The following is a 69243-nucleotide window of genomic DNA, read 5'->3' on the forward strand; positions in this document are numbered from 1 at the left end:
TGATGAGATCAGCTTTGTGCTGTTCTTTAGGCTTGCTTTCTCTTGGGGCTTCACTTTTCTTAGCAGACTTCCATTTATGTATTCTCTGGAAAACTTTTGTGTTTAAAAATTAACAGCACCTAAGAAAAAGACTTGCTGTGTCTCTGCTGAATCTCTTTTGCACAATTTCTTTATTGAATCTTGTTTGTGTTATCCTCAAGTGATGCTTAAAATGGAATTCTCAACGAGCCTAGTGTCGCTATCCAGACAAATACATGTATTGCTTTGATGTTATGATTTATTCTCCTTTCACGAATGAGCTCTCCATATTCAAGTTTCTAAACATGCAAATAGAACAGCATCTCATGATATGGAAATGTTAATTTACCTGAATATGTGGGTTTTGACTGTACTCCTTCGTGTTCCTGCTGAACGCACAAAAGAAAAACTAGAATGAAACCGAGTACGACTTCGAAGTTATCGTGAATCTCTATATAATGAAGTGAATTACTGAATTTATGTACTAAATGAAGCTTCTCTCTGTTCAGAAATCACGGTCTTGAAATATATAACGAAGTGTTTAGGTCCCAATACCGCTATACAGAACTAGAAAAGAATACATAGAAATTAATTAAGAAGAACCTGTAGGTAAGTTTCTTCTCAGCGTTTCCATTTCCAAAGCTTTCATCTACATGGACGGGACCTCGAGAACTTAGCCAACAAGGTCAGAAAGCTGGACGTGGTGCTTAAAACTGCCTCATCGGAATCCAGTGATGGCACTTCATCGGAGTCTCTTGTGCGAGTGAGGCAGACCAAGAACAGCTTCCGTTGGGGGCCTGCATCGAGCGGATGAACCTGGAGAACGAGGACGTGGTTGCATTCTTCGTGGAGCATTCAACTGGGCGCGCGGTGTTCGGCCACGAGATCGAGTGGCACTGGACGAAGCCGCAGCAGGGCGTGCTCAACTACGCCGACGCTGACGACCTCCTCCGCCTCGCCTTCTGCATGCAGAATGGCATCGAGGTTTGAGGCCGCTGCGTATCTTGTAGGTGGAGAACGCGGTTCAGTTCAGTGCTGGGTGAAGCTAAGTCACTCGGCAAGGACGACCTCAGGGCGGGAGGTCCACAACCGGCTCAACGGCCTCCTCGCCCTGTACAAGGGCCATCTCCGGCACTACAACGTGGACAGTCAGATGCACCATGTTCTACCGGGGCTGGCTGGGGAAGGAGGTCCACGTCCGACCATGTTCAAGACGGCGAACCCGTTGGACATGGCGGCGACTCTGTTCGTGAACGACAAATTATAGCATCTTTTTTATTATTAGCATGACAAATTATAGCATCTTTTTTTATTATTAGCATGACAAATTCTTGTCATGTGTTCAATTATTTGATTAGAAGGCCTGAAATTCCACCATAATTAAAGAATTTTTGACTTTTGCTAATCAAATATGAACCTGAATTAGTGATTTTAAGGTATCACCTATATATGATTTCTCTTCTATAAAAGGTGGAATTCGTCACCCTAGTAGTCTCATATAATCGGCTCCATGATTAGTTGTGGAAGAGATAAATCAAGAAGCTACAATTGACCGCGACAGAGTAGGACATTATCTCAACTTCGTCAAAATTTGAACTCTTACTTACATTCAGCTGTTTCATCATAATCAATTCCATTGTGCTCTAACGGCACTCATGGCTTCTCATACATTAAATCAATAGCTCAATACCACGTGATACTTATAAAGTTTCTGACATGCATGCATATTAATCACGCATCATAATCCAATCGTACTTGTGCATTGGTGAGGAACATTCTTTCTTCTTACAAGACTAATAAATGAATCTATCGTATACAGCTAATTTAGAACAAAATTAGTGTGAAATATACTCTTCGCACAAAATAATTAATGTAAAGGTCGATCTCCTTTACAATCACCAAGTCCAATAAGATTTAAGGGTAATTAATTTAGTCATTTAATAGATGAACTGGAGATCGAGATCAAACATGTATACTTAATTATCATATCACAGATTTATGCATGCATGCGCAATAAATTAATTCTCAGTTAATTAATTTTGTTTCTTTCTTAGAACCAAAGAGAGAGAGTAAGAGAAGGGTACTGGTGCTATAAGCGTGCTGGAGAAGACCCTTAACTGAAAAGTTACTGAATTTGAGGCTTCGCCACCATCACGTGTCCTCCGCCGGCGTTCCGGTCCACCTTCTTGCACGCCTGACACATCGTCGGCGGCTGTTGCATGGATTTGAGCTTCTTCAATTCCTTGTGTAACCTCCGGTTCTCCTCCTCGAGCGCCTGGCACCACTTCCTCAGAAACTCCAGCTCCACCTCCGTCTTCTTCAGCTTCGTCCTTCAATTCATCAATTATCCCACAAACCAAGATTAATTACTTGGTCATCTCAGTTGATCTTAATTATATATATAATTAATTAATTAACTCTGACCTCGCTCGCCTGTTCTGGAACCAAACCTCAACCTGCCGTGGCCGGAGCTTCAATTCCTTAGCCAGAGCCTGCTTTTGCTTCTGTTAAGTAATTATTTTGCATTAATTTACAAAGCACTCGATCAAAATCGTGATTTCTGACGAGAAAATTTATGTATGTCGGATCAGAAAGTATATATATATATTAGACAAATAAATTAATTAATTTACAAACCAGATCGAGAGTGGCATGCTCCTTGAACTTGCCCTCCAAAACTGCAGACTGCTCCTTGGTGAGCCGGAGCTTCTTCCTTGCGCCGGCGGCGAGGGAGGATACCATGCTCTCATGAGGATCGGAAAAAGAAAACGCCACTGCATAACCGGCGTTGTCGGAACAGGGGAGGCCGAGGGTGAGAGAAGGCTCCGCGACCGTCTTCGTTCCCGAAGAATTATCTGACGTCGTTTCAAATTTAAAACTACCGCCGGGGCCGGAGTTTGGTAGAAGAGCCGGTCGTCGAGGAAGGTTAGCGACGGGGAGATGATGGAAGGTAACGAGTTTGAGAGAAAGACGATCTTTGTGGGCTAAACGGTCATCGTCCATGGTGATCGGCAAAGGCACTGGGTGGAAAGGAATTGGGCAGAGGACAGAAGACGAGAAGAAAAGAAGAGTCGCGATGTATTAATTTGAAAGGACGTGGAATATTAATGGGTATTTAAGATTAACTGGACTACTACTGACGGAAAAAAAACAAAATTAGATGAAAAACAAAAGGGGCAAAATAGAAAACATAAAAAATACTTTTATTTGAATATTATTAATTACATCACCTTTGATCATCAAATCCACTATAATATAAAATAATTGTATTCTAATTTTAATATAAAATAATTGTCATTTTAACGTTAGAGGCCCTTTGATATTTGACCAAAAGAACAAATAATTATTAAAACTTCTAAATCACGTACTATAATTAATACGTACGTACTGTGGGTATTTGTAGCTACTTAGCTCTTATAAGCTCTTTCACAATTTAATTTAAAACATGTGCATAGTAAATTTTTATTAGCGTACACGTGCAATTTTTTTATTAATCATGCGTACCGTTAAAAATATTAAATATATGTATCTACCGATATTAGTTCGATGATCATGATCAATCTGTTTAATTGTGGGGGAAAAAGAAGATAGAACATAATAACTTTACAAATAAAAAAAAGGCATATTAATTTTGATTTTTACATTAATAATTATTCACGATCATAATCATGGAATTAAATTATTCGAAAGACAAAGGTGGAAGAAAAATTAATATTCCAACAGCCAACTGTTGAACGTCATTAGTGATGTTCCTAATTAAAGTCAGTCGTCCCTTTCTCAGTTATTTGACATATTATTGTGAACAAAATAATTAATAATTAAAGCATTCCATTTTTTCTTATATTAATTCTTTATAAAATAAGGTTGCGATAACATGTCCAACCTAGCGGCTCCTCATTTGATGAAGGCTACTCTTTTTTTAATTAAAAAATAAAAAATAAAAAATTATTGATAATTGAGAAATATAAAATATTATATATATATAATATATAAATAAAAAAGTGAAATCCATAAAGAAAAATCTCTAGCTATTAAGAACTACTTTAATTCGTATATATAGTATTTGGAATAACTCTGGTTAATCTAACTCATTCAATCTTTCTCAATCATAACTCATTCATTTACAAAACCACTTTACGACTATTTTAATAATCTAACTTATTACTATAACACTTATTCTTCTTGAAGGCGTCTTGATTTTGGTAATCAATCATAATCAACTATAATTTTTCTTTTTTAACTCAGCCTCTCCAATTGAATTGATGTCTAAACTAGACTCATTAGACAAACTTCTAATTAATCTATTATTAGCGTATACATTTTGGTCGACAAATGAGTAAATTTAACCCGTCGTTTTCTTGAAATTTATATTACAACGCAAAGAATTCAATATTCAAATTCAAAAGTATTCTTTTTTATTAATTTATTCTTTTAATTCTTTTTTATCGTGTAGAAGAATAATTTGGTCGTTTTCTAATTTAGCTTTGGACGTTGTCCTCGTACCATTTTCAAAATAAATATACAAGCTAACAAAACTATTTGTAATATAAAAACTCTATTTGTACATATTTATTTATATTCTTTTGCTTTCTACCATTAATTGCTACATGCAAACTAAAGTTAAAGGACAAATATTAAATTATTTAAGAGGAAAGGACAAATGAAAAATTAATGATATTTAGAAAATATTTTGCTTGTTATTATTTTTAAATAAAATTTTCTTTTGTGTACCTTTAAGACTATCGATACTAGTCAAATGTATATATTCGTTGCACAATAATAAATTATTATAACTATCATCTAGAATTATTAATTACGTATACTGTCCACTATCTAAATTCTTATAGATTTATTTGTGAACTTTAACGAAAAGGGTCAATATCTTCCATAGTTTACAATCTTCTTCATGTATTTTTAATATGAAATTTTGATTGTATTATTAATAATAATAATTTTTTATTATTTTATTAATTGTCCCGTATACATATTGTTCAATTTTAAATTTTATAATGAAATTTAACATTTTAAAAATTAAATTAATGAAATATTTATTACCTTTGAACTCTATTATTAGGGGTGAATGATTTTCAAAACTTAATTAATTGAGTTTTAAGTTTTCTTAAAAGAAAAAAAATTCAAAAGGTATTATTTTCCTTGATAAAGAGCCCCTTCTTTATTATTTTCTAAAATAATTTACCCACCTAAATTGAAATCTAAATTTAAAGTATTCTGCCATAAATGGTTTAGACTCATTGAAATTATGTCTGCTTAATTGAAAAAAAAATAGATCTAAAACATGCACCTAAATAAACCCATATAATAGTTTAGTTAATATAGTTATATAAATTTCAGTTTTTGAAATTGTACAATTATATAATTTATTTTAAAAATAGATAGAGAAATTATATGAATTCTTTCATAAATTTTTAAAAGTTGCTTGTTACAAATTTACAAATATTTTTTTAAGAGCAAAAAAGTTTAAACATTATAATTAAAAAAACAATATAAGATTAAAATGATATAAATTATATAATATTACGATAAATTAATTTCTTAAAATAGTAAAGTATAAATGTTTGGGACAAAAGTATAATTTTGAATCTAAATAAATATATTTTTGAATGATAAAAATTATCATATAAATATTTTATCTTTTAATATTTGATTAGTAGAATATATTTATTTATTTAAATTTAAAATTTCATTCTAAATAATATTGTATTAATTTTGGATAAAACTTTTTCATGAACATATACACGACTAAAATTATCTCACAATTTAATATGAGATCAAAATAATTACATAGTTTATTATTTATTTATTTTTTAAATATATATTAAATTTATTGAAATTGTATTATTTTAAAATTTTTGTATTTTATTTTAGAAAAGATATTATTGCATATATGTATTTTTAAAACTCATAACTTGCATAATTATTTTTTGAAGGTTTACAACAAAATCCACATTACTTCATTCTCTATAATTTTTTTAAAATATATAATTTATGATATTAAAAAAATTAATGTAATATTTTTATGTACAAAATTTTATTTTTTTAAATTTTTTTGGAGGGGGTGTACAGAGGCTTAAATGGATTTTGAAAAGATAAATTTGATAAAAGAAAACCAGTAGATTAAAAAGGAGAGCCTTTAATTTATTTAAAAAATAGAAAATTAAATCATAACCATCATAAAGCATAATATTTGTGAAGAGATGTATAGTAAAATTTCCTTAAGTTAAAAAGAAAAGTAGCATAAATAACTTCATGAATTTAATCAGTCAATTTACATATTTATTGATGAAAAAGTAGCATAAAAAGTTTAATTATTCATGAGCATCAAAATCCATTTAATATTTATTTTTCATTAAACTTTTTTATTTAAAGTCTTGTCTTATATTTTTATTTAGATTAAAAAATTAATACTTAAAAATTACATAAATACAAACTTATTATTTCTTTTCCTAACCTTTTAGGTATTCAATGACAATTGGTTGCCATATGAACAAAGCCAACTTAATGGATGGATCAATGGAGAAAAGGAGGATTAATAATTACATAGTCAGTTCTTATTAGTGGAAGTCCATATCGCGAGTATTAACAAATCACGTGCCAATTTTTTTTTTATAGTTGAAAGATTATGACATATATATTTATTTATTTCATTTTTCTTTTAAAGACAAAGTTATTATGAGCTAAATTATTTTAATAAAAATTATAAAGATTTCTTGTAACAGTTTCATGCTATAGAGATATTTGCTAAAAATTCTAATTTATGCAAGTTCCTATGATATTTTGAGGCAACTTATGGAATTCTAATGTATTTGGCATGGTGTTTATTTATTTTTTTAAAAAAAGAGGTTAAAGATGATAGAAATTTATATCAATGTCGTTTGGATAGGTTCCTACGTGGACAATGAATATAAACTCGGGGCAATTTAGTAACGTGGAGAAGTAAAGAGCAAATTAAATAATTATAGTAGGTCGAAGTAATGAAGAGGTAGAAATTTGAGCAATTGCACACAGGATATGCGTGGGGGGTGTGGCTCATGGTATTGCTAAAAGAATTAAAAATCTCTACTTACTCTTTTGATCATGTTATACTTGTTACGGCAATCAAGTCCCTAATCTAAGTTGATGAGATTGATCATGCTCGAGGTGGATTTTGATTTTCATCAATATATATATTAATTGACATAAGATGAAAAATCTAGATGGATCAAAAATCTAATAGGAAGTTAGTAATGTTAGTAGATGGAATCAAAATACCTCTACAATGGTATAATATTGTTCACTTTGGACCTAAGCCCTCATGGTTTTATTTTTGAGTTCAACCCAAAAAGTCTTATACCAATGGAGATATCTTCCATCTTATAAACTCATGATCTTTTCCATTTATTTCTAATATGAGACTTTGATTGTATTCCAACAAGTAAGTGGGAAGTCCAAATGGATCATGGGTGATTAGACACTTAATGGTCGAAAGTCTAATATGGAGTTGACACAAGAAGAAAGTCTAAATAGATCATGATTGACCAGGTATTTGATAGTCGAAAGTCTAACATGGAGTTTACATGAGGCGTTAAATCATAATAGATCACGATTGATCGGATACTAGGCAATGAGAAAGTCCCAACAGATCAACACTACAAAAATAATCACAAATAACGACGGATTTAATGACCGAATTATAATCGATCACTAAATTGAATTACGTCTAATTTTATTGTGATTTTTTTTATCGATCGCTAATCAGTCGCTAATCGAATTTAGCGACTGATTAGCGATCAAAATTTTGATTGCTAATCGCGATTATTGTTGTAGTGCAAGGTTGACCAATTGATGCTAGATAATGAGAAGTCTCGATATGTCAAGATTGATCAGATGTCGAGCAAAATAAGTCATGGTAGGTTGAGATCAATTGAATATGAGAGAATATGCATGAAAATTCAACTTTGGTAAGGCCGAAACAATAATATTAGTCGATTGATAGAGTGTATCGATCAACTAATAAATACAAAATCAAAGAATACAGTTGCTACATTACTGGTATAGTGCTGCTATATTACCGCTACCGTTAGTATACTACAGTAATCATGAATAGTAATTTACTACGATATCAATTGACTAATGTGTTTAATTAGTTGTCGATTGATGACTTTACAAATAGAACAGAAGCTAATCGATTAGCTGTTCAACTCGATTGATGACATCAGTCAACTGATGTCGATTAGAAGTTGAACAAAAACAGATCAATTCGACTATGGAATTCGATTGTTCTTGATCAGTTGACTACAAGAGTTAGTAGTCGACTAATGGTGGTCAAACAGGTTAAGAAAAAGTTATTCTACAGATTTAAATGGTCGGATAAAACAGTACAGTTGACTAATGGATAAAATTAATTGATTGCTAAATGAAAATTAGTTCGAATATCAACCCTATAAAAGAAAGTTTTGAGATATTTTGAAGTAGTCAATTCTTGAGAGGTTAAAGGTGAAGTGCTGCTATATTTCCTACCATCAAGAGGCAATCCAAAGTGACAAACAACGATCCAAAATAAAGTTCACTTGTAAAGTTATAACTTTCATTTATGTTTGCATATTTGTTGTATATTTCATTTTTTATGTTGCTTTGTAATAACAAGTGTTGTAAGAGGTTTCTCTGTCTCAGAAAGATATCCGAAAAGGAGAAGAATAGTAGCAATAGATCGTTAGGACTAGACCTTATAGAGTGGTCTTCTTGAGAGGCGACAAACCAAATAAATTTTGATTTGTTGTGCATGTGTTTACATTGGTTTGTTGTATTTTATTTTCGCTGTGTACTAACGATTTGTAGATGAATACAAGATCGAGACAAAAGTGATTGAAGTTATTTACTCCCCCTAGCTCATACGGATTCTAACAATATTATGTTAATTAATTAGTTAGTAGTCTTGCTCACAGATTAGTTTATCATAATTAAGCTAACATTTAAAAATATGATAAATAAATTAGGAAAAATAAATATTTATTGGGATGCAATCAAAGTTTCACATTGGAAATACATGGAAAAGATCATGAATTTATAAGATGGAAGATATCTCCATTGGTATGAGACTTTTTGGGTTGAGCCTAAAATGCAAAATCATAAGGGCTTAGGTTCAAAGTGGACAATATCATATCATTGTGGAGATATTTTGATTCCATACTAACAATTGGTATCAGAGTCATGATCTATGTAGAATCATATGAGGACCCTCAGATAAAAACGAAGGATGTAGGGAGGCCCAGACCATAAGGATAATGGTAGGGGCCTCCTCAGGGAGTTCAGGTCCGGACCATCAGGATAATAGTAGGGGAGCTCCTGAGGAGTTCGGACATGGACCATGAGGATAATGGTAGGGGACTTTCAGTGGTCCTTTGTTTGAGGGGAGCATAAAGAAAATTGATTTATAAGATGAAAGATATCTACATTAGTGTGAGACCTTTTTGAAATGATTTAGCATTTTAACTTAGAAAATTTTATTTATTTTTCTAATAGAATTACTTTTTATTTTCTTTTTAGTTTATTCTTTTTAGGTGTTTTTTATTTGTTTAGTAGTGGTAAGATTATAATTTACATGTCTATTTTTTAAGTGTATATATATATATATATATATATATATATATATATATATATATATATATATATATATAAAACTGATTTATTATATCCGCTGAAATATATATATATATATATATATATATATATATATATATATATATATATATATATATATATTAAAATCAGTTTTAAATAATCTTAGCTTGATCGAGCATGATCTCATAATTGCGTTGAACTCAATCATGTTGAGCAACATTATCTATGCTAAAACAAAATTAATTAATCTCAATCATGGGATGCATAATTTAAAATGATGTCATGTGTAGACTGACGTTTGGATTAGGACACTCATTGTGTGAAGAGGGATACAAGAAGGTTCAATGGAAATTTACGTAATCAATGACGAGATATGATATGAAAATTCAAGTTATGCTAAAATTATTTATCATCAAGCATTTCAAAAATCCTAAAATATTCAAAACATGTTATGATTTCCTTTTTCTTTTTCAAATTTTTAATTACAATCATAGGACATTTGTAACATTATATTGCTTTCATGACGAGGACATTATCCAACCAAGTTGAGTTACTAAATAGATCTCCTATATGATTAGGTTCCATGTCTTATATTTTTATTTATATTTAAATAAATTTTATTTTATTATTATTAATTAATTTTTTTATCTCTTTTTTAATTGATATATAGTTGTCATAAACTCATACAATTTAATTAATATATTTATTGGTTATCTAAATATATATTTATATTATCTTAAATACATCTCTCGATATTTTCTCTCAATAGATAACAACCTTAATTTTTATTATAATTTTATCATTTTTATCTTATTCATCTTCATATAATCATATACATCCATTTTAGCATGACTCTCATCTGTACTCAATTTATAATCCAACATCCAACTACATATAACATAACAAATTTAATCATAATTTTATAAAATTTTCTTTCGAGATACTAAAGTTCTTGTTATATATACAATTATTTTGTTACGAATACTACTATTATACTTTAATTTCATATATTATGATTTTATTCTATTAAATCTAAAACTTTTTTACTTTTAAGATTTTTTTAATCAAAATTTGAATCTAGCATTTACTCTTACAACAATAACATTGCTTTGGCACGGTGGATATTGCTTTTTCTTTTTCTTTTATTTCAATCCGAATAAATCGATTGTAACATAAATTTAATAATACATTAATTCAGGCCCAATTAATCAAAGCCTGGCCCAATGAAATTTCCAATGGCCTTACATGATGAATTCACCATTTTAGCTAGAACTCTAAATCCTATCTAGATGGGGGTTAATCAATCCAGAATCTAGGCCAGTTTGTTCCGGTCAAATGAACCATTCATTAATTTGGTCAAACTAACTTGATCAGACTGTATTAGCAAATCGGATCAGTCAATTCAACATTACCAATCGAGCTAGACTATTTAGATAGGGTTGAGTCAAGCTTATATAATCTTCGACTCTTTTTTTTTCTAATAACAAAGAATTTTCTAAGAAAATGAAAAGTATTTGTCAAAATTGCAAACAAAGAGAGCCATGCCTAGTCAACCTTTCTTTGCCTTTCAATGTTGAAGTGGATTATGCCTACCTGTGATAATAATATATATCAAAAGGTAACTACTTGCTTCTCTTTTGATGCCTACCTTTGATAATAATATATATCAAAAGGTGGCATTTCTTGCAAGCGTTCTATCACTCAAGATAAATCTAACAAGAAAGACTGAAATTAAATTCAAAGGGACAGCTTCTTCGTATCTAATTTTGAATAGAAAAGAAGCTGAATGTTTGCTGTAGATTGAGAGAATCTAATCTTGAATTGTGGTGGGCCCAGCCGGGACCGGGGCCCACTAGACACATCCTTTGTATTTTATCACGTGCCTGCAGTGGGATGCGCTGCGCCTCGGGCTCGGGTAATTTTGGCTTTTGTCACCGACACGTTCTGATCCATTCCTCTGTCAAAAGCTGGTTGCATCGAAATCCGTGCTACCACGGGAGTTGTCTTTGTTTTTTTTTTTCTCTGTTCAAATTCCTCCTCCTTCCATGTTTTCTCTTTGCACTGCGTTTCAAAATTCAAAGACATGATGGCAGAATAAAGAGACTATTTACGTAAGGAATTCGTTTCGACCTTTGATATCATACGAAGTTAGTTGTATTCTTGAACAGATTAAGTTCAGAATACTTTTGTGGATTAACTCAAAAATTAAAGAAAGAAGACGTTCGAACACCTCGGCGGTGTGACATTACAAGCGCGGATCTCGGAGCAGAAATCGAGCAGTGACGGACGCTGGCGATGGAGTGAAGTCGACAGGCCACGTCCGGCAGGGAACTCAAGAAATTGGAGGTCCGTTCGATGACAGCGCAATAAAGTTGAGGATAGAACTTTTAAAGTGGAGAAAAATCCATGGCAGAGGCAGTGGCGGCATGAACGTATGCCGCCTCCTTCAAAAACTAAAGCCGTGTTAGGAGAAAATCAAAGTAAAAAATTGCAGCTTTCTTTATGATGATAATACGAGAGTAAAAGCAGAGAAGGTTGTGGACCATGATTGCATCAGCATCGCCATCTCCAGCTGTAATCCGTCTTTCACCCATTTTCGTCGGACAAGTTTAACTTTCACCCCAATTCAAGCTGCCAGGGGGTTGGTAAGGTTCATCGTTCAATTCATTCGTTTGCTTCTCTGCCTCTGTTTTCTTTCTTCCTCGGATCAGTGGGAGGTGTGTTGAACTGTTTTTGATTCGCGTCGGTGGAATTTTTTTGGTCGCGTTGGTTGAGACAGAGCGGCGGCAGCTCACGCCAAGCTATAATTTATGGGAGATAAGATAAAGAGAGCACGACATCAGGATTCATCTTTTGGATCATAGAGAAGATGCATTCCGTTGTTAAGCTGCAGATTTGAAGATAGATTTGCGTAGGGAAGAACAAAAAGGAGACGATTTTGCAAGAAAGGTAGGATCTTGGTCGAGTGGAGGAGGAGGAGTAATGTCGCCTTCGTTCGATTGGTGGGGGAAGGACGGCCACCGCAGGACGTCCGTGGTAGTGAAGATGGAGAACCCTAATTGGTCCATCTCGGAGATTTCTTCTCCCACCGACAATGACGAGGACTACAGCGGCGAAGGGGAGTTATTGCGATACGGGACGAGGAAAGGCGGCCGGGGAAAGAACGCCAAGCAGATTACATGGGTGCTCCTCCTCAAGGCCCACCGCGCCGCCGGCTGCTCCAGCCTCGCGTCCGCCACAATCGGCCTCGCATCCGCAGTGCAACGGCGCGTGGCCGCCGGCCGGACTGACTCCGACGCCGCCGCGCTGCCCCCGGACGATAGTCCCGTGGTGCGCACCCGGTTCTACTCCTTCATCAAGGTCTTCCTCTGTCTCTCGGTGCTTCTTTTGGGGTTCGAGGTTTCCGCTCACTTGTATGGCTGGCATTTGGGAGCGAGCGAGCTGCAGCATTTGCTGGTCGTGCCTTCGTCCTTCGGCATCCGGGGATTCTTCGAGTCGCTGTACGCCGAATGGCTACAGCTCCGGACGGCGTACATCGCGCCGCTGCTGCAGTTCCTCGCCGACACCTGCGTGGTCCTCTTCCTCATTCAAAGCGCCGACCGCCTCATTCTCTGTCTCGGTTGCTTCTGGATCCGCTTCAAGAAGATAAAGCCCGTGCCCAAGCAGGCCGTCGACGAGGACCTCGAAATCGGCGAGCATTTCCCTATGGTGCTAATCCAGATTCCCATGTGCAATGAGAAAGAGGTAAGCTTTTTGATTGCTGCCAAACTCAGCCATACTTCTCGTTGATTTTGCCATTTCACAGGTGTATCAACAATCAATTGCTGCAGTGTGTAACTTGGATTGGCCAAGATCCAACATTCTGGTGCAGGTGCTGGATGATTCTGATGATCCATTAACACAAACTCTGATCAAGGAAGAGGTGGAGAAGCGGCAGCAAAATGGAGCCAAAATCATATACCGGCACCGGGTGATCCGAGAGGGTTACAAGGCTGGAAATCTCAAGTCAGCGATGAATTGTAGCTACGTGAAGGACTATGAATTTGTAGCCATTTTCGATGCTGACTTCCAGCCGTCGCCGGATTTCTTGAAGCGGACGATACCACATTTCAAGGTTTGGTTGCCCGATCGACCGAAAAACAATGTTAAAATTCTCGATTATTGATTTTTAATTAAAATTTTATCTGGTGGAATTCGCAGGATAATGAGGAGCTTGGATTGGTACAGGCGAGATGGTCTTTCATAAACGAAGATGAGAACTTGCTGACTCGGCTACAGAACATTAATTTGTGCTTCCATTTTGAGGTCGAGCAGCAGGTGAATGGAATGTTCCTCGACTTCTTTGGATTCAATGGGACGGCCGGAGTTTGGAGAATCAAGGCACTAGAGGATGCCGGTGGCTGGCTTGAAAGAACAACCGTGGAGGATATGGACATTGCAGTCAGAGCTCACCTAAGAGGATGGAAGTTCATCTTCCTCAATGATGTCGAGGTTATTAAATTGTTGTGAATTATTGAAATGATCGAATTTAAACCGTACAACATACTTAAAACTAGAATGTATTTGTGATTTGCAGTGCCAATGCGAATTACCTGAGTCATATGAGGCTTATATGAAGCAACAGCATCGGTGGCATTCTGGCCCAATGCAGTTATTTAGGCTTTGCTTACCAGATATCTTACGATCCAAGGTATGATCATAGATTCTTATTTTGAGCAGATCTTTAACTGAACATGTTTTCTACATATCACAACGTAATCACAACAATAAGATCTTTAATCTTCGTTGCAGATTGGGTTTTGGAAGAAATCAAACTTAATATTTCTCTTCTTCTTACTGAAATTTTTGTTCTTCGTTGCAGATTGGGTTTCCGGAAACTAATACTGCCTTTCTACTCCTTCACCTTGTTTTGCATCATCCTCCCGATGACGATGTTTGTCCCGGAAGCTGAGCTACCTGCATGGATAGTCTGCTACATTCCTGCAATTATGTCCTTCCTCAACATCCTGCCTGCCCCAAGATCCTTCCCCTTTATAGTTCCTTATCTCCTCTTCGAGAACACCATGTCAGTGACCAAGTTCAATGCCATGATATCAGGCCTATTCCAGCTTGGGAGTGCCTATGAATGGGTCGTCACCAAGAAATCTGGTCGGTCTTCGGAAGGTGATCTATATTCTTTAGTCACAAAGGAGTCTGATAGCCTAAGAGAAGCCTCCACGCCCGAACTTGAGAATTTGCCCAAGTCAGCTTCCAAAGCAAAAAAGGACTACAAGCAAAAGCATAACAGGATCTACAGGAAGGAGTTAGCATTGGCTTTCCTTCTCTTGACTGCTTCGGCAAGGAGTTTGTTATCGGCCCAGGGTATACATTTCTACTTCCTCCTCTTCCAGGGCATCGCATTCCTCCTGGTTGGTCTCGACCTGATCGGTGTGCAGATCGAGTGAGATACTGAAGTTTTCACAGCAACAATCATTAGTGACCACCGAGCGGGACCAGAGCATGATCACAGCAACATGGAAAAAGATGTATTTGATGCTGCTAGATCACAGCATCATTTGCATCCCCCTCTTTGGGATGATTCAAATAACATTTTCCTCTATTCAGAGGTGTACATAATCCAAATGTATGGTAAATGCTGTTGGGAAATATAGAATTAAGATTGCAGTAAAAAAAAATTACTGAAATATAGTTCAGATAGCACAGATTGCTTATGGTGAACTGAATTCTATACCTGAACACTACCACGGAAGCATCAAAGCAAGAAGAAAAGCAAGATTTAGAAGACAGAAAAAAGAGAGAGCCCTACTAGTCATGTAACCACAGATTGTGCTTGCATACAAGTCAATCAATTTTAATACAAATTAGGTCTTCACACCCCTTGCATATGCAAAGGCACAAGAGAGTCACTTATTAGTCGATCATATTTATATTATTTTAATAGTGCAATTTAATATAAATTTATTATATTCAATATGTGACTATTCAAACTTTTCGTTAGAGTCATTTCTCATCTGTTTTCATTCACACTTCTAATAAATGCTTCATCTTTCAGGTGTTTTTCATTTGTAAGATTTTCTTTCAGTTCAAATTGGATTCCTCTTAAAGTTAATCAGAGTTCAATATGTTGTTCATCATTGTGAATTCCCCTGGAATTGTCAGCATATATATGATTCATACTGTATGATATCCTTTTTGTTCAGATTAAACTTGAAGCCACAACGAGTTGTATCTGCCAACCAAGTTTCCAAAATGAATAAGAGGCCATGAACTCTCATCATTAACAATGAGATCGAAAATAACAATTCACACAGATTTATAACTAGTTCATGGTTTTTGATGCGTGTGTTATGTTTTCCTACTGTAGAAGTAAGGAATTGGAAGATCACTTACTTGTTGCTTACATCAAGTGCGCCTCGCCAGCGAGGGGAGTGTCAGTATAAAGGGAGGAGGAGAAAGAAGATGAACGAGCCACTTTGCATGAGGTGCTGTCTTGCAAGGCGATCACTGGGACAAAAGGGTGTCTTATTTTCTAGTAACGAAATCCCTTTTACTAATTAAGTTTCGTTTTAAGATGTTAAACATACAATGGCAACGATCTGCAAGCTCTCCTTATCGAAAACAACTAACACAGTTTCCTTCCATGGTCCATCCATTACCAATACAATTTAGAATATATATACATATATATTCAAAAGATGTACTGATTATACGAACAGACAGTTCCACCCTCACAAGCAAACAACTAAAATAACACTCTTGTGAAAGAGAATATTACACACCAGTAAGATTTTTCTTGTTTTCTTTCACACCATTACATATATAGTTAAAGCACTCCTTGGTACATGATCTATTCATCTATATATTTCATGCATTCTAATATTTTTTACCCGATTTTTGCTGCCTTAATAATCATGCACTGAATATATATATTAGTTACTAGATCATAGTCAAAAGAGGGTCCCTTCAACAGTAGGCGACGCAGTTCTTCTTGCAGTCGATCGTGCACCCTCCGCCGCCGCCTCCGCCGCCGTACCCCTTGCCTGAGTAGCTGTACGATGTGAAGCATCTGGCTGGGCACGTTAGCTTCTTCTTGTAGCATGGCCCCCTGTCTGCGCACACCACCGAGGGAGCCACCACGCCGTCGCGGGCGTACCCTCCGCTGGGCCCTCCGTAGCCACCGCCCCACCCGCCGCCCACGCCCGCTCCCCAGCCGCCTCTGCCGCCGAACCCTGAAAAGCTGTACCCCCCGCCGTTTCCGTTGCCGCCGTAGAACCCGCTGCCGGGGTCGGACCCGAAGCCGGGGATGTAGCTCTCGGTGCCCACCGCGTCGTCCTTGTCGGGTGGCTTATCATTCCCTCCGAGGTCGCGAACGGCGACGGCGGTGGCGAGGAGGAGAAGGGAGAACAGCAGGAGAGTGCTCGTCCTCATCGTGGTTGATTGATTAAGGGCCGATTGCATCGCCTTTTATGGCGCAAATTTCTCACAAATTGGAAGGTAAAAAGTCGATAAAGTCGAAAATCCAAAATAAAAATAAAAGCTCGATCGGCGACTTCTGTGACCGCAAACGAGCAGCCCACTGTTCAATTAATCTCTCTCTGTTCAAACAATCACAAACTAACTCCCAAATTGGACGTGCCAAACTAAACATGGTGGTTAAATTCCGGACAAAGTATGACAAGAGTAGGTTAAACAGTAGACATGGCGATGTATGGAGCAGGCACTGATGGATTAATGGCACGTAACAGAGTCACGCACTGTACGACACGAGTCTTAGGACAGCACATAGTGGTAAAACAGGCTTTAGCCGACAACACAAGCTGATTGGATTAATTAAATTAATTTGGATTAGATTGGTGATTAAAAGGCACACTTAGTCTTGGGGGCATTTGCCTCATGTGAAATGGAGAGGTGGATATACTTTTCACTGTGTCACAACAATTATCGCTAAAAGTTAGGCCACCGCGTCATGATATCCTCGGGAATATAATTCATGGTGGACGACTCGTGGAGTTTGATTCTAATTCCATGTGGGATTACTTTTCGCATGCCCTCTTTCCTTTCCGTCTTCTGGATATCCGTTTCAGATGTGGAGAGTAGTTATCCAGTGTGTGCGTGCATGGATGGGACGATGGGAGTTTAGTTGGAGGTAAACCGGCGAGATTTGTGGAACAGGCGTCTGTTGTTTCATTGCGTTGCTGTGGACTGGGCCCTCCGATTGGGCTGTTTCGTTCGAGATTTGTGACTTTTCATCGATCGTCTACCACCAAGGAATCATGATCTCGTGGGAGATTTGTAGACGAAGGGAGCTCGAATGAATGAGCTGCATAAGCCATTTCAGTTGATGGAATCAATAGACTGAAAGAAAGTATATACTGAGAGAAGTTTGGGCACAATTTGAAGAACTGTGGCGACAATTGGGATCTGGAAACACATTACTAGGACTTAAAAAGAAGATAATCAGAAAAGAAATGGCTCACAGAGAGGGCAACTGGTGGCACAACAGGTATGGCATATGAAGATGGAATCAAACAGGATTGAAAAACAACGAACATGCCAAATGGACCCCTACGGTCCATGATGATGGTGAAGAAAGAACGATATGGTCTAGGAGTAATGGGAAACACAACGGACCAGAGGGGCCTGCCCCAAAATTCTGGGGTCGCCCAAACTTTTACTGGGCAACCTTGATCGAGGTGAATAATCAGGTTTCTTTCCACTCAGAAAAAAGTGTATGCACATGAAACGGGCTGGAACACATCTTGTGCCCAACGGCCCGAAGCTAGTAAAGGAACGGGCCTAGTACGGAGAAATCAAGTCCTTTAGGACTAGCATCTCGAACACAATTCAAATTGGGTTTTATTATAAATGGTTCACACGCAAAGCATCAACAGGGAAGGAATTCAAAGAACTCGAATGTAATTTTATTTTTCCTTTTTTTTTATTCTGTGAAAGGAACTAATCTCAAAGACTTAGAACCCTTTATTCTAGCAGAAAAGTTTCAATTGCAAAATATTTTTTTTTCCTTCTGATAATGGAAAACATCTGATTTTTTTTTTAAAATAATGCAAATCACTTGGAGGAGCAAAATTGTCAACGTCTTCGTCTTTGACTGCTTCAACCTAAGAATTTTTAATCGATTCGGTGACAGTTGACCAGTTGATCGAGAAGAAACAAAAATCAGAAAGTCGGTTGTCGCTTTCTTAACACCGTCGGTATCCTCGGCAATTATTTCTGTGTGTTTTTCTTGTGAGATAATCAAAAGTAAACAAGTAGGTGAACGCATACAAAAGTGGAATAGATAACTGCAATTTCTAAAGCAACAAGGAATTGAAACATTTTCCCTACGTTTTCTAAACAACAAGGATAATAATTGAATATAAAGGAAAATAAATGAAACAATGCGATCCTTTATGGAACTTATATGAAGCAGCAAAACAAAAAGAAAGATCAAATGATACGTATAGAGAATTCGCTGAACTGGAAAACAAACAAAGAAGGATTTTGCTAAAGCAGGATCAAATAGCATTCCATTTCATTTTACCTTCAGTATAGATTTACAGAACTGCACTCTCTTTGCTTCAAAGGGAATCACGACAGAATGAGAGAAGAGAGATCAACTTGCTTAATTGCTATGTATTCGTAATCTAAACGCAATTGTTTAATTGCATTTATTGCAAAAAAAATTTTATCATTTAAAGGGGGAAAAAAGAGTGTTTTTTTTACCCGCTGTACATAGGAGAGAGCTCAGAGGGGGCTACTGTTCTTTTGTTGCTTCGAAGGCAAGATGTTTATTGTGGTGATGGCGTTGAGAACCGGAGTGGTGGAGGTGGTTGCTCCCACCGCCGTCCTTCATGAGTTCGTTTTTGTTCCTCTTCACCTCCGTCTTAACGTAGAAGTCGACGAAGAGGAAGAGCAGCGCGGCATTGAGAACGGAGTTGAAAACCCAAGCGCCGATGCCGTTGCATCCGCCCTTAGCGAAGTGGAGGAGCAGGAAGCCGAGGTGGCAGACGAGGTTACAACCGGTGAGCGCTACCTGGCAGGCGAGCACGAGAACGGCCCCGCTCCTGGCGGCGACCGGGAGGCCGACGCCGACCCAGAAGCGGTAGCCGAAGACGATGGTCTGGGTGAGCGTGGCGGAGAGGATGGCGACCACCTGGAAGGACTGCGAGAACTCGAGCCAGAGGAAGGACATACAGACGAAGGCGGAGTGGCGAAACACCGCGGCGAGTGCGCAGCGGCGTCGGCGGAGGATGTTGATGAAGGTGCGGAGGAGGTGGACGAAGCGGGAGAGGTAGAAGGCGTAGGACCAGAAGAAGACGCGGCCGGAGGGGCGGGTGCCGAGGGGGAAGCAGAGGAGCCACTGCATCGCGGTGGTGCGGGAGCGGCCGCGCCAGTACCAACGGGTGTCGCGGATCTCGGCGGCGACGGAGAGGAGGAGACCTAGGAAAATGGCGGCGGAGGCTAGGGCCATGGCGAGGGAGTGGACGGCGGGGATGGGGCCAAGCGGAAGGGGCTTGAGGCGGAGGACGCGGACGAAGAGGTGGACGGCGACAGCGAGGAGGGCGAAGGCGGCGAGGGAGGAGACGAGGAAGGACCAGGTGGATCCCCAGGACTGGGCGTGGCTCCACCGAAAGCCGACGACGGCCTGGTGCTCCGCCATCCAATACGCGATCCCGCCGCCGCTGCTGCTATTCTCCATCCAGATTAACCCCAATCGGATCGATCTCCTTCCCTCCCCTCCCCTTTCTCTGGTGATTCTCGATGATTGTCGTCGTGACGAATGCCAATTGCTGGCCGCGGATGTTCAGATCGGACAAATGGGAAAAATCCTCGGCCTCGTCGTCGCCTCTTGCTCGCCGACGATCGAGAATTGAATGATCTGGTGGCGCGGCTTGATCTGGTTGGTCACGACGGATGGTTCGCTGTGGAGACGAAATTAATAAGCCAAGGAAAGGACAGGAAGGGAATCTGGAAGGGACATAAAGCTGGGTCTTTCTCGAGGGGACCTAAAAATAGGCAACTTTTTTGTGATGCGCTTCGTGCCTACGTTTGCCTGCTTCCCCTTCGCGCTTGTCGTTGTACTTGTAAACACTGCAGGGAAGTTTAGGGCAAGTCTGAAACGGCTCCAAAATATCGAAGGTACCTTTTAATATATTTTTTTTATTTTTGATTTTTAAAATATATTCATTTAATAATGAACTTCGTCAAAGCTTTAATTACATTTCAAGGGTAAATAATCACAATAATATTAACATAGTAAAATCGGCAATTTATCATATAAAAAATATTTTTCCCCTTCATTTTTTATATATAATTCAATGGGAAAAGTAAAGTAGACTTGTATTATAATAACGATGTGATGGGCGAGCTGCTTTTGGTCCTTGGACAACTAAACTACCGTTATTGGAAGCCATACGTCTTCCGATTGAATTATTAAGATTTTTTTTTAAAAAAAAGAAAAATGCCTTCACACTGGATGCGCAATAATTCCTATTTAGAATGAAAGTGACAATAATGTTTAATCCTTCCTAATTGCATTATTACGTTGATTCAAACTCTTGATTTTTGATTAGAAGATCGATCACCGAACCTAGTATAAAATATTTCAACTAATTAAGGTGATATTTGTCTATACTAATCTCTTTCACTTTTTGTCCCATGGAACATGTTAAATCATTCCTCCTCAAAACCCTTCAAGACCAAGCAAATTATTGTTGAAGTCTATGAAATCATAGTTCTCTCATCCATGCCATCGAATACATTGTAAGTCTTTGTGATGCTTCCACCCTTGGCATATATAAGGGTGTTTCCAACGTGAGTGTAGTGGTTGAGACCCATTTAGCAAGGTGCACTTTGGTCGCCTTTGTAACACCTTCACAATATACACATTGGCAGGGTTATAGGTAGAGGGTTATATCATCGAGGAATAACAAAAATAGATCAAAGCTTGGTGAGCAAATAGGAGAGAGGACTGTCCACTTTCAAAATTAGTTGGGTCGGTAAGAGTCTAAACAACTTCATTATTTAAAAAAATGATGAAAAATAAGAAGATGCAAAGTAAAGATAAAGGAGGAGGAGGGGGAGAGGAGGGAATGGTGTGATCTACTCGAGACGTCATCTCTACCTCGAATGTAGTCTCGACCTACACCATCTCGGCCTCGAATGTAGTCTCGGCCTACATCATCTCAGTCTTAAATCTCATCTCGGCTTGAGACGCCATCTCGACAAGGTAGTCTCAGTCTACGTCATCTCAATCTTAGATCTCATATGTAGCTTGAGACGCTATCTCAACCTCAAATATAGTCTCAGCCTATCTCATCTCGGTCTCAGATCCCATTTCGACCTCAAGTGTAGTCTCAGCCTACGTCGTCTCAGTCTCAGATCTCATCTCAGGCTTGAGATATCATCTGGACCTCAAATGTAGTCTTAGCCTACGTATCTGGGCCTTAGACTCCATTTTGACCTCAAATACCACCTCAGCCTCAGATTCCCCTCAACCTCAAACATCATCTCAGTCTTAGATCTCATCTTGGTTTAAGACGCCACCTCGGCCTCCAACGTCATCTCGGTCCTGGGCTCCAATTGTGCTATTCTAAGGATGAGTTTCTGGCCTTTACGGGACCACGAGCAGAGGCTGGGAATATTCTTAGAGACACGTAGCAGCATAAGGATGAAAGAATAGTTATAAGATTATTAGACTTGATCTCCTCAAATACTCTCTTTACATATAATACAAAAAAAAAATTATCGGATCTGATCTCTTCATACGCTTCCATAATGATGTTGCTCTATTCGATGTGGAGATGCTCTTCGATGACTATATAAACCCTAAAAAAGATTTATTCCATATCTTTTTTTTTGCTCTCCTTGATATATTTTCTCTTTTTTGAGGAGATTCATTTTCTCTTCGATGGAATCCTGATTTGAGCGTTGGAAATGGTCTATCAGGATTTTTTTGATGTAAATCTAACCTTTTGTTGAAGTACATTTCAAAATTTTTTTTTCTTGTGAGATCTTTTCGGGAGTCATATACATCGGATTATTCATTATTGATTACTTGACCATCTGTGATGTTAGATAGGAAGAAAGAGGGATCATGAATCAAAGAGTGGTATTTAATTGATAAAAGAAACTCATGATAAATTTATAATGGAATATAAAGAACATACATATATATATATTTAGTATAAAAATCTACTATCATTGCATCGTGACTTAACTTGTATGTGGCACTCTACATCACCACTACAAGTCTCGGAGTGGAGTAGCATGTGATAATAAAACTATTGTAAATTTGTAACACTTCACGAAGAAGACAATGGTGGTGGACTGGTGGTGGTAGTAGATGAGTCAACTCTAGCGATCGAGATCTACCAATTCAACCATCGCAATGATCCATGGAAGAATCTAACAGAGTCTTCTGCAAGTCTTCCTCACTCCTCGCTTTCCCTCTTCCCCTGATTCGGTATCTCTTCCCTTTTTCACTTCTAGGGTTCTTCTATAGCCATCACAAACTGTTATTTGCAATTCTTGGTCTCTTGTGAGTTTTTTCTTGTATTACGAGCATTGTTCTTATAATTCGTGGGGTTTTTTCTTGTTGGATCGTTCGTTTAGTGCCTTGTGATCTATCCGTCGCTTCTCTGCTAGTGGATCTGTCGTTTGTTTACTGCCTTGTTCGAAGACCTAGCTGAAAAAGGGTTCCAAAGTAGCTTCTTTTTTATTGTATTGGTCTTTGGATTTAGGAAACTTTGATTATTATTATTATTGAGTAATTTTCAGTAGAATTAGCAACGCCGTATACCTTGATGCGATTTTGATAAGAACGATAAAGAGTTTCCTCAAATGGTGACAGGATTGCACCTCGGAGGTAGTTATGGACAGTAGATCTGAGGATTCGTCGAGTGCAGATCCTCAAAGTTCATCGGGCGGTGGGAGATTTGAATGCAACATATGCTTTGATCCAGCGCAGGAGCCCGTAGTCACCCTCTGCGGACACCTTTTTTGCTGGCCCTGTCTCTATGAATGGCTCCATGACCACTCCTGCTCTTCTGAATGCCCTGTGTGCAAGGCCACCATTGATGAGGAGGAAATTGTCCCGCTTTATGGCGGTGGAAGTAACTCTGCAGAGCCGCAGCAGTCCAGGTCAAGTTCCAGAATGGACATTCCAGATCGACCACCTGGCCGGAGGACAACCACCGCGACACAAAACCGGCTACCTGATCCAAACTCTATTCATCGTCACGACCTCAATCATAACCATCATCATCATTCAAGGTTCATAAACTCAAATCAGTTTCCTGGCATAGGGCTTGCGAACCTTACTCCTGCATATGCATTGACAAATCAGTTGCATCCTCCACCTCCTCCTCCACATCTTTTGGCTGGCGCAACTGTTGGCAATTTCATGTTTCTAAATACAGCTGCCAATAATGTTGCTGCTGTTTTGCACCGTGGGTATAACAATGTACTTCACAGCCAGCATCCGCAGGCTCAAGGGTTCCAACATGGTCATGGTCCTCATGGCTGGCATCCCCAGGGGGTCCACCATGGCCATGGCCATCATCATCATGGTATTGGTCATGTTCGACGTGCAAACCGTGGCCATTCTGAGATCTGGATAATACTTTTGACTGTGCTTCTTGTTCTGGTATTCTCTGATATAGTATCAAAAATGCCTCTGTAAATACTAAATTTTTTTGCTTATGTCCACATCATATTAGTGTGCTTAGGCATTAGATAATTGAGAGTTGAACTAAGATTTCATTTGGCTCAATTGTTAATTGGTTACCTTTGCAATTTTTCTTATCTCCATGCTCCCAGTGTCCTGGGGGGGGGGGGGGGCTCACTTGAAGCAGCAGTGATGTGTTCGAGATTTTTTCTATACTGCCCACATTGCTTAAGTGAGAAAGCTTGCTTTATTCACTGGAAGGCTTACTGCTGCCTATCGTCTATTGCTATTTGATATGATAGTTGAACTAAGAAGCAAAGGACATCCTCGTATATTGTACAGGAATATTGAAGATTTAAATCAGTAGACTCGGTCAATTAATAGACATCTATATTTATGAAACTTAAGATGCAATTATAATTTTGCAGTCCTTAATGTTCTCGTCAACATAGGGGTGAGAGGAAAGGGCTAAATGTGGAAATTTCTTGTTATATTTTCAGTATTGCTTATGTAATATCCTGTAACAGATTTTGCATTAGTTCTCAATGTGTTATATGCACTTTGATCTCTATATGAATGATGAATCTGTGCTCTATATTGACATGATAATGCTTTCTGTGTTTTATGAGGACAAATGATTGTAATATGTGGGTGCCTATTCTCAAAGAGATTATCAGATAAAAGATATTCTGTTAAGTTGTTGACTATTATTTTGATGCTTATTCTCAACTAAGCATGTGATGGCAAATTGTTGAAATTATAATACGATGGTAATGCTTATTTCAAGCAGGATATAAGGTTAGCTTATTCTCTAGAGCTATGCATTGATAAGCTAAAGTGGATCTGAAATGTCTGTTACCTTATGTTTTTCTTATGAGAAAACATTTGTACATTCAATGATTTGTGTGCTAACTTTTTCTTTTCATAAGTGTATAAACTTCCTAGAGTAGTAATTATCCTGCATGCATGGTTATCAAACTAATTCGTAAGAGTTTGTGACCAGATATTGTTGAAACAAGTCAAAATGGAGGGATTTGATATAGAATTGAGTTCCCATAGAATTGCTTTCACAGATGTAAAACTCATGAACTCGGTGTGATTTCATAAGTGGACTCCGCTCCAATTTGGTTTTGAAATTAAGCAACGTCCTTCCACTGATTTAATATTGGACATAGAGAAGTGGAAGATGAGGATGTTTATGACTTGGAAGATGTGGATGCTGATGTCAATTTACATGACATGCTGAGATTTGTTGATATTCATTGTTATTCGAAAACTTGTATTCTTATTTATCAATATTTTGGAACTTGATCTTTGCCAATGGCATGGTGTTTAAGGACTTATTGATTATGTTTGAAACTTCAAAATTTTCACTTTTGTTCAAGTTTGTGCATTCTTCTTGTTCAAACATCAATACTTTCTAACTTTTATTTGAGTTTGTGCATTCTTCTGCGTATTGCTAATTCTTGAAGGTTGAACTTGTGTTTCTGTTTGATTTTTTTTTTAAATACTTGAAGTTATGTTTGAGTTTTAGGTTGATTAAGCAATTATGTTTTTCAGAAAGATAGTTGATGGTTTATTCGCATAAGAGTAATATTTTATATTCAAGTCTACTGGAGAAAATTTGATAACCTTGCATGAGTCTTGCATAGGGACTATAGCTTTTGATGTTTCCTTCTATGTCCATTGTCATGTTACATTTTCTAACTATCTAATGATGCTCAGCCATTTTGTAGATTTTTGGATATGCATTGAATTTTTATCCAAGCAGAAATTTACTTATAATCTTCTACATAAAAATTTCTAAAAAGATATTTGATAGATGTCAGATTTGATTCTTTTTATCCTCAATCTAAAAGATTGAGATTTTAACTATGTAGAGATGTCATTCATTGTTAACAGGGATGCTTGCTCTTATTAAATAAGTCCTCGTGGTTCTTACCTTGTGCGTTCATTCATTTCATTCATTTGATAAGAAAAGGATCACTACCCCTTTGGCTCTTCCTACACAACTTCTTGATACTTTGATCTTGTCTAACCAACAACACGTCTGGACTGTGACTCCTTATTTAGGAAGAAATAGAATTACAAATATCTAGATGTTCTAGAGCAATTTTCTTGAGACATACTAATTTTCGCGAATTTCAGTTGTGCAACCTTTATTAATCGACGATCTCAATTTCAGTTGTAATGGAGTCCATTTTGATGTTTGTTTTTTGTATCTTTCCGGGCTTTTTAGCTGACTGGACTGCATTGTGAAGATTTTACAAACATAAACGAACTATTACTTAATTAGCCTTTTTCATTGTGTTATTTGTCTGGGCTACTTTTTTTTTCAGTCTTTAAATCCATTCCCTTCATGAATACCTTGTTTGCTAAATTTTTTTGTTTAGCTACTTGTCATATCATTATCTCCAAGCTTTATGTTATTCTTTGTCCGTTAGTCAGCTTTTTGAGACATTAAATCAATGAAGTCCTTGGTATCATCTTCTTAAAATGACATTTCATTTCATGTTAGTTATTTTAAGCATTTGATGACTATCCATGTTCTTTTAAAACACTAAACTGGAAGTAGACGGTTTTGTTTCATTGATTCGATAGATATAACTGTGATGGATCAACCCTTGGTTGCTAAGTTCCTCAGTGGGACTTCAAAGCTCAACTTGTGCTTAAGCATCCATGCAAGATAATATGAAACTGTTTATCTGAGATTGAGTGCAGTTATAAGTTGCCCCATTCTTGCTATAACTTTTTAAGAGGGTTAATGCTTATACTCAAGATGAGGATTCACTAGTGCAGAGGTATTAGCAGCGGGGACACTCAAGGGAGGCCTCATTTTGTGTTGAAATAATTGTTGATTCTGAATCTAAAGTACATTCTCCGTATGGATAAAATAGTAGATACATCTAGGGAGCTATTACACTATGTATTCAAATGCCTCTCCTAATGGTGAAAGTATGTCAAACAATTATAGATCAGCAATCTTTAATTTTAACAGTATTTGACTTGCCTAACACTGGCTGCAATAAATTCTTGTTCTAAGCATCTATTAGGAACCAGCAGATACAAGGAGTTGCATTGTCTATTGAGGTTCACTTGGAATGCATAATCAATCTATGGATCTTGTTGACATATTTATCTTCGGTGTTTACTTGTAACTAAGTTTATCTGGAGTTATGATTCTTAGAAACTTGCAATTCAGAAATAAGAAAACACTATCAAACTCCTGGTTACTTTTATTACCGGATCTTACTTCAGAAGAAGAACTATAATGTTGATTCGCTGGCCGTGAACGGTCATCGCCGTACTGATAGCAGACATCTGAGATTATCTTAGAAACATTATCATGCCATTACTGCAAATGGTTTTCTTTGTTTCATTACTCTAAACCATTTACGGTTCCAGTCCACAGTCATTGACTCTTCTTTAATGCCAGATACTTTGGTTATGATTGACAATTCTTATTTTGCTTTCTTTTTCTGAGTGCTTTTGTTTCCTGTGCAATTTATTACGAATCCTTTCATCATAGCTTCCATCCAATGTACCCAGGCACCTTTAAAGTCTTACAGCCGTTCACAGAATCCTCTGTTCTGCAGGAAATCCCCATGTTTTCCTATTGAAGTAGGGAAGGAAGTAGGAAGTCGTTTCGCCTAATTATGTAAGTCCTTTTTCCCTCAATTATTTCCCCTGCAACAGGCATGAATGCAAGCCAGTGACATGTTCAGGCGGGCCTCTTGTTTGGTGGATGGTGACCACTGCCCCTCTCTTCCTTCCATCTCTGACAGCATAAAAGCATGCCCAAAGTGCAGAAAGGAGGAAAAATCAAAACGCGGTGTCCTGTCACACATTACATCGTTTTTTTAATAATTTTTTTATCTCATTCCAGTTCCCAATTTGAGTTTGAACTTAATAGATAGGGATTCAAATCGTAGGTTTATTTTTTTATTATTATTATTATTATTCAATTAATTCATTAGAAGGTGATCCGTATAAATTTTTTTTAATCGATTATTAAGATAAATTTAAAAAATGATAAATGACTCGATATTTGCCATCAAATTTTATGAGAATTAATCATGTTGAATAAATATCTTTATTGAAAATCGATTTCAGATGTTTTTATTTGTGTCGTTCATATCTTATCACTTGCATTGTGTCATGAAGGATTGACAGCCCTTCTAGAGTGATCCTCCAGCCACTATATGGAAGGAAGTAAATCAGGAAAGATTTTATTCTTAGTAAGAGTAGCGCTTACAGGGGTTGAGGCAATCAAGGTATTTTCATTCCCATTGAGATTCGACTCCAAGTTTATTGACAGCAACACCCCTATAGTAATCATTTACATTAGCTCCTAGTGATAAATCATTAGCTCATTCATGTGGCAAAAGGTTATACGTTGAACTCGTGCTTGGACCTGACACAATGCTTGAACTTTGATCTGACGTAGTGACTCTTACAAGAGGGAGGTCAGAAATCCAATAAGTATTTTGTTATTGGGAATTAACTCTAAGATGTCATGAGGCAAATGTCTATGTAATGGCTAATTGTGCCAACCCATGGAACTGTCATGGGCCCATTCATTTCAGTAAAAAGTGAAATTCTCCACCTCAACAGCTCCACACGATTATACCTCGGGGGCATCATGGGCCCATTCATGCTTGCATTGTGGAATGACCTCGCGCTCTAATAATAACTTCTAGCAATGATTCTCCGTAAATGAGCGTCCAGTTATGTGTCAGCGTAAATCGCTCTTTTGCATTCGGTGGGCAATGAGGATGTTCTTTTGATCTACAGCTGGCAATTTGAATACGTGAGAGTATTTTTTGTCCTTGGATCATTAAATTACATCAACTATACCAAACAGGTCCCAGAAACCATACCTTTGCGTTTTTTTGTCATTGGCACATGAAGACCACTTGCGAATATAGATAGGCATAGGCAAAGAAGTGGCAAGTTTGTCCTGATGCCTCGTTTTATCTTCCTTGCCTCAGTTGCTCCATAGAAGAAATATCTCATTTTTCTGACCTCTGTTTTTGCATGTGGTAACACATTCTTTAGTGTATTCAAAGTCAAATTAAATGCTGTTCTGTTGACAGAATGATACTAGATAATTCCAGGAGTCCATGTTGGTCTTAGAATAACTGTGGAAACTCATCATCTATGGTAGATTGTTCTGACACTTTTAAGTTGTTCGCTGTAACTTTGACTACTGTTTCCTTTATATAAAGTGAGAAATCCAAATAGAGCTGAAACTTCGTAGAAACTATCCAAGTGTTCAAAAGATGGGGGTTGACCAAGAGAATGGAGGATTCATTCCTCTCTCATTATTTTTTTAATAAATATAAATTCAATTCAAACTAAGTTGTCGAGTATAATTGGCTATTCTTTAATGCATAATATGTTCGAGGATAATAAATTACAGGATATCTACCATCATCCTACAAAGGTTATATTTATTCTCAAAATAAATAAGAGGCCATTTGTCATTCAACAAACTGATTTTCGAGCTAAATGTAAACATAGATGGACACAAGCTCTCTTTATTGAATCGGCAAGGGCCATAGTTCAGGCAAATGTGGAAAGCCACCGGTGAACTCTAGTGCCGCCGCGCCGGTGGCCGCGTCTGCCAGGAAGCGGTGGCATCCAGCTGGCTTCCTTTTTAAGCCCTGCCCTCGCGTACGCGCTTCGGGTACGTTGTACGATGTCGCACGCTTCCTCGATGAACAAGGATCAGAAGGCACGCGGCACGCCGAGACGTCCAATCTGGAACAGCCTCTTAATCCCACGGTGACGACGTGCTGCATTCAATTCCGGTTCTTGTTTTTTTTTTAAATTTCACGCAGTCATGTTGTCGAAGACCACGTGATCCATTTTTGTTCAGCTTAGTGACTAATTAACAGAAACATTGATGAGTTTAAGGTCTTGATTTTAGGATCGTTCTATAAGATTTGTATCCGTAAGGTATAACTTCAAAAAAAGAAGAAGAAAAAACTTCGAGTTGATTTCAATTATGCACTTGGCCATGCCACGCAATTAAAGTGACGGATAGGAAATCGGCAACTGTCATGTTACATTGAATGTGAGCAGACCGTTTCAATATGGTGTGTTTGGAATCGATGGGGAAGGGGATGGAGGAAATTAAATGCTGCTACTTGTGAGGCATGATGATGGAGATATACGCCTTTTAAATATAACTGCAGAGTAGAATCTGGTACCATCTGCTCAAGTTATCCCGAGGCAGTGCCACTGCCCAACCCACCGTCGTTGTTTGATTCATTCATTGTCAGTTCCTTACCATTGGCTATCTAAATCCTACCCTCGTTGATCGGTGGTGGTAGCTACACTCGCAAGCAAGCAGATGCTCGAGAGAATTAATTGATGGATGAGTAAGATTTGCCCTGATATCGGACGAATATGGGGCAGAGGTTTTCTCCCAAGCTAAGCAACCCATCCTCACCAAACTTTTTAATTGCTTCTGACAGTATCTATTCGTCCCTCATCACCAACCAGCATCAGTACTAAGGCAAGGAATTTGGTTGAATTGGTAAGCATCATCCAACCACTGCAGAGATGTGCAGGTCTCAACACTTCAGTAGTTCTTAAGTATCTATAGCTGATGCTGATGCAGTAACCTCCAGGCAACAATGCGGATTAAAAATTACTTTAACATAATCATATTTGCTATTAATCGAGGAAATTAGATTCAAAAAGAAATAATAATGATTAATGAATAGAAACTGACCGGTCGTTTTTGGTCAAACTTCGACGTTGACGCTTTCCCGACAGCGATCCGATCACAGCCGTCCGTTGCATCGCAAGTCCCACTACGGGAGCATTATAAATCCAACGACGCGGTCTTCACCGTAGCGTGGGTTCCCAACGAAAAGCCGATGCCTCCTCCGTCGCTGCTCGCCGCGAGCCTTCTCCCCTTCCTCGCCATCCTCGTGCCGTCTTCCGGCGCCGGAGCGCCCTCTGATGGTAATTCTCCCATCGGCATGCCGTGGTTCCGCGAGGCCCCGCAGTTCTACAACTCGCCATCGTGCCCGCCGCCTCTGCCGGCGGGGCCCCAGGCGACCTGCTCCCCCAACGCGCTGGTCCATGTGGCGATGACCCTTGACGTGGCGTACCTCCGGGGCTCGGTGGCGGCGGTGCTCTCGGTGCTGCAGCACACCGCCTGCCCCCAATCCGTCTTTTTCCACTTTGTGGCCACCTCAGCCGCCGGCGGTCTCAACGCCACTATCTCCGGCGCGTTCCCTTCCCTGGCCTTCCAGATCCACTCCTTCGATGCCGAGGAGCCGCGGGTGGCGGGGCTCATCTCCACCTCCATCCGCGCCGCGCTGGACCGGCCCCTCAACTACGCGCGCTCCTACCTGTCGCGCCTCTTACCGAAATGCGTCAGACGCGTCGTCTACCTCGACTCCGACCTTGTCCTCGTCGACGACGTGATGGATCTAGCATCCACTCCGATCCCCGACGGAGTGGCGCTGGCGGCGCCAGAGTATTGCAACGCTAACTTCACCTCCTATTTCACGCCCGCCTTCTGGACGAACCCGGCTCTTTCGGTGGCCTTCGAGGGGCGGCGCGCCTGCTACTTCAACACGGGGGTGATGGTGATGGAGCTGGGGCGGTGGCGCGACGGCGGCTACACGGAGCAGATCGAGGAATGGATGGAGCTGCAGAAGCGGATGCGGATCTACGAGCTGGGGTCGCTGCCGCCCTTCTTGCTGGTCTTCGCGGGTCGGATCGCGGCGGTGGAGCACCGGTGGAACCAGCACGGCCTCGGCGGCGACAACTACAGGGGACTCTGCCGGGACCTCCACCCGGGGCCCGTCAGTCTCCTGCACTGGAGCGGGAAAGGCAAGCCGTGGGCGCGCCTCGACGCTGGCCGGCCCTGTCCCTTGGACGCCCTCTGGGCTCCCTACGATCTCCTCCTCCGCAATCCCATCGCCATTGACGAATCCTGAGCTCAAATCTTCTCACCCATCCTGATTAACTCTAGATCTTCTTCTTCTTTGTTTTTTTTTACTCTTTACTTCAAAATCAAAAGTACAGTCGATCAACTGTAGAGTTGCTATATATATATTTATTTATTTGTAGATTTATAGCTGGTAAACATGCATATATATGAATTTGAATGAAACATGAATCTTTATGATAAAAGAACAGATGTGACTTCATTTATTTGTGAAAATCTATATCTGTAACTTTAATACAAAATATGGCAAACGAATTGTTATACAAGCTGGAGATTCCAATATCAATGGCTTTTCTTTGCTTTAATTTGACAACCAAAAGACTTACATATGGAAGCTGTTAGCTGGCGATGCTCGTTTAAGAACGCGGAATAAGGCATATGTCTGATTAATTTCATTACTCGCAACTAATAATTGAATCAATTATCTGAATATATAATTAAGAACTTTCAGTTTCAGATACCTACGTGGTTAGCAACATGCATGATTATATATAAATTGTCATTAACACTCACTGCCAATCTTGATCTAGTGTGCGTTATTAAATTTTTATATATGTTCGTTTAAAAAATAATGGCATATGTGCTAATGCAGTGCATGATGCCTTCAAACATGTGCTCCAAAGTCGAAAACCTCATGCTCAAGTTCTTGCTCGTCCCAGCACAGAAGCTTCGTGCATTGACTTAGTTGGGTGTCTGGTAGTTTTCTAATGTTTGAGTGTCGGTGAGGTAGATAATGATCTCACCTAGCATTACAAAGAAATCCAACAAAAATCTAGTAAACAATATTTTAATATATTTGAAATGGGACCTAACTAGAGTTGAGGCAGAGTACATAGATTGACCAAAAAGTCAGCAACGTGGACCCAGAGGGTGGGTCAACAGCACGTTCTCAAGTTGATGTAAATATGTTCTCGAGTGGCAAGTCTTGCGGTGGTCCTTGTGGTTTAGGCTACACTCCAAAATGCATCATGTTTTAGGCTTCTTCGCATTAAGATTTTTTTTTATATAGAAATTAAAGTAGTGAAAAAGAAAGAGCTAAAGATGATCTCAATAAGACCCTCTTAATAGCCAATTAGCCATAGCAGTCGACTTTAATCTGATCTAATCAATCAGATCTTAAAGCTACAAAAAAAAGGCCATGTGTTTGAGAGCTTCAAGCTGATTTCTGTTTTTAACCTTGAGCAACTTGAGACTTTAAGGAAATATGAACAATATGACATGCTCAGGGTTAGATACGGGTGGACTTTGAATTTACATCGAACAACTCAATATGATCCAATATAATGTCTATGCTTAGCTTCACTTGAGTTTTATCAACTCACTGCGAGAAGTCCTTTAATTTCCTGCTAAAATCGATCCGATCTTTAATTTGCTGAAGTTAAGTTTTCCATATCTTTCTATTGAAAGATCACAAAAGGGTACAAATAAGGTAGTTTTGCAGCCTAAATTGCAAGTTAAATAGTCCTATGATCTGCAGAATTAATGCAGAATGCTCCTCCCATGGTGATCGACGTAAGGCCTTATGAAGGTCCTCCTCCACCACACCTCAAACGCCCTCTGCAGATTGGGGCAGTTGTCACCCGACTTCAAGAAGGTCCCCAGCCAAGAGAGCAGGATGCTCTGCTGCTCCTCCAGCGGCAGCGTCAGAATCGTCCTCCCGATCCCTTCTTCCACCACCTTGCGATCGAATCCCCTGCAGCCATGCCGCAGCCAGCTGTAGTCATCAATGAGAGGCTGCAGCCAGACGTGCAGAAGCAGCTTGCGCGTCTCCTTGGAAGGAAGCAGCTCCCCTTTGCCGATGCCGACGAAGAGCCTCGAGGTGATGCAGCTCACCAGGTGACGAGATGTTATGGGCACCCTCGGGTGCAGCTCCGCTAGCTCGTTCTGGCTCGCCCACAAGGAGGCGAACTCGTCGGAGGTGTGCCGGTCGACCAAGATCTCCACCAGCCAGAGTAGATTGTCCGCTGCCAGACTGATCTGCCGCACCACCGGCTCTCTGCTCGCCAGAGACAGCTCCGTGAAGGCAGGCTCCGATGCCTGTCGGAAGAGATCCAGCAACGACTCTAAGCAGCGCCGGCATGAGGTGTACAAACTCTGAACACTGATATCAGCGGATCCATTCGCCATGAGGATGTTCTCCTTGAGAAGCTTGAGAACCAACGACTTCATTTCGCGACGGCCTCTGTCTTCGCTGCTCTCGAGGACCAGCTCCATTATTTTAGAGAGCGTGTCATTGGGTGGGTGACAGAAACCGGAGGCTACTCGGTTAAGTATGGGACTGATTCCATACCCATCATCCTGTAAATGTCTGATCGAGGACACGACTTTTTCCTCTTCTTCTCCTACCCAAGGCACTGCTTCAAGGTAATCCAGACATGACTTGATGCATGCATGGAAACCGAGCGTTTCAGCAACCTGTAAATTGAATTAACTCTTCTTAAAGCAAATGCCATGGAGACTGTATGTATAAATTAATTAAAACGTTCTGCCAACCTTCAAAATCCGGAGAACTCGTGGAACACTCTGCTTGATCAACCTGTGCTTCACATCTTTAGTGTACATCAACCCAACAGTCTCGACGTAAATCTCCGCATCGTCACATTCGACAATTTCGATTTGAGGCACTGGAGACTGCTTGGAGAGCTTATCAGCGAAGAAGCTGCTGTGATCTGCGAGAATGTTTCTGTGGACGCTCATCCTCACGGAAGTGCCGCACTTAGCGTGCAACATAACTTTGAGGTCGCTGGTCTCCGTCTGACCAAACCCAACAGATATCTTTCTCGGGACCTGAGCGTTTTGCTTCTGTGGCCTCTCAGGGCGCTTTGATGGAATTGGGGTGGCGATGGCAGAGCTGAGGCATCTCTGGTCCTCAGCAATGAGTCTGGACCTCAGTGAAGTGGAAGACAGTACTCGTTTGTCCACAAGAGGGAGTGATGTCCTCTGCAAGGACGACGCCTTGGAATGAGGTGGAGATATCCTTGATCTCTGCTTGTTGTCTTGAAGATCTTGGTTTTTGAGTGTTCTCTGGATTGCTCCAGGAGAAGGACAGCACCAGAACCCTTCCGGGCTGACTGCGATTGGAACACTCCTGATCCTTGGGTGGCCTTGTTCGAGCCTTCTTAGTGTTAAATTTTCCATCTAGCAATGCCTGGAATTGATTGCACGTTTCCAAGAGGGAAATCAGCTTGCAGGAGCTTTCAACGGCGACTTTCACAGCTAGAAAACATTAATTATTTCAACACAAATAAACAAGAAATTGTGAATCTACTTCTAATGATTGAGCATTAGCAAAATGAGATGGTAAAGAAGAGAAAATGAATTATCAACTCAAGTAAAGCTTTAAATAAATAGAAATATTACAAGTAAAGATTTCTCTTAGTTTCTACTTTCTCCAACACTTGTTTCGGAGACTAAAATCACTTTCTTAGTAGCAAAATGAAACATTCAGAGAAAAATTTGCAAGAACATCAAGTTCAACTTACCTCTTCTAATCGCTTAATTTGCTCCTCCCTTCTCCTCCTTTTCTTCACTCATCTTCTTCTTCTGTTTGGGCATGTAATGATGGTGAACCGAGGCAACGCCGAGCATGGAGACAACAGATGGATGGAGTTGCAGATGTCAATAAAAGCAATTTCTCTAACAATTCCCATCAAATTTGAAGCTGTAGAAAAGATGGTAGCTTTAGCTTTTTATAAATGAGTGTCCCCCTGTTGTTCCCTACCATCGTATTTCTCTCTGGCTTGGAAAATTCCTTTGTAGCATGCTTAAATACCTATTCTCACGCACTCTGAATTCTCCATTTCGCAAGTTTGAATCAGTTCTAGTTAATTGTGCTCTATCCATAATCCATGTCCATAATTTGAACTAATTGTGAGGCTCAAATTACAAAGTGGAGAAAAAAGGGAATATTTGATGGAGGTTTTGTTTATTTATAAAACAACATGGAAAGGTACTTACCATGCATGCACAAATGTCCAACTCTCAAGTCCCAACAAGAACACACAAGTACAGATAAATGAAATTAAGGCCACAGACAAAGAAGACTAGAAGAGAGGCCATGGTTGTTACTGTCCAAAATTTTGGATTAAGTAATCCATCTTTGCTCTAGTAGGTTTCAAAATTATGGAAGATTGGATCGTAGTTAAGTGTAGGCTAGCGGATGAGTAGATTGCACATGACTATGTGGTATTAGAATTTAGAAATGAAGATGCTTTCCATAAAATAATTCTTCCTTGAATTATTGGGAGGTTCTCTAAAACACTGCTAACTTTGATAACAAGGAACGATCTGCCTGATGGATTAAATAATCCTTAATTACGATTGGTTTCTCACAAGTTTGTTTGGATTTTGATCCTAATCTCTACCCCCTGGCTTTATTGAATATTGACTGCATGTGTTTTGTTAAAGCCATCGAGATCATTAATTAGATGGCATTCAAAACATGAATTGTATGACAGCAGATGATCAGAACATGCATGTTTTAAGAAAACTCTAATGGAAACTTCTGGTTTTATAATTATCTATCTGAAGCAATTAACCTGAGGGCTCAGGTGGTGCGGTGTAACCACAAGCAGTCATTCCAGTCTGGAATCTTTCATGAAATGTCTGATGAGCAAGATACTGACGTGACTGTGAAAGTCGAAGACAAAGAACACGGTAAAACCAGAGTGTTGGAGATTGGTACCACTGCTGACTGCACAAGCACAAATCATGCTTTCTCTTTTGACTTTTTATTTCTGCTTTAATTACTTTGGATGCTCGAAACAGAATCCTCTTGCAGTGGAGATCTCAAACTATATACAATATTCTGCATGAAAGAAAATAACAGTAAAACAACTAGCGAGATGTGGCATGCACACTAATGCTAGCTACTTTTATAGTTCAAGTACTCGATCGATCACAGCTTGTTTAAAAGAAATTTTGTATGCGATAGGCACGAGTGAGTGAGTGAGTATGCATGCAATTTTTGTGGTGGGAGTTGTGTTCAAACTAACGTTCGACCATTCAAACCTTTGCTGGTTGGGTCAAGTGCCAAGTACAGAATATATCATTCAATGTAAGGAAAGCGTACGTGCAGTTAAAGATAGAACGATGTCTGTAGCGTTCAGTGTACACGGAAGTTAAAGATATGGCTAGCTAGAGATGGAGCTAGCAACAGGACATATAGATGGCCGTGCATGTGTATCCATCGACAAATTAAACCATGGACGGCGAGGTCAGTCACAGGGAGTGCATATATTCACTAGCTCTCGGACCGACGACGCCATGCATCCATATATATATCCTGTGTTTAGGGAATTGCGTCCATTCGTAGAGGGATCATGCACGTGAGCCCGCAGTGTAGCTTTAAATTTGGATCGATCTCCCACCATGGATGTTGTTCTCATGTACAGTAGGCGGTTGGATTTTTGTAGTCTTGGGAGCTTGGATACGGTTGGAAGATTATGAAAGGGGTTTAGTAATTAATAGCCTTTTAGACATATATAAATAGAGAAATAATAATTATTAAATTTATTCTTCCACTTATTTAAGTAGGGTTGTGAAGTGAATTAAGTTTTTAATTGTTTAAGAAGATAATTAAGCAAGTTAAATTTAAAATTAATCAAGCTGTTGATGCTTATGTTTTTATAATTTAAGATTGAGTTTGATTCGAACTTAACTTGAATTTGATTTGTTTAAATGCTATTAATCTTTTAATTTGAGCTTATTCGATTGTTTGAAGTTTTTGTCACTTTTAATTCTATTTGTTTCGAGAGAATTTTTATTTATTGATAATTTATTTATAAATTTAAAAATTAACACGATTCAAAAGTTTTAATGAATATTATTTATAAAATATTATCACTTTTTATTCACAATTATAATGACAAACTATATATATATATAATCAAATTAATTATTTTATACATGTTAAACGAACATAATCAAATTTTTATTATATTGAATACTAAATTTATTTATGAATAATTAATTCATTTGTTAAGGAAAAGATTTCAATTCCTTAATTTCTATCATCCATGCGATGAGACTAGTTCTATGCTTTTTTAATGAATATTTTCATAACATAATAATTTCCATATTTGGACGTGTAGATAAGGTGATCGAGCTAATGGATTGATCAAGCACACTTACTTTGATACATGTGCTATTACAATCGTGTTTAGATTATCACTGGTATCTAATAGAGAGGAAAGAAATCAAAGAGAGTAGAGGAAAAATAGAGAGAAAATAATTATATCTAAAGAAATAAAAATATTGATCTCTTTTCTCAAATTTCTTCCTGACATAACAAAAAGGGAAATTTGATGACAAGTCATGAGTTGAAAATGGAACATCGATCAAAGAAAGGAAAATCTTCTATCCTCTCTTGAATTCAATGATGAGCAGGCTCAATAAGGCCTTTTGGGCCTACAAAAAGCCCAGCTAAGATAGCGCATACAATATTATCATCCTCATCCACCTACAACCTTCCATCTCTTTCCTCCGATGACGAGGCCGTTGTCTCCTCCGCCGTTTCCATCATTCCTGCGGGAGCTCCGCTCTAAGCGCCGCTGGACTTTCCTCAAGTCTGTCAACCACCCGGCCGGCTTCATCCCCGCCCAGTTCGCCCACGTCCTCCTCCGTGCCTCCGCTCGACACTGCCTCCGCCTCCGCCTCCGCCTGGAATTTTCAGGAGGGAGTCGAGGAGCCTTGGTAATCGACGAATTGCTCGCAGCAACGAAGGGAAGGGTCGCGGGAAAGGTTTACGGGGGAAAGGCCGGGTAGGAGGAGCTACGAGGTGTTGATCGGAGATTCGGAGGACTCTTCGAATTAAGAAGGGGAGGTGGAATAGGCGGCGAAGCTTCACGCGGAAATGGCTGGTGGAGTATCTAGGAATAACTCCGAGGTTTAAAACGCCTTCGTGGAGCGATATAGGAAGCGCGGGATATTGAGAAGGTGGAGAAGTTGAAGGATCAGATGATTGCAACGGGCGTAACGACTGAACAGGACGAACCATGTGATTCTGATTATGCTTCAGTCGATAACCATGTCAATCTGCTGGACTTTGAAACAATTGAAGGATTAAACTACAACACAACAACTTCCTCAATTCATCTCTGTCGTCGTCCTGCAGGACTTCCTCGGCGCCACCACCGTCCGGTGGTGCGAAACGCACACCTGTGTACCGAACTTGCAGCCAAGCCTCCGCACCAGCTTCCCCCTACTGCTCGCCGCCGCTCTCCGATCCATTCGCTCGATCGCCTTCCGCAGCATGGAGCACTCGCTCTCCAGCCCTTGCACCCGGCTCCGCATGCTGTCCATGTCCAGCCTCATCACCTGATTTTCCTGTATCGCCGACGGCGCCTTCCACGCGCCTCCCTCCCTTCTCTCATTCGTCGCTGAGGCCAGCGTGCTCTCTTCCTCGTGCTCCGATGCTTCCGTCGCCATCAGCGGGCCCGCGATCGCTCGCCGCAGCTGCAGCTGCTCGAAGAAGAGCACCTGCACCACCGTCTGCAAAGGCAGCCGCTCGTTCTGCGCCGCATGCGTGCACGCCTCCAGCGTCAACTTCTGGCAGTTCATGACCCTGCAAACTCTTTCCCTCTCCTCATCATTTATCCGAGGATGCGCCTGTGGTACATGTAAATGTCAGTCATCACATTAACATATGAACAAACACATTGCGTGCATACAAATGGGAGCTCCGTGGTCGCCGTACTTTGAGGTAGACGTCCACAGAGCGATAAAGCCCATCGTCGAACACCCTCGCCATGGCCGGCAGCGCTAGTGCGAGATCGCAGAACTTGTCCGGCTTCAGGTTCGCATCGGACGCGGTCTCCGAGAGGAACAAGTCTATCAGCTTCCCTGCCATTAGCAGCTTGTTCTTATCGTTGCGCATTTGTAATCCCTCCTCGCTCCCGTCCTTAGCAGAGTCTGCCGTTGCCGCTGTGGCCTCCAGTTCCTCGAGGAAGTAGCTCAGGATCCGCTCGACGCAGTCCACATCGTAGAGCGTCTCGACGAGGTAGGAATAGCTCGGCATCAGTAGGTCGTCAAGCGTAGCGTGCTCGAGGTGCGACGCTATCTTGCGCTCCAGAACGGTTCGGGAATCTTCCGACGCACGGAGAATGTTCGCCGTGCGAAGGAGACCGAAGAAGAAGCGGGTAGTGACCTGACCGGAGGAGCAGCTATTGATCTTCTTGTTCGAATGGGGGAGGTCGTTAATGATGGTCTCCAGGAGCTCCTTTTGCTCCGCCTCTGATGGCATTGGGTGAGAGGCGGCGGCAGTGGCTGTGTTAGCGTTTGTTTGATGGCGATTCGAACGTGAAAGCCCTGGGATCGACCTCTTCGCGTAGGAGATGAGAGAACACTCGATCACATCGGCGCTTAGATCCTTGTCTTTCATTGCGGAGATCACCCGCTTATAGAAAGGTAGACCGAGGGTCGCCAGGTCGTCGAACCAGGAGTCGGCAGCTGCAGCAGAGGCGATGGCGGAGGAGCGGACACCGTTCTTGCGCCGAATCCCGTAATCGATCCCGTTCCATAGGGTGGCGACGGCGGAGTGGGAGAGTTTTGTTGTATCTGACCCGCCGCTTCCGCCGTCGGTGATGGACCAACCTAAGTGGGATCTAAGGTCAGCGGCGGCGGACGCGAGGGCGGTAATGGAATCGACGAACCGCTGGACGAGACCAAGATCTTCAGCCATAGGGTGCAAATTCTCGCAGGACTTGAGGGCTTTCACCGAGTCTCTCAAGCTCCGGAGCACGGACTGGCCAAGGAACCGCTCCGTCTTGGCGACGAGGTTCTCCTCCGCGAACTCCTCCGTCATCTCGAGGTACTCAGCGGCGCAGCGGAGGGCAGCGACGCTGCAGGCGGTGATCTCAACCTTGACCCCATAGCAGAATTTCGCGGCGGCCTCGAATATGTCAACGCCTCCCGGGAAGTCCGGTAGGGCAATGTGCTGGAAATCTTCTTCTACTTCTTCGACCTCATCATATTCCTCTCCATCTGCTGCGTTGTTCTGATCTCTCTCCGCGATCAATTGGTGGAGCTTTCTACTCTTGGACATCAAAGGAAACTGCTAACAAATCAGAGTTAGATATCGACGAAAACATGAACAAAGATGAGATTTTTGAGGCACAGCACTTCACCTTGTGTAGATGGAAGCTCATGCCACCAACCTCGATCACAACATCAGTGGGCAAACCAGTAGTGCAGAACCATGCTTGGCCACTGGAGCTGGCTTTCTTTGCTGCCATTTCTTCCTCTGTCCTAATCTCCTTTCAATAGTTCAGTTGGATTCAAAATTCTTCGCCATTCTTCCCAAGCTCCAATTTTTAGCTGAACATACCACTGTGACTCAAACTGGGAAGGGGCCACAGATATTGGCAGCGAGGGGAAGGAGAAAATTAAATGCTGTGGCTCGGTTGGTAGGGGATTCCAACTGGGCGAGATGAACGAGGGGCATTTGAGCAGAGTTTTACCTCAAAAGCAGGTACCTTGCCCATTTACTAATTTGTTTGTACTGGTTTAATTGCAGGCTTTGCCTCATAATCCTCAAGAGAATCTCACTACGGTAGGGGAAGAAAGCGAGGTAAGTAGTAGTTTAATGCCCTACAGAGCAGAGCTTTATGTTCCTTCTAATTATATTGCCAATTCCTCACCAGAGCAGAGCTTCTTCTTGAGCCTCCCGTAAAAAACTATATTTTTGTCTTGGTTTTTTAACTTATTTTTGCTCCTGTTGAGTTGTTATTGGTCATGGATCTTTTTTTTTTTGAGGGAACACGGATCAGAGCTCATCAATGTTCATTCACCGTTGTCGGAGGGCATTAAAGACCTGATGCTATCTCCAATAAGGAATCCAGAACCAGAAAAATAGAAATTTGAAGCTCTTTTTTCATGTTAGTCTGTGCCTAGCAATTGTTCATAGTTGAAGCTAAAATCCATCGGCATTCCATTTACTTATTGTTTTAGTAGATACATTGCTTTTTTTTTTTATGCCGTACTTACCAAGCACATGATGAAGGGCAAGCTACAAACATAACTCATACAGTTAGTCAAAAAATTGCTGGTGCATCTGTTACAAATTAAGATGAGGTTCCAAAGCATGCACAGTTCGAATAGCATTGCAGAGGTTATTTTCTACATGATCAATTTCGACTACATCTGCCGTCCAAGCTGACAACTAGTCCTCATCTAGTCTCTCTTGCCATCCATGTCTATGATTTAGCAGCACAAGAATTCCAGCTATATTTAATGCTTCTTGTTGCAATGCTTTTGTTGTTTTTATCTGAAATAAATTCCAACTCCTGTAACCTACTGCATATAAGATGCTTGTTGGGCGTGTTGTTAGATTTTAAATTCCATTGAAGTGAGATACATACTAGTTTCTTCAACTGTATAGGAAGTTGGAGAGAATATACCCATAGACAATAGAGAGGACTTGTATCCTTTTGTGTATATTAATTATTGTTTAGCAGGACAAATATACCTTCAGTTTATATACTAAAACCTTTGTTATCTATGTCATTATAAAGGAATCTAGAGGCCACTAGATTGTGTTAACCTTCATGCCTTTGAACAAATACTACATTTTGCCTGGGGCCGTACCCTGGTAAAAGTAAAAGTGTCAAGTAATTGGAAATAAAAGGCTATGAAGTAACATCAGCGTTGCTGATGTACTGGAGATTCGGTTTGTCTTCTATAATCATTGTGAGAAAGCCATCAGTATTTTCCACCCTGACCACGCCCAGGGTGGGCCTGGCTTGGCGAGGTTGTCACTTCTTACCCTCAAACTCAGGCTCAGATCAGATAAGGATTCCATAATAATTGGCCTTCATAATTGGCCTGGCTGTGAGATCTAAATATGCATTAATTTAGCACCTGACCAAGAATGCCCTTAAGAAAGACAAGCATTGTTGTACAATTATCCCTGATGGCGATTCACAGCTATGGGAATGGGCATTTTGTTTGACACTTGATTGAAAATGGCCAAGGCTGGGGACTATGTTGAAGTATGCTTCTAGTCTAATTGTAATAATTTTGCATACTTTTGAATTTTTTTACTTGTACTTTATAATATTCATACAATTTATTTAGGTTATTATTGTCCCCTCATTTTAGGTCCGTGATGGTAAATTGTTGGTGAATGGTATCATCCAGAATGAGGAATTCATTCTAGAGCCTCTTGAATATGATATGGAACCAATGGTATGATCGATTAATATGATTGAAATATCTAATTTTAGTTTTTCGAGTTGTTAGTTTGATTACTAAAAATGAGCCCTAAAATTGTTTCACATATTCATATGTTCTTATGCTATAAATAATGGTATTATACATTCATGAGAATAATGTCTACTAGCCTAGTATATATGAATAATCAGTAGTTACATTTTCCAAAAACTTTAATCCTATTGTGCTGACTATTTATACTTTGGTGTGCTATGTTGTCAAATTAGGCTAGAACGATAATACGTGTGTGCTAATTTTTAGCCCTGACAACAATGTTTGGAAGGAATATTTTTCATAAGGTATCTCCTTGTTAATGGATAAAAAAGAAATAATCATTATGTCCTTGTCTAAGTGAATGTATTTGAGTCATCATCAACATCGGTTAGTCCTAACTATTTGGGAGTGATTATATAGATCTTCTCTCTTCACTCTATGCAAAGTTGCATTGCTAGTAACTAAATAGGAGTAGGATTCACTTAAAATGATAACCATCACTGAAATGAGTATTATTAGATAAGCTTGTTAAGCTACAGATCATGTAAGGATTTTTATTGTACTTTGACTTGTATTCTATAATTCTTCTCGTACTAACTCATTACTGGTTTTTTCATTAAATAAATAGCTTATTCCTGAAGGCTATGTCTTTGTTCTAGGGGATAATTGCAACAACAGCTTTGCCTCTCACAATTGGTGAACCTTCTCAGATAAATTTGATTGGCTAATAACTTAAGCTTTTGCCCCTAAACTCTGAAATTTCTCATTCCACACTAATTAACATTGGCAATTGTTTTATAATTCTTCCTCTCTGATGCAGGGGACGACATCCAATTAAAAACATTCTTGGAAGGTCAGTTCTGCGCTTCATTTTTCGTGTGTGCTTACGTTTATCATGAGGGGGTATCTATGGCTAGTGACACGCCAGAGGTTTGCTTATCAGAAATTTTATAGAACTGCATATTTCAACTATGGTGGCGTACCTAATCATGCGACTGAAGGAAAATTCTTGATTTGCAATCCTGGAATGGAGGGGGAACATGATTATGGTGCATTCATACTGCATTATTGCTTGCGCAAACCACATCGACTACAACAAAATTATAGAGGCCGTGATCATGATTGTTATTGGAGATTATATGTTTAGCACCTTTCTCAGTTTATGAGATAGATTGAGTGTTTGGTAGCTTGTTTGCTGAGTGATTTGTGGTTGATTCACTGGATGTATTTAATATCAACAAAATTCAGTTACATCTTTGATCATTATCCTTGTATTGGAGATAGCAAATTCAGCAAGTCTCCAAGTATATGGCAACGCCATTCTGAGTGAAAGTGCTGGTATTTTCCATTCATTCTTCTCTTACCGTCCTTGCTAATGGTTTGTGCACTTTCTGAAATCATTCATATTTGAAGTGGATAGCAGTTCTTGTAGTCCTGGATTTAAAGCGTCAGTTCATAGAAGAAAACACCAGTTTAACATGAGTTATAGTATCAACTGGACACGATATACTAAATGAAACATAGTGAGTTCCCGAGTCCTTTGCTAGCTTGTGATTCTGCTGCACCAGGAAAATGATTATTAAAAACTAAAGCAATGCTTAACTTGTTAAAAAGGAGCATTCCACCAATGGAGGCCCAAGAAGTAATCAAACAGATGCAGAGGATGCAAGAAAGTAGAAAAAAAACAAATATTTGGAAAAATGCTAGACAAGGAAAAAAAAAGAAAGAAAAACAGTGCCTTATTTTCATTAATGGGCCGGGCCGTTGATTAAAAATAGACAGCCCTTATCAAAAGTAGCCGTTGTCGTGCCAATTTGACGAGAACGAGTAAATGAATTGTGAACATGTGGCCTTAATGATATATTTTGCCTGCCTTTCCCGAAATACCCCTCCTGCCTCTTTTCAAACCCCACGGCAACATGGCCGCCTCAATTTCAAATCCATCTTGAACTCTACGCCGAAATTCTGCTCGCCGCTGCAACAAATCCACTCTCAACATCCTACTAGAAAGCGAACTAGTTTCATCAGGATTCCTCCTCCGATTCCTCGTTCATGTAAATTTTGAAAGCCTCTGTTGTAGATCGAGAATTTCGAAGCTGTTTTCGTATAATTTTCCCTTTCCCCTCTTTTGATTGTGTTTCCCGTGTGGTTTTTTTGTAGGATGATGAGGGATTTGGGGATTTTTCGCCGGTGTGCGAACTCTGAGAAAGCTTCTATCGCTGAAAACAGGGATGAAAATCTCCCTGCTGATTCGACGGCCTCGCAGTTGGAATCTGATCCTTTTCGACCTCCTCTGCAAACGATCCAGGAAATAGTGCAGAACCCTAAATCTGGGTTAGATCAAAGCGCGATTTTGAGGAGGAAACCGGATAGGAACCTGTCGGAGAACCAGACTAAGGGTTCGGATCCATCTCAAACGATCTTTCGTATTCCGGAGAAGATGGAAGTTGGGTACAGGTTGGGTTGTGTATCGAAGACTAACCCTACGACGAATGGTGACAACTGGAGCTACCGTGTTTCAAACACTTTGCTTTCGCCTCTCAGTCATGAAGGAGACTTAGGCATTGGAGATGTGAACGGATTGAGGACTCCTCGTCCAAATAGGACAGCCGGGAAAGCTTCATTGGTACGCTCAGACTTCAGTTCCACTAGGAGCACTCCGGGAAAGAGTGTTATGAAGCTGGCTAACTCAGGTATAAGCAATACCCGTCCTCCCATTAGTGTCGGGACACAAAGAATGAGCTTTGGCGTATCGTCCAAAGGGACTCCAGTATCATCTGCTCTTCCTAGTGTTGTGAATTCAGATGAAGTTCCTCACTTTGAACTCAAAGAGAATACATCATTCTGGATGGATAATAATGTTCAGGTATCGGTAACATAATATGTTCTAGTAACATATATTTTCTTTTTTCAAGTTTCATCAGCGTGCTTATGGAATGAAATGTAATATCAAACACAAACATGAAAGCTCAAAGGATAGGGCCAATTGGCATGTTAAAACTGTTTGTTAGTTGACCAAGCTTTATTACATCAAGAAATTGTCCATGAGAGTTTTAATCAAGACGTGCCAAAAAAAAAAAAGAAGATATCATCCTTAGGAGGTTCACAGCATTGTAAACCATTGTATTGGTTAGTATGGGTGCTACATAATGGAGACGCTTTTCAAACTTTTTTGAACCTGCATAGGTAATCATTCGTGTGCGTCCTCTCAATAGCATGGAAAAGAGCCTTCGAGGTTTCTACAGATGCTTGAAGCAAGAAAGTGCACAAAATATAACTTGGATTGGACAACCGGGGAGCCGTTTTACATTCGATCACGTTGCATGTGAAACAGTCAACCAGGTAAGTGGTTATGAATTAAGGAAGTCGGAGCATTCATATGGTTCCATCTGATTTTTTTTTTTTTTGAAAATATATGTAGGAGATGCTCTTTCGAGTGGCTGGTCTGCCAATGGTTGAGAACTGCATCTCTGGATATAATAGTTGTGTGTTCGCATATGGACAGGTACATTGTATTTTCGCAACTATCATATTTTTTTTAGTTTTCTGATCCTTTTGTGGTTTATACTCATTTTTATACCTTCTAATTCATGCATTGCTACTTTAGACAGGAAGTGGGAAGACATACACAATGCTTGGTGAGGCTGAAGAGCTAGAACTTGAGAATGGCCCGAACCTCGGAATGATACCAAGAATTTTTGAGTTTTTGTTTGCAAGAGTCAAAGTCGTGAGTTTTTATAAATGGTGCTAGTATTATTTTTTATTGTACCTTCAACTAAGATATAAGCATTCAGTCCTCTTGTCTTTTCATCGCAGGAGGAAGAAAGCAGGAAGGATGAAAAACTTAAGTATACCTGCAAATGTTCGTTCCTGGAGATATACAATGAGCAAATTATTGATCTACTTGGCCCTTCATCTACCTGTCTACATGTAAGTTCCTTTTACACTTCTGATGTCTGTTGTATTGGTTAATAAGGGAAACAATTGACAACAGAAGAATGATCATATAGCTAATATATTGCCCGTTGTTTCATTTTGCCTCATAACTTGTGAATAGTTGAGAGAAGATATTAGGAAGGGTATCTACGTTGAAAATCTTACCGAATATGTGGTTGAGAATGCCAACGATGTTCTTAAGCTTCTTATACAGGTAAAATTACATTCAATCTCCACCTTTCATCATCATAAATGTTATTTTGCCTTTTGTGTTTGTTAAACCTCAATTCTGAAACCGATTATCAGGGTGCTTCCAATAGGAAAATGGCATCTACAAACATGAACCATGAAAGCAGCCGCTCACATACTGTTTTTACTTGTATAATTGAGAGTAGATGGGAAAAAGATTTTATTGTAAACATTCGAAGTGCAAGACTAAATCTTGTTGATCTAGCTGGCTCAGAAAGGTTAATATGGTTTTCTATTAGATTGTTTTGTTATCTATACTTCTCCACTAATTTGCATCACTTAACAGGCAGAAAACTTCAGGTGCTGAAGGTGAACGCCTAAAAGAAGCTGCAAGTATCAATAAGTCATTGTCAACGCTTGGGTATTTAGTAGAACACTAAAAAATTCCTTCTTTATCACTAAATTATTTATCTTCTCTCATGTTACGTTTGCTTCACCCAACAGTGCCAAAGGTTGTTTATTAAACTTCTAATAATGACATTTTCAAATACATTTATAGTCATGTGATAATGGTTCTTGCCGATGTGGCTCAAGGGAAGCAAAGACATGTTCCTTATAGGGATTCAAGGCTCACATTTCTTCTCCAAGTAAGAAATACTAAAACAAGTTACCCTTTCGTGTTTATATCAAGCTCTTCTATTTCCAGTTTCATGTGTATCATCATCTCAGGATTCACTTGGTGGCAACTCCAAAACCATGATTATTGCAAATGTCAGCCCTTCAATATGGTACATAAAAAGTTATTCCCTCTCATTTTTTTTTTAAATTTGTGACATGGTAGACTAATGCACACTGTTTTACTTTCATGTCACATGCAGCTCTGCTAATGAGACCCTAAGTACCCTTAGATTTGCTCAGCGAGCAAGGCTCATTCAGAATAATGTAACAACTTGTGTTAAGAATTTTCAGATTTTCTTATTGTTTGATTTTAAACAGTTAATTTGTTAAAAAAACATTCTTTTTCCCTCCTCAATTGTAAGGCTGTTGTAAATGGAGATGCTTCAGAAGATGTTGGTGCATTACGCCGTCAAATACATCTACTAAAGGTGGACTCAAGCTCCTAAAACAATTTATGTTCATTTTTTTTCTGATTCTTATTCTTAGAAATACTTTCCCTCTAAAAGTAGTGCTCAACAAAATGCCTCTATGGAAACTTCATCCCAGGAGGAACTTGCAGTTCTTAAGCGTGAAAACGTGTCCAGATCTCTGTCATTTCGCACATCAATTTTTGAAGATTCGAAGAATGAACTTTTGGATATTTCTACTGTTGAAGCAAATGGTAAAGAGTTGCAGACTGGTCAAGATTTCAACAGTGCCACAATTTCAGTGAAGCAGGTACTGGAGGCTGCACTTTGATATCTGCCACATTTTCTGACTGCATGAGATTCTTTTAAAAAGGCTTATCTTTTCATTTATTGAAATATAAATGATAAAGTGCTTCTTGTCTCGGAGAATGAAATAATATGGGTTAAAAATGCTGATTCCTTCAAATGGTGTCTGTGTTTAAGAATTCATAAATAGAATGTTTAGCATATGTTTTGTATTCAATGAATTCAACGTAAGATATGAAATGAATGTAGCGAGTAATGGTGTTTTATGATTAAAAATGCAGTTGCAATCACTTGAAGCATTATTAGCTGGCTCACTACGAAGAGAAAATATAGCAGATACTAGAAGAAAGGAACTTGAAGCAGAAATTGAGCAGTTGAATTACCTAGTAAGTTTTTTTTTTTTTTACTTTTCCTATTGTCTAAACTTAGTGAGACTGTTGGTCATTAATTTGAAGGTTGAGAACTGAGTGCACATTCGTTAGTCAAGGAAATATTTGGAGCACCTACAGATTTACTAATTTTCTAGATTCAATGTAAAACCATAATGCTGAGATGTAAGCATGCCTAGAATTTTAAGGCTGTTTTTGCAATATCATTTCATGTTTGTGATATAAATTTGAAAATATCTTTTGTTGAAAGAATCACCTAGACATTGTCTTCCATTTGTATGAGACGTGATGAGGAGCATTACTTGTGTTTTTAACAGGTTCATCAAAAAGATGAAGATACTCAGAGCATTAAACAAATCCTTCAACTGCAGCAGGACAAGATTTGCCAAATGGAAAGCCTTCTGGAAGGTCAGGTGGGAATTGACTCATGCTTGCTGGATGAAAAACGAGCCCTTTCTGAAGAGGTACAGTTGTTTCATGCAAGAGTTGAGGGGAATCCTGAATTGGCAAACTTTGCATTGGAAAACAAAAGGCTATTGGATCAATTGAGAAGGTAATTCATGTATAGCTAGTCGTTTGCCTTCTGTTTACTGATTTGGTCTCTTTTTTTTCCATTTCTTGACATTATTTTACAGGTTTCAGGATTTCTATGAAGCTGGGGAGAGAGAGCATTTAATAGCCGAAGTGTCTGAATTGCGCAACAAGGTCTCTACTAATAGCTATCATTACAATTGGTTATGTCACATGGAAGTTCTTGAAATTAAACAGTCGGTTTTGTTGTTGCAGCTTATGCAAGTGTTTGATGGAAAGCTCGATCAGCACCTAAAGTCAGACATGGAAAACCAGGTAAGTTTCATGTGCAAAACACCATTGTTTTTCTACGTGTCCTTTCTCCAGAACTAAAAATTCATGTTCTTGACCAGTGAATTGTCTAACATGGCATATATATAATGGTCTCGATATTGCTCCAGGCAAAACCATCCCAGCTATCACATGCAGATACACAGGTCTATGGACAAATAGCAGTTCAGCGGGAAGAAATCCTGAATTTACACTTGGAGATAGATATACTTAAAACGATCCTTGCAGAGGAGAAGTCTATTCGCAGAGAAGTAGAGGAGGGAGCTAATCATGCAGATAATGAGCTTAAATCTGCAAATGCAACTGTGTCATTTTTGAGAAAAGAGCATCAAGATATAAAAGATGAGCTGAAAGATGCGAGATCCATCATTGAAGTGCTTGAATCAGAACGTTTATTATTAATAAAAGAGATGGAAGGAGTTAGAGCAAAGTGCAATCAACAAGTGGTGCTTTTAAAGGAAAAGGAGAAGGAAATATCTATATTGAGAAACCAATGTAATTTTCATTCCAACGAGGAGATGAAAAACACAGCTTTTGGACATTATAACGATGAGAACTCTCCTATACAAAAATTGAGAAAAATTCATGCTTCCTTAGAAAAGGCTAGAGATCTGAACAGGAAGTGCAAAGATGATTTGGCATCTCAGAGATCTCTTGAACTAGAGGAAGTTCTTGGGCAGCTCGAGATTCAGACTACTGAGGTAATTGTATCCTTGCAAGAGGAACTTTTTTCACTTCACAAGCAGGTGGCCGACAATGAAAAATATGAGTCATTCATGAAGCAAAGCCTCATTGATTTGGAAAATGAAATGAAAGCTCTCCAAACAAGGCTTTCCTTGGTGACTCAGGAGAAAGAAGATCTTGGACGACTAGTTGACAACAAAGATGAGAAAATAAGGTCCTTAACTGAAGATTGGGAAAGATTAGCATATGAGATTGCTGACATCCTTTATGATGGAACTACATTTCTTGAAGAAGCTACTGAGCAGCTTGATTCTATCACTGAATCAATTCCACAAAGGAGTTGGGTAGGTGAGCAGGTTGAGAGGATGATTAGGGGCATATCAGAAAGAGATTTGATTATTGAGGAGCTACATAAGTGCTTGGAGGAGGCACAGAGTTTTAGGTATGATATGGAATGGAAGTTGAGATCTTTAAGGGGAGCAACACTTGCGATATCTGAAGCACAGCAACAGGAAAGTTGTGATAAAGAACGAGAAATTTATCGGTTGACCTCCGAGATAGCAGACAAGGTGTCTATTATAAACAAATTAGAGAAGAAAATTAAAGTCAATGAAGAACAAATAAAGAAAGCCGAGTTGTGTGCCACTGTTGCATTGATCACAGTGAACAAGTTTTCAGAGACAAATGAAGCTTATCTTACAGAAATTGGACATTTAAAGTTCCTTCAGATGAGTGCAAAGGAGTGATATTGGAAAAGGATGCCCTCCTACATCACCAAACTTCTTTACATGATTCAGAGAAGGAAAGCCAAGATATTAACTCACACTTGACGCAGTCTCAGGAGCACATCACTCTACAATAAAAGCTTTCTCATGACCTGGAAAGAGCATGAGATATTGAACAAAAGAATTGTAAAGAGGAAACTGGACATTGTAAGTTTTATACAAGGCAAGAACTTATTTCTGTAGCTGATAGATGGCATACACTATCTTTCAGGGATAAGTTGTTGATGCACTACAGGTATGTAGACTCTGAAAGATTTGTTTATCAAACTGCAAGTGTTCATCTAGATTAGGAACGAAAGAGGACAGGACACAATTAGTCCTAAATCCTTGGAACTTGTTTTATGTACTTTTTGAAATTATCTTATGGGTTTTTCCATTTCTTTTAATTTTTTGTTTCAATGTAAATTCAGGTTCCTGAACTGAGATCAACAATAAGTGTACAAGTCCTCAGCTCTAGATAAGCACTATTGTTTCAACAAAGGATCATATCATGAGCAGAATGAAAAGTGAAGTTTGAAGAGATGAAACTACTCTATGAGCATTCTAAATTCTGAGTTCGAGTCAAAGACAAATGATAACTACCAGTCTTGAAGAACAAGTATGATTTTAACTACGAGTTAAAATTAGTTGGCAACATGATCTCCAAACTGTTGTTTAGATTGCCTAACAGCTACCCTTTTTTATACATGGTTGAAAGTAGTCTGCAGAATAAGTCCATAGTTAGCATTAGCTCATGTAGCTGGTATATATGGATACCTTTTAGCAAAACCATAAGGCAACTAATAGCTCTAGCTGTGATGGTCGTAATATTAACATGATGCCTAATTTTTGCCCCATTGCATCAAGTTTATTGGCTTTGCCAATAATTAGACAAATTGGCATTTGATTCACTTGAGGGACTATTTTTTTTGTCATATAAAAAATACTTGTGCTCTTACTTTTATGCGATTTTGTTTTTCAGTTAAGAAAATTTAGGATTTATAATTAAGTTTTCTTTAATCATGGATTTAAGCGCATACAAGTAATCCACAAAACCAAACAAACACAGTAGATTCCATCAAACTAATCCACAGAAAATTGGAATAATCTCATGCAGTAATCTAATTTTGACATCGAATCTTTGCGCCCAAACTTTGGTCATGCATGGAGCCCTCCCCCTGTCGGACACAAGAATTTTTTTTCCTCACCTGCCATGACCGAATCTTTCCTCTCCAATGGCGGCTCCCCAACATGCTCACCATTGCCAATGCTGCCAATGTACTACCTACCTACCTACTCATATCCAAATTCCCATGATGTATCTACTAGTTCTATAGCACTGCATTATGAAGATAATTGGGACTTTACGAAGTTTTAAGGGTAGGCAAAAGTGGTCCTTCTGGTTAGGAAATCCATGTGGCAGCGTGCACTCCACATTGGCTTCTCTTTAAGCCTTTTGTAGTAGACGATCAGGCTTACAGACGACTGAAATCTATGTGGGCGGCATGGCCTCCATAGTGGCTCCTCTTTAAGCCTTTTGTAGTCGACGATCAGGCGTACCGCGGAGACCGAGGACCATTCCACCAGCACGAAAATCCACGAAGACCATGAACACCAAACAGAGCCTACCCAATATATATTTATATTCATATGTCAAAATGGATTATTACCACATCGACAATTTCCATGTCTGTTGTGTTTCATTGCATTGCATGGGATGGAGATGGAGATGGAGATGGATTCGTGAAGCCCTAGGAAAGGCGAAGCTGCCTGCTGCTGGGGGAGCAGCCGTATCCATCATGATCAGTGAAGGTACTGCGACGAGAGATCGTGAGAATTGAATGGATGATGGATCCATGAATGGGATGGGTATGTTCTCCATGTCATGTCAAGTCATGCACTGGGGGTCATATCATCATTATGCCATATGATGCGCGCACTGACATACATGCATCACCCACCTTCCCCTGCCTGCTCCTGCGCCAGCGTCACTGACTAGCTGTCGCATGCATTACATGTACCATTGGCACCCCATCGATGGGTTCTCGTCCCAGCTTCCATTGCAGAGCCATGATCCAGAAAAGAGAGCTGAAGGGAATCTATCCTTCTGTCTCCCCCCTCCTTTACTTTTCTGTCTTTCTTTCCTCTTACCAGTAAGCATGCATCACACCAACACTGTTGCTAATTGAAAGATTTGGGGGAGCGGAGGGGAAGGGGGCTCTTCAAGTCTGATTTGGAGCTAGGGAGCCCGGATTCCGAGGGCACCATCACTTCTTCGATCTCCTCTTGTCGGTTATCTCTTTTTGACGGCGACCGCGGTGGGCTTGTGCGCGCCACCGAGTGAACCGCCCGTTTAGGTGAAACTGTTCCGTACGATTCGGCCCGGACGTAGCCACGGGCAGAGGTTGCGCTAGCTAGCTATACGGTTACGGTGGCGGAGGTGGAGGCGGTGAGCCGTCGCTTTCGCCGTGGCCTCGGCCCCCCAGCCCTGCTCCCTGACTGCACGCGCACTGACCGCCATGCCTCGGAACGCCCACCGAATCTAACACTCGTAGCACCGCTACCCAGTTCTCTGTTTGCGCCATCTGCCATCGCTACCTCCTCGTCTTTTGTTTATGTACGCTACTTTCCTCCACATACGACCGAATACGGACTACGTAGCAGCCATTTCCTATTGATCCTTCTCAGTGGCCCCAGGCATCACCCGATGATGGAGCGTACGTGTCAGGATTGCAGATGGGACTCTCTGACTAAGGGACGACAAGGGAGGAATGGATGCAGATTAATTGAACAGAGTGGTCATGTGTCAGTCGAGGGATCGATACGGATGGATTCTTGGGTTCTCCTGAAGGATTCCCACTAGTCCCGGTGACATGAGGAACAGTATCGTCTCTGTCTCTGAGCTTCCAAAGGTTCCAAAAGGAGAAGACAAGGATGAAGACCAGCTGCTTGTCTTCTTCTCCCAGCCATTTGGCGACCAATTTCGAACCGCTCGAAACACACTGAAGGATTGGAGATACATGGACTTCATTCTGTCAGTTTATGCTATGAATTCGCAGGAACACTATGGCCAATGATGGAGCTAGCTACTCTGGCCTTCCCCAGTGCATGTCTTCTTGCTGGATGAAACTTTGGACCACGTTACGTACTAATTCATTTGCATGAGTGTTGCATATTGATAATACTTGTGCACCATGATAGATCATGTCCGCTAACGTTGATATGGAATTAAATTATAATTCCAAGCATTCTTTGTCACAACTTTGATGGGATAATTGTGTTCACTTTGTTGTTGATATTAGCATGAATCTTATATAGAGAGATAATATAGAAATATATAATTAACTGTGAGATAAATTGATAATGTTATATTATAATGAATCAAGGAATAATATAAAGTGAATGGAAAATGGGAAACAATCCTTAGATATATAAATCACATTATTAAAGATTTATTGAAAGATTGATGTGCTTAGTCACATAATTAAACTAGATCTAGCCTATGCCTTTAGTATATATAGTTATTCAGTATTTCTGTTCATGCATAATCACGTTGAACAATATATGAATTCTAAGGTATCTAAAACATAAGCAAGCAAAATATCAATGTATATATATACTATGTTGATTAGGTTGGAGCAGTTTAATTTGGTGATTGGTGATCAACTTCATAATACCTTACCTTTGTAGGTGATAATTTAGTTATATGGAGAAGCAAGAAATAGAATGTTGTTGTATGATCTAGTGCAAAATTTGAGTACGGATGGATGATCGTAGGAATTTATGAAGCATTGTGGTTGAAATTTCTCAAACAAGACTTAGATCATATATATACTATATATATATATATATATATATATATATATATATATATATATATATATATACTCGTTTGTGAAATCAATTTAGTTTTCATGTTCTGTAATAACAAAATAGCATCCAATATAACTCATAATCTAATTCAACATGATCGTACAAAACATGTCAAGATTTATCAGTTTTTATTAATTAAAAATAGATTAAAAAAGAGTATAAAATTATAAAAGGTTAAGTGAGAAGATAGAATATTTAATTAAGTACTCTTAAAGTTCTTAGAAAAGTTGGACACATGTACATGTGCATATATAGAGGGTGGGTATATAGAAAAACATAATAACATGTATAGAGGTTTTTATTTGAAATTTTTTATTATATTACGCAAGAAAAAAGTTTTGCTAATTTTTTTAAGAAGTTAATACAAGAATTAAAAAAATTCAGTTGCCAAATATTTTTGGATGAATAAAGTTATTGGATTGCTCACCTTTTATCTATAATGATCAGCATAGAATTTAAGGTAAGAGAATCATTGCAAGGTGTTTATTAACGCCAAGATCAAACGACTGAAAATTCTCTCAAAGTCATCATTAGTTAATAATAGAGGAACAATAATTAAGAGAAAGAGATAAACTACAACGATTAAGAGTCTGTAAGATACGAACCATATGTGGCGAAGCAGATCTTGAATTAATAAATTATATAAATACATAAATGGTATTAATCATGTAAGATTTGTATTACTCTGAAATTGTGAGGAAACGATGGAAATTGGTGGTAGGGGAAAAAAATGAATTGAGAAGTATTTGATGCAGGAGATCGACATAGTGGGATTAACCCTTATTAATTAAGTCTAATTTCCTGCATGGGAAACGTCCATGCAATTATCCAGACAAAGGGCAGACGCAAAGGAGACATTCCCATTTGCACGCTGCCCCAAGCAACTTAGCCTCCCTTCGTAATCATCATCTTTGGACGCCACAAATCTTGATTAATAAATTAATTAGATCGCAGACGACAGTGAAGACCAGACCAGACCAGACCAGACAAGCTCTTGTTCCAACGTCCTTTAATGCCGTTTCCTTCCAAGATATATCTTGAACAGATTCACTCGGACCGAATTGGACTTCAGTCATGCACCTTCTCATGCTCTGACAATTCTCTTTCGATGACAACGTTCCTGCTTAACTTAAACGGATCGGCTTTGCAGTAATCTTCGATCAGATTAAAATATTAGTTAAACGAACTGTTGGAGGACCTCCTTGTGCACTTGTGCTGCCATGGCGAGTGTCGAACCCGATGAAGGAAGATCATTGCGTTCCAATTTGTATCTACTATCGAGGAACATGACAAGATGCCCTGCCCACTGTCCCCGACCATTGTATTTATATATTTGTTTTAAATCTCATCCAAATCTAACAACCATTCTCTGTGTATCTAGTAGCTAGGGTTCTTAGCCTAGGCACTATGGGGCCCTATCCGACGTGCCCAGTTATATCTGTTGACTGAAATTTCATTTAATTTAACCATTTCTAGTACTGTTTTGTGTTTATATCATCATGATAGAGTTTGTACTACATATGGAAAGAATATTTATTATACACAGTAAGAATCTTAAAATTGGATCTTTCAAGGACGTAACCAGAATCGTGTCAGTGGGAATTAATGGAATTATATTACGTTTTTTTTTTTACTTATTTGTACTGCGACAGACGAAAATTCATTAAAAAAAATTTAAATCTTGTGATGGTGCTTATAATTATACAGTCCTCATGAGTCTCTCTGCGCGCCCCCGCAGAATAATACTAGCGACGTTGCAGTTCCCCAAAACCTCTCTCTCTCTCGTTCTGGGTTCGGTTTGCTTGATGAGAGACAACAAGTGCATCCATGGCAGTTTCCCTCTTTCACTCTCCATCGTCCTATATAATCCACCATCCACTTCACGTTATTCTCTTCATTATCCATCGCTCTGATCCAAGCACCATCTCGGCTCCTCCTCCCGTTTCATCCCCACTCACTCAAAGCTACTGCATTTCTTGATTTCCTTTTTGCTGTTGTTTCTTTTCTTTGCGTACTCCAATTGCATATCGATCATTCTCTCGTTCGGCAAAATGATTCAAGGATTGTTAGGCGGAGTTGTGGAGGAGAGGAAGACGATCTCCCACCTCATCGACCACTCCCCTACCTCCTCCACTATCTCCTCTCCTTCTTCTTCACTCACGTCGGCGGCAGCCGCCGGAGACCAGCAACAGCAGCAGCAGAATCTTCGGTGCCCGAGGTGCGACTCCACCAACACCAAGTTCTGCTACTACAACAACTATAACCTCACCCAGCCGCGCCACTTCTGCAAGACCTGCCGGCGTTACTGGACCAAGGGCGGCGCCCTCCGCAACGTACCCATTGGCGGAGGCTGCCGCAAGACCAAGGCCGTCCCCGCCATCGCCGCCGCCGTCTGCGGCGCTAAGCCTGCGCCTCCCAACAAGGCCAAGTCGCCGGTCAATGGATCCGACCTCATTCTAAGGTCCGGATTGGGCGGCGGCGGGATGGACAGCGACTTCTCCGCCAGCAGCCCGTTGCTGTGGGCTTCGCCACACACTTCCCATCTGATGAGCCTGTTAAGGTCCGGCGCCGGAGTGCAGAGCTCCGCCACGCACTGCGGCCTCAACCTTAGCTCGCCGGCGGTGAGAGTCAAGGAGGACCGGTCCTTGCTCTGTTCAAGCAATGCGGCCGATCTAAATGCGCACGCCCTGAGCTTGGATCCCCTGAGCCAGCTCGGTTTGAGCGCCTCTCTGTTGAAGAACCACCTCAACAACAGCAGCAACTATTCCTACCAGCAACAGCTGCCGCAGTCACGGCAACTGACGCAGCAAAATGGCAACAACCTGCAGACTGTATGCGAAATGCCGAGCTCAGAAATCCAAGACCTGTACCAAAAGTTCAAATCTTCGTCCAATTACTACAACGAGCCATTGCAGACCGTGATCGGCAACGCCAATGGCGGGTTTTATCATTCGTCTCGTAACGGTTCCTCTGCTTCGAGTTCTATGCTGTCGAATTCCGGCATTGCTACTGCTTCTTCAGCGACAACGACGATCACGGACCCAATCCCACACCTGTCTACTGCAGCGGAGTTCGGTTACTGGAATAATAGCCCTTCTCTGGCGGCATGGTCTGATCTCCCCACTCCAAATGGTGCGTTCCATTAAGAGATAGGAAATTCTATTACTCACTTTTGTTCTGTTGTAGCATTTGTGTTTATGCTTCTTGATGTCGTTTGTTCATGGTGGGGAACTGAGTTGATATCATCAGTCAAATTATAGATATGAGAAATGTGATGGTTGTACTGTTTAAGTTTCACCTTTTCTTTCAAAAAAAAAAAAAATCTTGGTTGTGGTTTTAAGAGCGTCTTCAATTGGTCTCCAGATGTATCATCTGCTACTACATGAACAATTGTTGATCGATGATGCCAAAAAGAACAGACGTTGATTTCAAATGGATGGGGGCAATCTATGAAAATTCAAATGTAGGCCCATGAGATAGTGTGTGTGAGAGAGCAAATTAAAGGGTGTGATCTAAGTGGGGGGAAAAGAGGAGATACGATGGGAAGGAGATTCCTTCGTGTTTTTTTTTTTTATTTAATGTAGGTATTTGGTTTACTTTTAAAATATTTATTCTATTTGATATTTAAATTTTGATTCTCTTTATTATTTGTCGTATATTTTTTTTTATTTTGTTAAATTTTTGTATATGAGGAAGTGGAGAGGTAAAGAGGGAGAGAGGATGGCAGCCTTTGGAAGGTGGGGGTGTGGCCCAAACGCAGCAGGCGAATTAGATTCTTCCCCCACCCAACACACACTGCAGCTTTATGATTTTAGAGACAGCAGGAGCGAGAGGGGAATAGATCGGGAATCTATATGCATAGCACTGTTGAATGCCTAGATTTTGAGTTTAATCATGAAGCATCAATATATTCTGTCTGTTGGATTCAATCACTTGTTGGGCCCAATAATTATGATGATAGCGCAAGTGCTAAAAAGAAATTGTATTTTAGAATTTTATAGATGACATTTAGGTATAGTTTTACATGACAATGATCACTGCTACTAAAGTCTTATTTGTTGAGCATTTTAGAGCGTAAAACATGTCCTATAGATTATAAACAACAGAGTTTTTCTTTTTTTGAGACAATTTTATTTGAGTTCATGGAGGAGGAAAGGTGGAAATTTTCACTTTTTTATAATTGAATTAAAAAGAGAAGTTTAAAGAAAATGAGAGGTTTTGTATATAAGGTGTAAAATCAATGTCTGTTTTTTTTAATTATATTTTTAGCACTATATGTTTTATAGATACATATAGAATCTCTTAATGCAGATTTGACAACTCTGACTACTACAATCAAAAAACAAACAAAAAAGATAGAAAACTATTTCATCATCTATATTTCAGTGGAGGCTACTTCACTGCTTGTTTGTAGTAGTTTAAACATGCATTCGATTGGTCTTGCTCGAAGGGATCAGATTGGTGTGGTCGAGATTAATCAGGTTATTCTCTGAATCGGGTATCCTTCTCATCATCAAGTTAGAGACATATACTAAACTATATCAGCAACAGAGGGAATACACACTGCTCGTCTTTACTTGTACGCTATATATATATATATATATATATATATATACAGGCACTATATATGTATACGAAATTATTTGTCACAAGGGCAGCTGACATAGTATCAGCACAACAATGGAAACCATAGTCGAAGTCTCATATGTCTCCATAAATTGACTGTGTAATTGGGGGTCGTCAAAGTTGTACAAAAGCTCCTACAAACAAGCATCAATCAAGGAAATTCCTGTGGAGTGAACTAAATCTATATGAGGAAATAGACTATATCGAGTGAATGCAAATCAATGTGTGGAATTGCCCCTGAAGCACCTTGTCTCTGCTGGCCAAGTAGCACAAACCACCAATAGTGAGAGTTAACCGATTGATGGGGTGTGGCAATTAAGTATCTTGTTAATATATGGAAACTAGTTGACATGTTTGAGTCAGCATATGGAGAGGTGTAAGCCATGGTGTGCATCTCTACCAATTAGTAATGTATCACAATCTGCTACCATTGATTACAATTGTCAGTTTGTTGGTGCAAAGATTCTAATGCATTTTGGCATTTCAAGCAATGGATTTTAGGATTGTAGAAATCGAGCTTTAGTAGTTGGCCCTTAGTTGCAATAAATTTTCCACATGAAAGTTCCTCGATCTTTTTTGCTGACTAGAATTAGATCACAGAATAACATAGGGTATATGATGTTAACTCTACATTAGAATCATTTTTTCCACCTTAGAATGAAGTGGCTCGTTTAGGGTTTCATCTATGAGGGAGCTATAGGGCATTCTCTAGTAAAATCACCATTGAAATTTCATAATCAAAATGTAGAAAGGGACTGAATACCACTTAATTCATTATGAATTTGCTGCTTTTAATGTTCTATTTTCAAATGGTAGAATGAGTAATTGGAGATAAATTTTTCAGTATTCAGATTTTGGAATTTGTATGAAGTCTCAGTTTCTTGGTTTGATGTTTATTTGAATACGTTAATTCAATCCAAAGTCATAGATGATTCGTTTGAAGCTAAACTGTGGTAGAGTTTTCTAGAGTTTTCTCCTGGTTTCCAAGTAATTTGAAAATTTCCACAAATTGTTTCTTGATAAATTAAGTATTTATATTGTGTTTTTCTGATTTTTGTTGCAAGATGTCGTCCCGATTTGTAATACTAATCTTGCTAATTCAAATATATGGAGCTGCTCAATTTGCTTCTTCTCGATTTTCTTTGTTTCCTTTTTTTCTATGCATATAACTTCTGTGCTCGATATACATATAACTTTTGCTTGTGGCACAAACATAACTCGATGACAATGATGATTTTTTTTCTATTTTTTTAAATATTATGAAAATAGTGACAACCACCTCGGCATTTCTCTGTCACTGGCAGAGCGATTCACAAATTAATTGAAGCTCCAGAAACACATGTGATATGGTTCAATTATCGGGTAGCTTGATCTTATCTTTTCGCATCTTCCTGAGATCTTAGATGTAGATTCTTCCTCACTAACTACCGTTTGTTTACTCAGACAGTACGTTGCTTCATCACGAAATGGATCTTTTTGTCTCGAGCTCTGCAGATCTTCCCTAGAATATTAAAATCGAGACAGCTTTTGCTTCATCATGGAATGGAGATGAGCCATATATCTCCGCTGCTGCCGTAGATTTTAGTATTGTGTAATTGATTCTTACAGGCTGATAATGCAAGCGTGATATGACAGGGAGAGAAAATGCAGATTCCTTCCCATGTGAAGTGGGTCCTAATGGAATCAGCAATGTTCTTCAGTTCTCTGTCTCGTGGTGAGGATGGATGTCTCATCTCTGATTGTGACAGTATCGGCAACCCTTATGTTTGTGTTTAGGAAATTTCTCTGGTAAAGAATTCACATAGATTTTCTGTCTATATGTCAGCTAACTTCACCTCCAAAATAAAAAAAAAAGGAAACTAACAACACTAAATGCAAGATCTCCCATCAGATGTCTCATTGCATTGAAATATATCCATACATTCTAAATCAACTATGATGGAGGAGATCAATAGCAATAAGCTTCTAGAACTAAAGCTAGAGATTTTGAGTACAAAATTAAAGTGATCAGGTTGAATGAAAAAGTTCTTCTGGATAAGATAGAGTCTGATACTGGCACTCATTTTTTACCCCACTGATAATTTTGCTTCCTCCAAAAGGCAAAAGCCAGTGTTGGAGGTCAAAAAGTAAAATCACGCAGATAATTCACTGTCCGGTTGTATGATCACATAGTCATCAAACTGCTTCATATATATATATTTCAGAATTAAACTTTTGAAGTAAAGAGTACCATAATGAGGCTACTGTTTTCCCACTTTGAAAAGCCTGACAGTGAAAGGGATCATAAAGTTCTATAGAATGATCACAAACAGTGGGACATGTTAGCTTAGTTTACCTGGTTTATAGTTTTCTCTTAACCTCGATATCGAAACAACTTTTGTTTTCTATCTCGTAATCTTTTTTTTCTTTTTTGAAAATTAAACATGGTGGGATTATTAGTTAGATTCCTCAGTCCACAACTGAGTCCCTTGGCCTAAGAAATGATTGAGATATCCACAACGCTGTGTGTCTGATTCCTTCGCAGTTGGAGGACAGCCATAGACTTAATCGTTATCACTTTTTACCATGTCTTTTTTCCTTTTGCGCAGAGACAGGTTTAATGTGCCTTCCCCTTTAGATAAAAGGCAACCATAATACAAATTGATGGAACTCGTCCGATCGATAGAGAGAATCTTGTCTTCTTCTCCCCACTCACTCAGCAAATTTCGACGCACCCACTCGAAGCCAATTCTTCAAGTAAAAGAAATGAATTTGCGCAGCTGGTGTCTGCTTAAATCTCGACACCTAATCCTCCAGCCCGAGTCAATTCAAAACGTAGAATACAACTGTCGAAGGAATAAGTGGGTGGTGGAGAAGGTGGGGGAGGAAATTGAGAACAGAAGAAGAAATAAAGTGAAGGAGAAGGGAAGCGCGCGGCGGAAGGGAAGCGGAAGCGGAAGGGTGCGGTCCTCGATGCGGCGAGCCGAGACGAGTGCGCCGCGTCATCTTCCACCATCCAAAATCCAATCCAATCCACAAGTTGCTGCCCACATTCTCCCCTGTCTTTTACACGCCGTGTGTGTATTATATTCCATATATTCCACCGATCGATCTAAAGTTACGTTGTTTTTCTTTTTCATTTATGAAAAAAAAAACACAAAGATTCGCAGTGTCACGAAAGGATTCTTGATTTTCATTACAAAGTTAAAAATCGGACAGCAGAAGGAAGAGAGGGGGAGAAATTAAGAAGTTTTGCTTTGGTTCGTCGTTGGAGGAATACCAACCGAACTGAGTAGACACCAAACCCCATGAGATGTAGGGTTTCAAGCCACTCAAAGTCAACTAAAAGCAATGGAAGATCTTAAAAGATCATATTTGGTCGACCACTCAACGGATGGAGCGAGCCCCCAAAAGGCACAAATTCACGTGTTTAGAACTTCAATGTCAATATTTAGAGTGAAAAGAAGTTTCATAGAAGCCAAACTTTGTCCAAAATATTTGACCATTGCCTCCCAACATCAAATTCAACCTTCAGAATCACTTTTCATATTAAACTCAACTCATTCTTATCTAGTGTTGGTTATCCAATTATACATAAATATACATATTAAATTTATAATGTTGAGGGGCTTAAGATTTATGTTTACCGCAATAATTCAAAACAAATAAAAAAGATGGCTAGATTTGTGTCCTTTAGCTCTTTGAAGAATCTTTCCTTCTCTCTCTCTATCTCTTTCTTTTCGTCTCCCGTTCCATTCACATCATCATGCAAAAATAGCGCCACTTGTGGCTTGTCCACTCCGCCATCAATTAAATCAAATCTAATTTAAATTCCCGCTAATCCAACTCCCAATACGAATTTATTTAGTCGACAAGATTCTTTTCACCTCGTGGCGAGCATGGGAAGAATCCATGACCGTCGCGTATTTAAGATTTAATTTATTTTTCTAAAGGAAGAAAAGGTGGGCTCATAATTAATTAATATATTTATTTATTTGTTTATTCTTTGTGAAAAGTTGACGAAATTAATAAATTTTGATTCCCCTCCGAAAGCGAAAAGCCTGCATGGATTCCTTCAGCACCAACCACGTGTCGAGATTTTGTAGGGATTCGACGAGTCGCTCGTTACGCGGCGCACATCCCTCGATCGCAGATACTTTCTGCGACCTACCTAAAATACTCCTATGATTTCGATAATATAGCAACTTTGCCATTCTCGGTTCCGCTGAATAAATCATATTTAGATCGAGTGAAAAAAATAGCAATTTCTTATCTCACACGTTATTTTAAAATTAGAATATTCTACAGGATACCCATCCCGCCACCTAAACCCTGCCTGAGAGATCTCCAAATCTTTAATCCTAATACGCCACGCTACCTCCCAAAATTAAACAAAGATTTATGAGTTTCTAAATATATTTAAAAGAAAACAAAAACAAAAACGAGCATCGATGGCAAATACCACGAAGATTCCGGTCCGGTCGAATTCGGTGAGTCGCCTCGCCGCGTGATGCGCTACGCGACGAGTCGTATTGGAATCTTTATTTTTCGGTTTTTTTTGCCCTCCCTCGGTTTGTTCTGAACCGGTTCACCCCCTTATCCATTGTTGCGTATAAAAATAGGCGTCTCCTCTTTCTTCGTTCTCTGTGGCTTCCGGCCTCGTTTGCGCCAGGGAAAGAGAGATCGACGAGGAAAGTTGGACGGAGAGAGCGGTTGTAAGGATAGGATGGGATCGACGGCGGCGCAGATCGTCCTGGATCTGAAGGCTTTCGCCGGGAGAGCTGTCGGCGGGTTCCTCAATGAAGCGGCGGAGACGGCGCTTGGCCCCGTAGATGGCCGGGTGGCGAAGCTCAGGGAATCCGTGAGGATGCTAGAGGAGGAGAAGAAAAAGATCGAGGCTTTCAAGCGCGAGCTCCCACTCTGCATGCTTCTCCTCACCGAAGGTGCTCATTCCGTTCTCAATAAAGATTATTGATTTTAGTGGTTTTTTTTTGTGTGGTAAAGATGTGATTTTTATGATGTTTTATGCGAATTATTTTGGACTGCAGTCATCGAGGATTTAAAGGCGGAGATGGATCGAAGGGCGTGCGAGAGATTGGTGCGTCCGTTCGAGGAATTTATTCCGATCAGAAGTAGTTGCCAGGAAGAGAGGAAAGATAAGGAACCGGATTGCAAGGATAAGATGAACTGGATGAGTTCTGCTCAGCTGTGGAGTGATAATTCCAGCGAAGTAAAGAATGATGATGACAACAAAAGTTCAACCGAGGTTTGAAGCAGAAATTTTCAGCTCTTATGATCGTTCTAATTTTTTTGCCCCTCATTTCTCTTCCCTAAAACGGATCCTATTTGTGTCGGCGACAGAAAAATGGAAGACCGGATCGACTAGGTGAGGAACAACAGAGTTTGTTTTTGAACTCTACGAACCGTGGGGCTGCATTTTTGCCCTTTAAGGGCATAGCAGCTCCTATAATGAAGTCAAAAGGGAAGTTGAATCCGGTGCCTGTTTCTCCTGACCTCTCGCTAGTGCCAGCTGCGGCAAATAACTCGCCTTCCCCGTTTTCTCCTGTCGCCGAGGAACATTCAAGCGGCGGCTCAGGACGTAAGGCTGTTGGTAGATCTCCGGTGTCGGTTCCTGCTTCTGTGGGTGCACATCTAAGCCTACAAGTTCAGCCATCAGTAAGGAAGATCCGACGATGCTGGTCACAGGAACTGCATCGCCAGTTTGTTAATGCTCTCCAACAGCTTGGTGGTCCTCAAGGTGAGATCAAATTCTGACCTTTGTAGTTTTTAGTTTTCCCGAAAAAAAAATATATACCCGAATGATTTTTTCATATTTGTATGCATGCTGAATTTTCTTTATCTGCAATTGGCTTTGATATAGTGGCGACTCCAAAGCAGATAAGAGACTTAATGAAGGTTGATGGCCTCACCAACGATGAAGTGAAAAGCCATCTGCAGGTAATTCTACATCTGTTGCCTTGTGCCTTCTTGATTTTAACTTTGTTTGCTTATGTTTAAAGTGCACCAATAACACAATCTTTGTTTTCAGAAATATCGATTACACACACGAAAGATGCCTAAAGGTTCTACTGGTGATCAACCTGTTGCTGTTTTAGGAGGAAGTATGTGGGTTCCCCAGGAGGAAGAAGAGTACACGTCTTCCCCTCAACAAAGTGTCTCCCAATCTGGCTCTCCTCAAGGCCCCCTTCAACTAGCTATTTCTACTCGAGCACTCTCTGGAGAAAGCTGTGAGGAAGAAGAGGATAAATCAGATAGTTATAACTGGAGATGATATCCAAGTGGTATAATGTCTAAAGAGGCTTTTAGCTTACTACGAAGAGACTTAACACATGTGACTTTCAAACATATGGAGAGATATCAGATGTTTTGCGGATTGTTGTAGAATTATGTTTAGAGGAATAACTTATTTTGAGTACTGGAGTTTTTGAGCTCCTCAAATGAGATCCAACATGATTTTTTTTCTCCTTTTTATTCTAAGATAGAGGTGTGTTATGAGACTGTTCAACATCTCATAGAAGAAGTGTCAATTTTTCTGGAATAACAACGTTTTAATTGTGTTGTCGAATCTGGTCGATTCCTCCTTATCTGATTCATTTTGGTATTCTTTCATTGCAGATATGAGATCTGATGCTGGCTTTTATATTTAAATACTTAATCCAGTTTAATATATGCAGCAAGATTTTCAAATATGTTGTCTGCTGATGAAACTGTCTCTTTGCAAGTTACAAACCAAACCAAACATTGCTGACAAGAGTTTCTGCACAAGATATCTGCCAAAAAAATAATTAAAAATAAAAAGACAGATCAGTATGAAGTCAGGGCAAAAACATACAGCAGAAATTCTTTTTTTTTCCTTTGGTACTTACAGTCAAAATTATTTAACGTCCATTGATCAATATCTATTTGATTTTAAGTGTGCCATTTGATAAAATGTTATTTGTTGAACTTGCCGTCTTCAGCATGAGGGTTTGAAAGATTTATTAGCAGCATCGATGTGACTCGAATGGAACTTCACGTGGTTCTTTTGTTCATGTTGCTATCTGTTCAAAGGCATATTCTACCATGCAATTGTTTTCCTGTGAGGTTAATTAATTAGAAGTCGACGAAGGGCACCCTTCTGTGCAACTTGGCCATGTATTCTAAAGGGATTCTACATTATTACAAACACCTTTTGTACAGCTGAGCGAAGATATAAAGGAAGGATCAAATGACCCAACGGCACCCTTCAAATTATCAGGATAAGAAAGAACAAAGAAATGAAGTTAACTTTAATATACCTACACGATATGTGTCTATTATCATTTCTAACTGCAAATTAAATACAGTGAAATGGTTTCGTTGCAGATGAAATTCTGGTAGGCCGGTGCATTTAAAGCCTGGGAGAACCGAAGGAAGAAAGGCCCATCTGTTGCGTCACTCGTCTGTTTCGCCCATGCAACTAGCTGCCAATCATCCAGCAAGAAGTCATTTGGCCTATTCTCTGGAGTCTGCCAATTGGAGAAGAGAAAATTTAAAGAGAAAGGAAATTAAATGAGAGAAATATTTTTGTGTTTTTTTTCTTCCTCGAGCTAAAACAATTGTATCTGTTTAATTACGTAGGGCTTAACTTTGGTGATTTTTGAAGCCCAAAGAGAGAGAGAGAGAGAGAGAGAGAGATGCTTTTGTTTAATTTTATTCGCAGCATCGGCTTCCTCTTTGATTTTCCATCCAAATGGAGCAAGAAAAGAAGAGTAAGTCGTGGGGCTTCAAGTTGGTTCCAGTCCAGATGCCTCCCTGGAAAGGTGACTTTACGAATCAGTCACCTAATTAATTATATATGTGGAAATGGCTTCCCCAGCCCAGACGTTTCCATGTACGCCACAGCTTTCAGATTCCCTGTATCTGTATCTTTCCCTTTGGTAGGCACTGTTTTTGGCCGGTGCTGAATTCATCCACACGTCGCAATGGCTTCGTTCGTGGAAACCCTCGCAAGCTGTTGCAGTCTTGCAGACTCGTTCCCATGAACTTGTGGATAGATAGATTTGATCGATCCAACCAACAAATTTACTGTGTTATAACTTCTTCCTAGCTAGCTCTTCCGGATTAAAGGTAGCTTTCAGTTCTGACGAGAATGAACTTTATTCAGAAACATTTTGGCTTTATGGATTGGGCTTCAAAGGAGTACATGATATATGTTAGAACTAAGTTAAAGTCCTAGCTAGTCAATTAAGATCCAGTAAAAGTCTTCTTGAGTACATGATATATGTGATATACGGATTTTAAAAAACCTTAAATTATCTGATTGAAATAAAGAAAAACAGGAAGTAGTAGACTGAATGAAAGGACATGTATTTTAATACAAAAATTATAAACTAAATCAAGGCAGCTAGCATCCACTCCACTTAATTAATTAAGCTAAGTCATGACTCTGTAAGCTAACAGAATTATATAAACAAAGACACTAAGATCCACTCATGACAAGCAAGACTTGTGTATATATATATATATATATATATATATAAACTCTCGAGTGAAAGGGCTGTTCACTAGTTTTATCTTATTTTTTGAAAAAACCTTAATCTCCATGCAGTATACAATTGAGAATCAACGAGATAATTTTAATTCCCCTTATAAAACAATTGAGATTCAATGAATTTCTTTATGAATAGGACAAGATAATTAGCCCACACTTTATATAGATGAGCTCACACCTTTTGGTTCAGTTATGTCTCTTGCATTGTATTACCTAACTCTCTTAAATTATTAGAATGCGTTTGATTTAAGTTATGATATATAATCTTAATCATATGATTATCAAGTAATTACATAATCAAGATTATGGGATATAAAACATAATTTAATATTGTTTAGTTCAATTTATTTGGAGGGAATAAAACATAACCAATTATATTTAATATTTACTATATTATCCTTAATTTAATTTATTTTTAGAATAAATTAAATTAAATTAATAATATTAATGATGATAATAAATTTATAATATATAAAAAATAAATATAATTTATTTATAAATTTTTAAAAATTAAATAAATTTATATATCTTTAATAA

The 69243-nt window shown here is 39.3% G+C and overlaps 10 protein-coding genes and 1 pseudogene across 10 annotated transcripts; 6 read left to right on the plus strand and 5 right to left on the minus strand.

Moving 5' to 3' along the window:
* Positions 1–1940: 1940 nt before the first annotated feature.
* Positions 1941–3081, minus strand: LOC141825502 (homeobox-leucine zipper protein HOX28-like). The gene is made up of 3 exons (XM_074712885.1): positions 2656–3081; positions 2443–2522; positions 1941–2348 (listed from the first exon to the last, which is right to left on the minus strand). Exons 1-3 carry the CDS (start codon positions 3019–3021, stop codon positions 2144–2146), a joined length of 651 nt encoding a protein of 216 aa, XP_074568986.1. The 5' UTR covers positions 3022–3081; the 3' UTR covers positions 1941–2143.
* A 9537-nt stretch (positions 3082–12618) lies between these two features.
* LOC141823524 (putative xyloglucan glycosyltransferase 9) lies at positions 12619–15274 on the plus strand. The gene is made up of 6 exons (XM_074710822.1): positions 12619–13380; positions 13442–13750; positions 13837–14127; positions 14213–14326; positions 14428–14473; positions 14506–15274. The coding sequence occupies exons 1-6, from the start codon at positions 12619–12621 to the stop codon at positions 15078–15080; spliced, it is 2097 nt and encodes a 698-aa protein (XP_074566923.1). The 3' UTR covers positions 15081–15274.
* A 1090-nt stretch (positions 15275–16364) lies between these two features.
* LOC141825334 (uncharacterized) lies at positions 16365–17177 on the minus strand. Its single transcript, XM_074712721.1, has one exon. It carries the CDS (start codon positions 17092–17094, stop codon positions 16600–16602), a length of 495 nt encoding a protein of 164 aa, XP_074568822.1. The 5' UTR covers positions 17095–17177; the 3' UTR covers positions 16365–16599.
* Positions 17178–19114: 1937 nt separating this feature from the next.
* LOC141825333 (fatty acid elongase 3-like) lies at positions 19115–20543 on the minus strand. Its single transcript, XM_074712720.1, has one exon. The coding sequence runs from the start codon at positions 20333–20335 to the stop codon at positions 19391–19393; it is 945 nt and encodes a 314-aa protein (XP_074568821.1). The 5' UTR covers positions 20336–20543; the 3' UTR covers positions 19115–19390.
* A 2393-nt stretch (positions 20544–22936) lies between these two features.
* LOC141825096 (uncharacterized) lies at positions 22937–24399 on the plus strand. The gene is made up of 2 exons (XM_074712489.1): positions 22937–23101; positions 23489–24399. Exon 2 carries the CDS (start codon positions 23510–23512, stop codon positions 24317–24319), a length of 810 nt encoding a protein of 269 aa, XP_074568590.1. The 5' UTR covers positions 22937–23101; positions 23489–23509; the 3' UTR covers positions 24320–24399.
* Positions 24400–31185: 6786 nt separating this feature from the next.
* LOC141823885 (putative galacturonosyltransferase-like 1) lies at positions 31186–32479 on the plus strand. The gene has a single exon (XM_074711085.1). The coding sequence runs from the start codon at positions 31195–31197 to the stop codon at positions 32266–32268; it is 1074 nt and encodes a 357-aa protein (XP_074567186.1). The 5' UTR covers positions 31186–31194; the 3' UTR covers positions 32269–32479.
* A 1186-nt stretch (positions 32480–33665) lies between these two features.
* Positions 33666–35417, minus strand: LOC141825401 (BTB/POZ domain-containing protein At3g50780-like). The gene is made up of 2 exons (XM_074712783.1): positions 34773–35417; positions 33666–34694 (listed from the first exon to the last, which is right to left on the minus strand). The coding sequence occupies exons 1-2, from the start codon at positions 35415–35417 to the stop codon at positions 33759–33761; spliced, it is 1581 nt and encodes a 526-aa protein (XP_074568884.1). The 3' UTR covers positions 33666–33758.
* Positions 35418–39365: 3948 nt separating this feature from the next.
* On the minus strand, positions 39366–41512 carry LOC141825631 (BTB/POZ domain-containing protein At3g50840-like). Its single transcript, XM_074713016.1, has 3 exons — positions 41405–41512; positions 39976–41331; positions 39366–39887 (listed from the first exon to the last, which is right to left on the minus strand). Exons 1-3 carry the CDS (start codon positions 41510–41512, stop codon positions 39366–39368), a joined length of 1986 nt encoding a protein of 661 aa, XP_074569117.1.
* Positions 41513–45642: 4130 nt separating this feature from the next.
* Positions 45643–52139, plus strand: LOC141822993 (kinesin-like protein KIN-12F; annotated as a pseudogene).
* A 5480-nt stretch (positions 52140–57619) lies between these two features.
* LOC141825760 (uncharacterized) lies at positions 57620–58714 on the plus strand. Its single transcript, XM_074713147.1, has one exon. It carries the CDS (start codon positions 57620–57622, stop codon positions 58712–58714), a length of 1095 nt encoding a protein of 364 aa, XP_074569248.1.
* A 6120-nt stretch (positions 58715–64834) lies between these two features.
* LOC141824977 (transcription factor HHO6-like) lies at positions 64835–66759 on the plus strand. Its single transcript, XM_074712330.1, has 5 exons — positions 64835–65116; positions 65222–65439; positions 65535–65931; positions 66055–66131; positions 66223–66759. The coding sequence occupies exons 1-5, from the start codon at positions 64900–64902 to the stop codon at positions 66463–66465; spliced, it is 1152 nt and encodes a 383-aa protein (XP_074568431.1). The 5' UTR covers positions 64835–64899; the 3' UTR covers positions 66466–66759.
* Positions 66760–69243: the final 2484 nt, after the last annotated feature.

Source organism: Curcuma longa, chromosome 3, assembly GCF_044706935.1.
Source record: "Curcuma longa cultivar G26 ecotype Majalengka, Jawa Barat chromosome 3, ITB_CL_G26_1.1, whole genome shotgun sequence".
Taxonomy (NCBI): domain Eukaryota; kingdom Viridiplantae; phylum Streptophyta; class Magnoliopsida; order Zingiberales; family Zingiberaceae; genus Curcuma; species Curcuma longa.

What these genes read in the sequence shown, in the direction of transcription:
- LOC141825502 (XM_074712885.1), bottom strand. Translation starts at nt 3,021, where the DNA reads ATGGACGATGACCGTTTAGCCCACAAAGATCGTCTTTCTCTCAAACTC. An exon ending in AGCATGCCACTCTCGATCTG is followed by an intron (nt 2,523 to 2,655) that starts GTTTGTAAATTA and finishes ATTACTTAACAG; the next exon opens with AAGCAAAAGCAGGCTCTGGC. An exon ending in TTCCAGAACAGGCGAGCGAG is followed by an intron (nt 2,349 to 2,442) that starts GTCAGAGTTAAT and finishes GATGAATTGAAG; the next exon opens with GACGAAGCTGAAGAAGACGG.
- LOC141823524 (XM_074710822.1), top strand. Translation starts at nt 12,619, where the DNA reads ATGTCGCCTTCGTTCGATTGGTGGGGGAAGGACGGCCACCGCAGGACG. An exon ending in CCATGTGCAATGAGAAAGAG is followed by an intron (nt 13,381 to 13,441) that starts GTAAGCTTTTTG and finishes GCCATTTCACAG; the next exon opens with GTGTATCAACAATCAATTGC. An exon ending in CAGATATCTTACGATCCAAG is followed by an intron (nt 14,327 to 14,427) that starts GTATGATCATAG and finishes TCTTCGTTGCAG; the next exon opens with ATTGGGTTTTGGAAGAAATC.
- LOC141825334 (XM_074712721.1), bottom strand. Translation starts at nt 17,094, where the DNA reads ATGCAATCGGCCCTTAATCAATCAACCACGATGAGGACGAGCACTCTC.
- LOC141825333 (XM_074712720.1), bottom strand. Translation starts at nt 20,335, where the DNA reads ATGGAGAATAGCAGCAGCGGCGGCGGGATCGCGTATTGGATGGCGGAG.
- LOC141825096 (XM_074712489.1), top strand. Translation starts at nt 23,510, where the DNA reads ATGGACAGTAGATCTGAGGATTCGTCGAGTGCAGATCCTCAAAGTTCA.
- LOC141823885 (XM_074711085.1), top strand. Translation starts at nt 31,195, where the DNA reads ATGCCTCCTCCGTCGCTGCTCGCCGCGAGCCTTCTCCCCTTCCTCGCC.
- LOC141825401 (XM_074712783.1), bottom strand. Translation starts at nt 35,417, where the DNA reads ATGGAAAATTTAACACTAAGAAGGCTCGAACAAGGCCACCCAAGGATC. An exon ending in GAGTTCTCCGGATTTTGAAG is followed by an intron (nt 34,695 to 34,772) that starts GTTGGCAGAACG and finishes TTCAATTTACAG; the next exon opens with GTTGCTGAAACGCTCGGTTT.
- LOC141825631 (XM_074713016.1), bottom strand. Translation starts at nt 41,512, where the DNA reads ATGGCAGCAAAGAAAGCCAGCTCCAGTGGCCAAGCATGGTTCTGCACT. An exon ending in TGAGCTTCCATCTACACAAG is followed by an intron (nt 41,332 to 41,404) that starts GTGAAGTGCTGT and finishes ATTTGTTAGCAG; the next exon opens with TTTCCTTTGATGTCCAAGAG. An exon ending in CTGTGGACGTCTACCTCAAA is followed by an intron (nt 39,888 to 39,975) that starts GTACGGCGACCA and finishes CATGTACCACAG; the next exon opens with GCGCATCCTCGGATAAATGA.
- LOC141825760 (XM_074713147.1), top strand. Translation starts at nt 57,620, where the DNA reads ATGATTCAAGGATTGTTAGGCGGAGTTGTGGAGGAGAGGAAGACGATC.
- LOC141824977 (XM_074712330.1), top strand. Translation starts at nt 64,900, where the DNA reads ATGGGATCGACGGCGGCGCAGATCGTCCTGGATCTGAAGGCTTTCGCC. An exon ending in CATGCTTCTCCTCACCGAAG is followed by an intron (nt 65,117 to 65,221) that starts GTGCTCATTCCG and finishes TTTGGACTGCAG; the next exon opens with TCATCGAGGATTTAAAGGCG. An exon ending in AAGTGAAAAGCCATCTGCAG is followed by an intron (nt 66,132 to 66,222) that starts GTAATTCTACAT and finishes CTTTGTTTTCAG; the next exon opens with AAATATCGATTACACACACG.